General features: G+C 36.8%; 1 protein-coding gene across 4 annotated transcripts; it reads right to left on the bottom strand.

The window, feature by feature from the left end:
- Nucleotides 1–39,644: 39,644 nt before the first annotated feature.
- Nucleotides 39,645–63,629, bottom strand: MYL1 (myosin light chain 1). 4 transcript variants are annotated; one of them, XM_024763184.1, is made up of 8 exons: nucleotides 51,844–51,917; nucleotides 51,119–51,143; nucleotides 50,838–50,865; nucleotides 46,780–46,923; nucleotides 44,269–44,442; nucleotides 43,736–43,813; nucleotides 40,582–40,624; nucleotides 39,645–39,969 (listed from the first exon to the last, which is right to left on the bottom strand). In XM_024763184.1, the coding sequence occupies exons 5-7, from the start codon at nucleotides 44,438–44,440 to the stop codon at nucleotides 40,596–40,598; spliced, it is 279 nt and encodes a 92-aa protein (XP_024618952.1). In that variant the 5' UTR covers nucleotides 44,441–44,442; nucleotides 46,780–46,923; nucleotides 50,838–50,865; nucleotides 51,119–51,143; nucleotides 51,844–51,917; the 3' UTR covers nucleotides 39,645–39,969; nucleotides 40,582–40,595. The 4 variants fall into 4 exon arrangements, with proteins under 4 accessions (XP_024618952.1, XP_024618948.1, XP_024618950.1 ...); XM_024763180.1 differs by lacking the exons at nucleotides 51,119–51,143; nucleotides 51,844–51,917 and adding an exon at nucleotides 63,210–63,629; XM_024763182.1 differs by lacking the exon at nucleotides 50,838–50,865 and having other exon boundaries at nucleotides 51,844–51,932.
- Nucleotides 63,630–72,089: the final 8,460 nt, after the last annotated feature.

The following is a 72,089-nucleotide window of genomic DNA, read 5'->3' as shown; positions in this document are numbered from 1 at the left end:
GATCCACATAATATCAAATGGTGAAAATCTCCCAGAGTTCTCCATCTCAACGCCAAGACCCAGCTCCACTCAATGACCAGCAAGCTCCAGTGCTGGACACCCTATGCCGAACAACTAGCAAGACAGGAACACAACCCTACCCATTAGCAGAGAGGCTACCTAAAATCATAATAAGGCCATAAACACCCCAAAACACACTACTAGATGGGGACCTCCCCACCAGAAAGAAAAGATTCAGCCTCATCCACCAGAACACAGGCACTAGTCCCCTCCCCCAGGAAGCCTACTCAACCCACTGAAACAACCTTAGCCACTGGGGACAGACACCAAAAACAGAGGAAACTACAAACCTGCAGCCTGCGAAAAGGAAACACCAAACACAGTAAGTTAAGCAAAATGAGAAGACAGAGAAACACACAGCAGATGAAGGAACAAGGTAAAAACCTACCAGACCTAACAAATGAAGAGGAAATAGGAAGTCTACCTGAAAAAGAATTCAGAATAATGATGCTAAAGATGATCCAGAATCTTGGAACTATAATGGAGAAAATACAAGAAATGTTTAACAAGGTCACAGAAGAACTAAGGAGCAAACAAACAGTGATGGATAACAAAATAAATGAAATTAAAAATTCTCTAGAAGGGATCGATAGCAGAATAACTGAGGCAGAAGAACGGATAAGTGACCTGGAAAATAAAATAGTGGAAATAACTACTGCAGAGCAGAATAAAGAAAAAAAAAAAAGAAAAGAATTGAGGACAGTCTCAGAGACCTCTGGGACAACATTAAACGCACCAATATTTGAATTATAGGGGTGCCAGAAGAAGAAGAGAAAAAGAAAGGGACTGAGAAAATATTTGAAGAGATTATAGTTGAAAAATTTCCTATAATGGGAAAGGAAATAGTTAATCAAGTCCAGGACACACAGAGAGTCCCATACAGGATAAATCCAAGGAGAAACATGCCAAGACATATTAATCAAATTATCAAAAATTACATACAGAGAAAAAAATTTAAAAGCAACAAGGGAAAAACAACAAATAATATACAAGGGAATCCCCATAAGGTTAGCAACTGAACTTTCAGCAGAAACTCTCCAAGCCAGAAGGGAGTGGCAGGACATATTTAAAGTGATGAAGGGGAAAAACCTACAAACAAGATTACTCTACCCAGCAAGGATCTCATTCAGATTTGACGGAGAAATTAAAACCTTTACAGAGAAGCAAAAGCTAAGAGAATTCAGCACCACCAAACCAGCTTTATAACAAATGCTAAAGGAACTACTCTAGGCAGGAAACACAAGAGAAGGAAAAGACCTAAAAAAACAAACCCAAAACAATTAAGAAAATGGTAATAGGAACATACATATCGATAATTACCTTAAATGTAAATGGATTGAATGCTCCAACCAAAACACATAGACTGACTGAATGGACACAGAAATAAGACCTGTATATATGCTGTCTACAAGAGAACCACTTCAGACCTAGGGACACATACAGACTAAAAGTGAGGGGATGAAGAAAGATATTCCATGCAAATGGAAATCAAAAGAAAGCTGGAGTAGCAATTCTCAAATCAGAAAAAATTGACTTTAAAACAAAGACTATTACAAGAGACAAAGAAGGATACTACATAATGATCAAGGGATCGATCCAAGAAGATATAGCAATTGTAAATATTTATGCACCCAACATAGGAGCACCTAAATACATAAGGCAAATACTGACAGCCATAAAAGGGGAAATCGACAGTAACACAATCATAGTAGGGGACTTTAATACCCCACTTTCACCAATGGACAAATGACCCAAAATGAAAATAAATAGGCAAACACAAGCTTTAAATGAGACATTAAACAAGTTGGACCTAATTGATATTTAAGGGACATTCCATCCAAAAACCACAGAATACATTTCCTTCTCAAGTCCTCATGGAACATTCTTCAGAATATATCATATCTTGGGTCACAAATCAAGCATTGGTAAATTTAAGAAAATTGAAATTGTATCAAGTACCTTTTCTGACCACAACGCTATGAGACTAGAGATCAATTACAGGAAAAAAACTGTAAAAAATACAAACACATGGAGGCTAAACAATACACTACTTAATAACCAAGAAATCACTGAAGAAATCAAAGAGGAAATTTAAAAATACCTAGAAAAAAATGACAATGAAATCACTACGACCCAAAACTTACGGAATGCAGCAAAAGGAGTTCTAAGAGGGAAGTTTATAGCAATACAATCCTACCTTAAGAAATAAGAAACATCTCAAATATACAACCTTACCTTACACTAAAAGCAATTAGACAAAGAACAAAAAAATGCCAAAGTTAGCAGAAGGAAAGAAATCATAAAGATCAGATCAAAAATAAATGAAAAAGAAATGAAATGATAGCAAACATCAATAAAACTAAAAGCTGGCTCTTTGAGAAGATAAAGAAAATTGATAAACCATTAGGCAGACTCATCAAGAAAAAAAGGAAGACTCAAATCAATAGAATTAGAAATGAAAAAAGGAGATGTAACAACTGACACTGAAGAAATACAAAGGATCATGAGAGATTACTACAAGCAACTATATGCCAATAAAATGGACAACCTGGAAGAAATGGACAAATTCTTAGAAATGCACAACCTTCCAAGGCTGACCCAGGAGGAAATAGAAAATATGAACAGACCAATCACAAGTAATGAAATTGAAACTATGATTTAAAATCTTCCAACAAACAAAAGCCCACAACGAGATGGCTTCACAGGTGAATTCTATCAAACATTTAGAGAAGAGCTAACAGCTATACTTCTCAAACTCTTCCAAAATATAACAGGGGGAGGAAGACTCCCAAACTCATTCTATGAGGCCACCATCACCCTGGTACCTAAACCAGACAAAGATGTCACAAAGAAAGAAAACTACAGGCCAATATCACTGATGAACATAGATGCAAAAATCCTCAACAAAATACTGGCAAACAGAATCCAACAGCACATTAAAAGGATCATACACCATGATCGAGTGGGGTTTATTCCAGAAATGCTAGGATTCTTCAATATACTCAAATCAATCAATGTGATACACCATATTAACAAACTGAAGGAGAAAAACCATATGATCATCTCAATAGATGCAGAAAAAGCTTTCGACAAAATTCAACACCCACTTATGATAAAAAACTTACAGAAAGTAGGCATAGAGCGAACTTTCCTCAGTACTATGTAAAGAAAAGAAATTGAGTTATTTGTAGTAAGGTGGATGGACCTAGAGTCTGTCATACAGAGTAAAGTAAGTTAGAGAGAAGAACAAATACCATGTGCTAACACATATATACGGAATCTAAGAGAAAAAAAATGGTCATAGAGAACCTGAGGGCAACCAGGAGTAAAGATGCAGCCCTACTAGAGAATGGACTTGGGGATATGGGGAGGTGGTAGGGTAAGCTGGGACAAACTGAGAGAGTGGCATGGACATATGTACACTATGAAATGTAAAATAGCTAGTGAGAAGCAGCTGCATAGCACAGGGAGAGCAGCTCTGTGTTTTGTGACCACCTAGAGGGGTGGGATAGGGAGGCTGGGAGGAAGGGAGACACAAGAGGGAAGAGATATGGGGATATATGTATATGTATAACTGATTCATTTTGTTATAAAGCAGAGACTTACACAGCACTGTAAAGCAATTTTACTACAATAAAGATGTTAAGAAATAAAGAAATAAAAAATAAGTAAAAATTTGTATTTTTGAATAAAAATTTGAATAAAAATGTTAAAAAAATTAAGAAAGTGAATTATTAATGAGGAGATCAATCAATTGGCCAATAGAACAACTTATATAGATTCAAAACATATCCCTATTTATGGAAAATTAATATATGACAGACATGGCATTAAAACTTGTGTGAAAATGGCTGAATTGTTCCATAAGTGGTGCTGAGACAACTCCTTATCTATATGGAAAAGTAAAATAAATTCTTAGCTCATACCATTCCCAAATCAATTTCAGGTGTACATAAAAGCTATAGAATATTTAGAAGAGATGAGAAGAATATCATTATGGTCTCAAAGTAGATTCTCTTAAAACATTTTAAAAAACACTTAAAGGAAAGGATTGATAAATTTTATTAAGTTAAAAATGAAATAGTCTATGTATTAAAAGACATATTGGATTATTATCCAAAGTATTAAAAATATTCCCCCAAATCACTAAGAAAATGTCAAACCCTCCCGAAAATAGACAATGGTATGAATAGGAAATTTATAGGAGAGAGAAGACCAAATGACCAATAAATACATTAAAAAATGATCAAACTCTTCGGTAATGAGAAAATTACTAATGAAAACTGTAATGTGATAATATTTAAAACCCTACAAATTGGCAAGTATTATAAATAGGACAATTCCAAATGCCGAACAAAGATAATTTACAAAAATTGATAGTGAGATTTCAATTGTTACACTGTCTTTGGAAGTGCAAAGTGGCAATACTGAAGTTTAAAATACATTTATCTTGGGTACAATCCTGCCGCTTGTGGAACAGAAACCACATTCACAGAAACATATACAAGATGAAAAGGCAGAGGGCTTTGTACCCAACGAAGGAACAAGATAAAACCCCAGAAAAACAACTAAATGAAGTGGAGATAGGCAACCTTCCAGAAAAACAATGTAGAATAATGATAGTGAAAATCATCCAGGACCTCGGAAAAAGAATGGAGGCTAAGATCGAGAAGATGCAAGAAATGTTTAACAAAACCCCAGAAGAATTAAAAAACAAACATCTAGAAGAATTAAAGAACAAACAAACAGAGATGAACAATACAGTAACTGAAATGAAAACTACACTAGAAGGAATCAATAGCAGAATAACTGAGGCAGAAGAACAGATAAGTGACCTGAAAGGCAGAATGGTGGAATTCACTGCTGCAGAACAGACTAAAGAAAAAAGAATGAAAAGAAATGAAGACAGCCTAACAGAACTCTGGGACAACATTAAATGCAAAAACATTCGCATTATAGGGGTCCCAGAAGGAGAAGAGAGAGAGAAAGGACCAGAGAAAATATGTGAAGAGTTATAGTTGAAAACTTCCCTAACATGGGAAAGGAAATAGCCACTCAAGTCCCGGAAGTGCAGCAAGTTCCATACATGATAAACCCAAGGAGAAACACGCAGAGACACAGGGTAATCATATTGGCAAAAATTAAAGACAAAGAAAAGTTAATGAAAGCAGCAAGGGAAAAATAACAAATACCATACAAGGGAACTCCCGTAAGCTTAACAGCTGATTTCTCAGCAGAAACTCTAAAAGCCAGAAGGGAGTGGCATGATATACTTAAAGTGATGAAAGGGAAGAAACTACAACCCAGATTACTCTACCCAGCAAGGATCTCATTCAGATTCGATGGAGAAATCAACAGCTTTACAGACAAGCAAAAGCTAAGAAAATTCAGCACCAACAAACCAGCTCTACAACAAATGCTAAAGGAACTTCTCTAAGTGCGAAACACAAGAGAAGAAAAGGACCTACAAAAACAAACCCCAAACAACTAAGAAAATGGTAATAGGAACATACATATCAATAATTACCTTAAACATGAATGGATTAAATGCTCCAACCAAAAGACAGAGGCACGCTGAATGGATACAAAAAGAAGACCCATATACATGCTGTCTACAGGATACCCACTTCAGACCTAGGGACACATACAGACTGAAATTGAGGGGATGGAAAAACTTACTCCATGCAAATGGAAATCAAAAGAAAGCTGGAGTAGCAATACTCATATCAGATACAATAGACTTTAAAATAAAGAATGTTACAAGAGACAGGGAAGGATACTACATAATGATAAAGGGATCAATCCAAGAAAAAGATATAACAATTATAAATATATATGCACCCAACATAGGAGCACCTCAATACATAAGGCAACTGCTAACAGCTGTAAAAGAGGAAATTGACAGTAAGAACAATAGTGGGGGACATTAACACCTCACTTACACCAATGCACAGATCATCCAAACAGAAAATTAATAAGGAAACACAAGCTTTAAAAGACACAAAAGACCAGACAGATTTAATTGATATTTATAGGACATTCCATCCAAAAACAACAGAATACACTTTCTTCTCAAGTGCTCATGAAACATTCTCCAGGATAGATCATACCTTGGGTCACAAATCAAGCCTCAGAAAATTTAAGAAAATTGAAATCATATCAAGCATCTTTTCTGACCACAATGGTATGAGATTAGAAATCAATTACAGGAAAAAAAAAAAAACCCTGTAAAAAACACAAACACACGAAGGCTAAACAATAAGTTACTAAATCCAAGAGTTCACTGAAGAAATCAAAGAGGAAATCAAAAAATACCAAGAGACAAATGACAATGAAAACACGACGATCCAAAACCTTTGGGATGCAGAAAAAGCATTTCTAAGAGGGAAGTTTATAGCAATTAAATCCTACCTTGAGAAACAACAAACATCTCAAATAAAAAATCTAACCTTACACCTAAAAAAACTAGAGAAAGAAGAACAAATTAAACCAAAAGTTAGTTGAAGAAAAAAAGACCAGAGCAAAAATAAATGAAATAGAAGTAAAGGAAACCATAGCAAAGATCAATAAAACTAAAAGCTGGTTCTTTGAGAATATAAACAAAATTGATAAACCATTAGCCAGACTCATCAAGAAAAAGAGGGAGAGGACTCAAATCAATAAAATTAGAAATGAAAAAGGAGAAGTTACAACAGACACCGCAGAAGTACAAAGCATCCTAAGAGATTACTACAAGTAACTGTATGCCAATAAAATGGACAACCTGGAAGAAATGGACCAATTCTTAGAAAGGTATAACTTTCCAAGCCTGAACCAGGAAGAAATAGAAAATATGAATAGACCAATCACAAGTAATGAATTTGAAACTGTGATTAAAATTCTTCCAACAAACAAAAGTCCAGGACCAGATGGCTTCACAGATGAATTCTATCCAACATTTAAAGAAGAGCTAACACCCATCCTTATCAAACTCTTCCAAGAAATTGTGGAGGAAGATACACTCCCAAACTCATTCTATGAGGCCACCATCACCCTGATACCAATACCAGACAAAGATACTACAAAAAAAGAAAATTACAGACCAATATCACTGATGAATATAGATGCAAAAATCCTCAACAAAATACTAGCAAACAGAATCCAACGATACATTAAAAGGATCATACACCATGATCAAGTGGGATTTACCCCAGGGATGAAAGGATTCTTCAATATACGCAAATTAATCAATGTGATACACCATATTAATAAACTAAAGAATAAAAACCATATGATCATCTCAATAGATTCAGAAAAACCTTATGACAAAATTCAACAGAATTTATGATAAAAACTCTCCAGAAAGTGGGCCTAGAAGGAACCTACCTCAACATAATAAAGGCCATATATGACAAACACACAGCAAACGTCATTCTCAATGGTGAAAAATTGAAAGCATTTCCTGTAAGATCAGGAACAAGACAAGGATGTCCACTCTCACCACTTTTATTCAACATAGTTTTGGAAGTCCTAGCCATGGGAATCAGAGAAGAGAAAGAAATAAAACGAATACAAATTATAAAAGAAGAAGTAAAACTGTCACTGTTTGCAGATGACATGATACTATACATAGAGAATCCTAAATAAGTCACCAAAAACTACTAGTGCTAATCAATGAATTTGGTAAAGTAGCAGGATAGAAAATTAATGCACAGAAATCTCTTGCATTCCTATACACTAATGATGAAAAACCTGAAAGAGAAGTAAAGGAAACACTCCCATATACCATTGCAACAAAAAGAATAAAATACCTAGGAATAAACCTACCTAGGGAGACAAAAGACCTGTATGCAGAAAACTATAAGACACTGATGAAAGAAATTAAATTTGATACAAACAGATGGAGAGATATACCATGTTCTGGGTTGGAAGAATCAATATTGTGAAAATGACTATACAACCCAAAGCAATCTACAGATTCAATGCAATCCCTATCAAATTACCAATGGCATTTTTTTACAGAACTAGAACAAAATATCTTAAAATTTGTGTGGAGACAGAAAAGACCCTGAATAGCCGAAGTGGTCTTGAAGGAAAAAAACGTAGCTGGAGCAATCAGGCTCCCTGACTTCAGACTATACTACAAAGTTACAGTAATCAAGACAATATGGTACTGGCACAGAAACAGAAATATAGATCAGTAGTACAGGATAGAAAGCCCAGAGATAAACCCCCGCACCTATGGTCAACTAATCTGTGACGAAGGAGGCAAGGATATACAATGGAGAAAAGACAGTCTCTTCAATAAGTGGTGCTGGGAAAACTGGACAGCTACATGGAAAAGAATGAAATTAGAACACTCCCTAACACCATAAACAAAAATAAACTCAAAATCGATTAGAGACCTAAATGTAAGACCAGACACTATAAAACTCTTAGAGGAAAACACAGGAAAAACACTCTTTGACATAAATCACAGCAAGATATTTTTTTCGTTCATCTCCTAGAGTAATGGAAATAAAAACAAAAATAAACAAATGGGACCTAATGAAACTTAAAAGCTTTTGCACAGCAAAGGAAACTACAAATGACGAAAAGACAACCCTCAGAATGGGAGAAAATATTTGCAAATGAATCAACGGACAAAGGATTAATTTCCAAAATATATAAACAGCTCATGCAGCTCAGTATTAAAAAACAATCAACCCAATCCAAAGATGGGCAGAACACCTAAACAGACATTTCTCCAAAGAAGACATACAGATGGCCAAGAAGCAGATGAAAAGCTGCTCAACATCACTAATTATTAGAGAAATGCAAATCAAAACTACAATAAGTTATCACCTCACACCAGTTAGAATGGGCATCATCAGAAAATCTACAAACAACAAATGCTGGAGAGGGGGTGGGGAAAAGGGAACCCTCTTGCACTGTTGGTGGGAATGTAAATCGATACAGCCACTATGGAGAACAGTATGGAGGTTCCTTAAAAAACTAAAAATAGAATTACCATATGACCCAGCAATGCCACTACTGGGCATATACCCAGAGAAAACTATAATTCAAAAAGACACATGCACCCCAATGTTCATTGCAGCACTATTTACAGTAGCCAGGACATGGAAGCAACCTAAATGCCCACTGACAGACGAATGGATAAAGAAGATGTGGTCCATATATACAATGGAATATTACTCAGCCATAAAAAAGAACGAAATTGGGGCATTTGTAGAGACGTGGATGGATCTAGAGACTATCATACAGAGTAAAGTAAGTCGGAAAGAGAAGAACAATTATCGTACATTAACACATGTATGTGGAACCTAGAAAAATGGTACAGATGAACCAGTTTGTGGGCAGAAATTGAGACACAGATGTAGAGAACAAACCTATGGACTCCAAGGGGGAAAGTGGTGGTGGTGGGGTGGTGGTGGGATGAATTGGGCGATTGGGATTGACATATATACACTAATATGTATAAAATGGATAACTAGTAAGAAAAATAAATAAATAAAATACATTTATCTTGAAGCAATTCCACTCCTTAGTATAGATTGTAAAGGAGAGGTGCTCAAAGTGACCAGCAGCTTCAGTGTGACTGCAGGAACTGTTAGAAATGGAAATTATCAGTCCCCATCTCTTAGCAGAAACCCTGCGGGTGGGCCCCATCAACATTTTTTTAACCAGCCCTCCACGTAATTCTGATGCACACTAACGTTGGAGATCACTACCCTAGAGAAAAATCACTTATGCCTATAAAGAGACTTCTACAAGAATGTTTATTGCAGAATTCTGTATAATAGTAGAAAAATTAGAAGTATCCTAGATGTTCATTATTATAAAATAATGAATAAATAATGTAACATTTTAAAGGATAAATAATGTAAGAGTATATAAATATTCTGTCATAGTCCTACAGTAGAATACAATGCTAGAGTTAAAAGGATGAACTATTATTACATATATTTGTATGTCTTAATATTATATTGAAGAGAGAATAATTTTATATATAAAATGGATTATATGGGGAGATATGGTAGCGACTGAGGCAAACTGGGAATCCATTCCTATCCAAATGGGACAGCCTCTACTCAAGCCTAGCTCCTTGTTACCATGCAGTAACATACACCCCATTGCAGATCTTCCAATTTTTCAAACATTGTTAAAAATTAGAATTTTTATATGAAATGTCCTAATATTTGAATATTTGTAAGTAATTGAAAAGAAACCCACTCTACATATCTAACAAAGTAGGACTGTATTTAGTGGGTTATTAACTTACTTCCTCTTCTATAGTATACATATGCTAACTCTAAGGCATTAAAAGTTTTGATTTCAGATTTGTCTTGTTACTCTATATATACATTCAAGTATATTAGATGGCATTATAGCCATAGTTTTCAGTATGTTTTAAGTGTGATAATGGACAGTGTTCTCCAGCTTGTGTGCAGCTGACTATGTTGTTTCAGTAGTGCTGGGCATTAAGTTCAAAGGGAAGAATGGTGGCTATAAGAGTGGAAGGGTGTAGACAAGGGCAAGATGTTGTTTTCATGTATTGCTTTTATGTGACTATTCAAAGAGTACTGAAGTGCTTCACATAACATGTATACATTTATCTTGTGATGTTAAACTCTGGCTACCATATGTCTGTGGAACATCTGGGTGACTTTGAATAAGTCTTTTACTTTCATTAAGGCTCTAGTTTTTCCTGATGGAATGAACCATATCTTGGCCATCCCTATCACAGAGTCCCAGATTCGTTAATATTTCTTTAATTCATAAATGCTTTAACAAATAAGTAAACTAGGAAATAAAAATGAAGAGCTTAGTCTAAAGTTATGCTGTGTGTTGCAACCTTCAGAATTCATATTCTGTGATACATAATGCTATAAAAATATTTCTCACCTATCTGCACAACCAGATTAACATTTATGAAATGCATTTTAGAACAAAACCAGAAGATGGCAATAGAGTAACATAAATCTAAACACTAGAGGCACTTTATGTAGTTTCATGTAACCTTTGTCCTTCAATATACTTGTATTGACTACTTCTTTAACCTTTTTTCTCATAATTACTACAAATAGCTTGTTATGCAAGTGGGCTGGAATGCATACTTTAAAAAATTTTTTTCAAAAGTCAACAACAACAAAACTCCACATAGTATCAGCATTCTCTTGCTCTGTACAAAAGAATATCCAGAACTCTTTCTCAGCAAGACTGTCCGGAGAAAGGACCACATCCTAGAATAATCGAGACTTGCACGTAGTAATTTGCTTTCAGCCTTAATTTCTGAAAGCATCATGGGTAAGTACTTGGGCTTGCTGAAAGATTTGGGTTCAACCCTGATTTTATCATTCACAGGCTCTGTGATCATGGGCAAGTTTTTCTTTCCTGCAACTTAATTTCCTCTTCTGTAAAATAGGAGTAATAATAGCTGTTATCTTGTGATATTATAAGGATTAGATGAAATTATACATTTAGCTCAGTGTCTGACATGTAATAGGAAGCTAAAAATTATTCTTCCCACTAAATGTGGATGAAAGAAATTTGCTTTGTATCAATAATTAGTTTTCAAAGAATACTAACAATTGGATTGTATCAAAAATTTTTTTATTGCTTGTTAAGTATGCAATTGAAACAAAATAAAAGAGAAATAAAAATTTCCTTAAACATGTTGGAAGTTTCTATTTATAGTGGACTGACTTCTGCCATTATGTCAGAGCTAAGTAGAGATTGGTGTTTTATTTAGAGTGTTTCCCTTTTTTTTTTTGGCCACAGATACATTATCCTTAACACTACATTCAGTCTCTTCTAATCAGTAAATACAGGCTCATTTCCATTCACTGATGATGTGAATTAGAGCTTTATCCAGCAGGACTATGTGAAGTGATCTTATTTGTGTCAGTGATGATAGTAAAAATACAATAATAAACCAAGCTCTTTCCATTGTTCTCGCTGAGCTATCTGCTACTCAACAGGAACATATGATGTTTTGCATTTTAAGTTGCATAAAATAACAAACTGCATTCAGGCTAGCAGAGGGGCTCCAACCTCTCTCAAGGAGAGAGAGAGACACAGAGATGCCGTCAGGCTTCCCTGGTGGCGTAGTGGTTGAGAGTCCGCCTGCCGATGCAGGGGATACAGATTAGTGCCCCGGTCCGGGAAGATCCCACGTGCCGCGGAGTGGCTGGGCCCATGAGCCATGGCCGCTGAGCCTGCGCGACCGGAGTCCAGAGCCTGCGCATCTGGAGCCTGTGCTCCGCAACGGGAGAGGCCACAACAGTGAGAGGCCTGTGTACCGCAAAACAAACAAACAAACAAACAAAACATACCACTTTACAAAGTGAAGTGAGCCTGTAGAGAAAAACCAGCACCATAATAGATAATTTCTTTCAAAGTAGTTAGAGCAGAGATGAGAGTCAGTGAACTGTAATATATAGAATTATCCTTCACTGTCTTTATAGACATGATGTTACCTGTCTACTGTCATTTTTTCCCTCTTTGAAATCCAGACAGCACAAATAATTGACGCTAAGCACTTTCTGTTTAAGTACCAAAGTCAGAAATTCTTATTTCACATTAGCAATACATGGGTGTCTTAAAAATGACAAATCCAGGGTCTCATTCCAGATCTCTTAAATCAAAATTTCTGTAAGTAAGAACATAAATTATGTTTAAATTTTTATTTATTTATTTTTCGGCTGCGCCGTGTGGTGTGCGGGATCTTAGTTCCCCGACCAGGGATCGAACTCATGCCCTCTGCATTGGCAGCACAGAGTCTTTATTTTTCTCATTTATTTATTTTTGTTTTAACATCTTTATTGGGATATAATTGCTTTACAATGGTGTGTTAGTTTCTGCTTTATAACAAAGTGAATCAGTTATACATATACGTATGTTCACATATCTCTTCCCTTTTGCATCTCCCTCCCTCCCACTCTCCCTATCCCACCCCTCCAGGTGGTCACTGAGCACCGAGCTGATCTCCCTGTGCTATGCAGCTGCTTCCCACTAGCTATCTACCTTACGTTTGGTAGTGTATATATGTCCATGCCTCTCTCTCGCTTTGTCACAGCTCACCCTTCCCCCTCCCCATATCCTCAAGTCCGTTTTCTAGTAGGTCTGCAGAACAGAGTCTTAACCACTGGACCACCAGGGAAGTCCCCCATAAACTATTATTTTTTAAAATGTTTCCCAGTTGATTCTAATATGCATCCAGGGTTGGGAACAACTGAGGTAAGTATTACGAAGTTAGCACTTCTAGCTTGGCTCTGAACAATTCCCTATCCCATCTTCTCTAACCCTCTGGCAAATGTATTCCTTCCTGCACTGACCTCCTTCTTAACCAGATCTAGTACATCTGACAGGATTTCCTTGGCTTTCCGTCTCTCTACACCCCAATGTGCCTCTACTTCACAGGTCCAGTTTTCATCCCTTGCCTCAAAGGCAGAAGTGTCTTTGTGCTTTGTTTTCAAAGCTTTTTCTCCTCCACCTTAAACTCGCCTACTTCCTTCAGGACCATATTCTCCTTCAATTATCTTCTACTGTCTTGAATTATCACTTCAAGCTCTACAAACCCTTGAATGTCTCCTATGTGTCAGGTGCTAGGTCTTCAAAGGAGAAAGAGACACTCAAGGAGTTCAGTCAAGAAGGGGAGACAGAAACATAGACCTAATTATACTGTGGTGTGATTTGGACGATGGGGAACTATGTAAAGAACGTGGAAGTAGCAAAAAAGAAGGTGATTGTCAATTTTTCTGTACCCAGTTCCTCCTATGCCAAAAAAAAAAAGTCAGTTTTATATATCCTAAATGGCAATGGATTTTCCTTTGTTCTTAAGTTAACTGCCCTTTTTTCCTGTCTTTTCTTACAGTGCCAAGTTTCTTCAAAGGGTAACTGACATTCATGCCACTAGTTCCCGATGCATTTCTTAACCTTTTTCCATTGTAGCATCTGTTTTTACTGCTAACATTTTCTGGCTCACCAATAACCTGCTTTTCAATAACCTGATTTCTCAACACTATCACATGGACTCATACCTTCACTTCTGCTGGCTTTTGTGACACTACATCCCCTCCATTCTCCCCTGACCTCTCTGAGAAATCTTTGCCTATCTCTTATTTAGCTATTCTTCCTCTCACCCATTAATTAGGTGCTCTTAAATAATCTGATATCAAACTTCTGTCTTTTTTCTGTGCACTCCCTCCCTTGAAGATCTAATCAAGGGGCTTCCCTGGTGGCGCAGTGGTTGAGAGTCCGCCTGACGATGCAGGGGACACGGGTTCGTGCCCCGGTCCGGGAAGATCCCACATGCCGCGGAGCGGCTGGGCCCGTGGGCCATGGCTGCTGAGCCTGCGCGTCCGGAGCCTATGCTCTGCAACGGGAGAGGCCACAGCAGTGAGAGGCCACAGCAGTGAGAGGTACTTCAAAAATAAATAAATAAATAAAGATCTAATCAAATGATCACTTCCATCTAGAAAAACAATCTAAAAATGAATTTCCAGTCTAATAAACCATTAGCACCTCGAGGGTAGGAACAGTATCTTACTATTCTTTTTTAAAAATCTTGAGTGCTAGTATATTTAAAAAGATCCAATAAGTGTTAGATCAGTTGAAAACAACCTCACAGATTGATTCTCACAATCAATTTGACAATCCCCCAAGGTTCAGTTCTTTCTTATTGTCTGCTGGTTATCACATTCTCAAAAATTTAATTTGTCCTAAACTGATCTTTTTTTTTGTGGTACGCGGGCCTCTCACTGTTGTGGCCTCTCCCATTGCGGAGCACAGGCTCCAGACACGCAGGCTCAGCGGCCATGGCTCACGGGCCCAGCCGCTCCGCGGCATGTGGGATCTTCCCGGACCGGGGCATGAACCCGTGTCCCCTGCATCGGTAGGTGGACTCTCAACCACTGCGCCACCAGGGAAGCCCTAAACTGATCTTTTAATTCATTATCTGAATCTATTGATTTTTTCAACAAATATGTACTGAATGACCACCAGGTACCATACTAGCCACTAGGGATACATACATTGGTGAACAAAGATGCTGTGGTTCACTTTCTTCTCAGATTTCCCTCTAAGGCAGTTCTTAATTACAATATTGTTACCATTTTTTCAATATCTAGGCCTAAAAGGTTAAAATAATAAATGACTTCTCATTCATTGAATAAGTTTTAATAGTTTACCTTCCCAATGGCTCTAGTACAACTGGATCTCTGTGATATTCTCCCAAGTATTTTTCAATTTCTCTTGTTTTAAACATATTCCTAGAGTCCCACTCTAAGCACTGTAAATTTCTGCTGACATATCTTCAGTGTTTTCCATTTCATTTCTCTGCTGGAACACTTTCAGTGTGTTCAGAAACCATAAGCCAATATGCAGGGTCCTTCCCCATCAGGTCGCACGCACCTCTCTTGCCACCATTCTCTTGTGCTGCTCTCTTTCATATACGTTCCCACTCCAACCAGACTGGTTTTCTTGCTGCTCCCTGAGCACACATTTCCCTTTCTTACCTCTGGGGCTTTGCCTTTGCCCTGTGTTCTGGGGAGGTATTCCCTCCTTTTCTTTTCTTATTCATTGGAAGCCAAGCTACCCTTAACACTTAACTCAAATACCTCTTCCTTTCTGAGCCCTTTTATCTCTACTCAGCATAATGTCTTCTACTTGGGAGTTGCTATAAGGACTTGTTATCACTGAAATTTCTTTCCTAGAGCTTTGTGATCATCTCCTGTTATACTTGTTACATATTATCTGCACTTATTTTTTTCTGGTGGCAATATTAATGCATAAGACAAACAGCTCCAATTCAAGTTACCTTTTCTATACAACATATCTTTTTTATTGCCCAAGCTCACCTAGTTATTTTATACTATTAGGTTTTTCTATACACTCTTATGAGAGGAACGATATAAAGAATACAGGTGAGCACATCAAGTAACTGAGTCAGAATTCAGTATATAAAGTCTTTTAATAATATTAATTATTCATAAAGCCAGAAAGAATTGCATTGTGGGCTTATAATGTTCCATGTTAGTCAGCTTATGGTTTTTAAAGTTTACTTATTATTTCCATTTGAAATTGGAAGATAAAGAAGCCAGTATGTACAGAGCACTGTATGCCAGTGTTCAGGAATAAAGGAGCATGATGTCTGCAACTTACTGCCTTGTGTGTGTGCATGAGACAGAATGATAAAGTAAATACAGAAAACGTTAATGGTTATGAGCATAGTGGAGGATAGATGGGAGTTATTTGTACTATTCTTGCAACTTTTCTGTAAGAGTGAAATTGCTTAATGATAAAATTTTTTAAAATTAAAAATCTTTCCTTCAACTCTTTGTGTTGAAAATAATGCCTATGGAATTCCCTGGTTGTCTAGTGGTTAGGACTCTGTGCTCTCACTGCTGAGGGCCCTGGTTCAATCCCTGGTCGGGGAACTAAGGTGCCACAAGCCGCTTGGTGTGGCAAAAAAAAAATAAAAATATTTATTCATCTTTAAAAATTATTTGGATAGCTAACTATTATATTTTTGTATTAGAAATATTTTCCGACAAATACTGAGAACCTATTTTGTGCTAGGCACTGTTCAAGGTGCTGAACATAGCTCCTGCCCTTATGGAGCTTATAAGCTGTGAGGGAAGGAAAGTGCTGAGAATAGACAAGCGAACATGGCATATCTGAAGATGATAAGGTCTAACGGGACACATGAAGCAAAAATGACAGGTGGTTAGGGCTGGTGATAGCGTTCATCTGAGGAGAGAATCAGGGAAAGTAAATGAGTGAGCGAAGAATGTAGTCAGTGGAAGAATTGTCTAGGTGGGGGAATAACAGGTTTAAAGGCCTTATGTGCTTATCATGTTTAGGAAGCAGCAAGGGGACTGGAATAGCTAGAAGAGAATGTGAAAGAGGGAGAATGATTAAGGGATAAAGTGAAAGACGTAGTGGATGCCAGATAATATGAGACCTTATCGGACTTTGTAAGCTTGTTGGCTTTTACTCCAAGTGAACTAGAAATGGAGGGTTTTGATCAGGGAGTGAGATAGTCTCATTTATGAGGATAACTGTGGCTATGTTGTAGAAAACAGATTGTAAGATGGATAAGGCTGAAACCTGGTAGGTGAATTCTGAGGTTATTGCTATAACCTAGTTGAGTAGCTTGAAAACCAGGTTGCTAGCTGTACAAGTGGAATGAGGAGTGGTTAGAATTTGAGACTCTGCTGAAGATAGAGGAGACAGGACTTGTTAATAGACTGCATGTTGGGAGTGAGAAGAAGTGGCAAATCAAGGAAGATTCCAAGGTTTTTCACTGAGATGGGGAATACTGTGTGAGGAAGAGGCATTGGAAAGGGAAATCAGAATTTCATTTTTGGATATGTTATGTTTGAGCTAACTATGAGACATACAAAAGAATAGGTTCACCAGGAACTTAGATATATGAGCTTGGAGTTCAGGGGAGAGAACTATACTACAGAATAGATCTGAGAGTTATCAGTATATAGATGGTATTTAAAGTAATGAGACTGGATGGGATCCTCTAGGAAATGAATGAAGAGAAAAACAGATATCAAAGATTTGGAAAATAAAAGAACTTGCAGAAGATAAAGAAACAAGAGAATGTAGAGTTCTGAAGAAAGTGTTTGAGGAGAATGTGATCAATTTTGTCAAATGCAACTGATAGGTCAGTTAATTTAAGGACTGAGAATTTAATTGTGAAATGGGGGTGAATTGTTGCTTTGATCAGAGGAGTTTTGGTGGAGTGATGAAAGTGAAAGGCCAGTGGGCTCAAGAAGAAGAATTAGAGGAGAGAAATTGAAGATGGTGAGTGGAAACAATGCTTTCAAAGAGTTTCTCTGCGAAGGAGAGCAGAGGATTGGGGAAGAGCTAGAGGGGGCAGTGAGGTCAAGAGTGTTTTGTTTTGTTTTTTAATACACAGGAGAAACTACAAGTGTGTATATTGATGGAAAGGACCAAGTAGAGAGGGAAAATTAACAGTGCTGGGGGTGGAGGAACTGCAGAAGCTATGTCCTTGAGGAGGCAAGGGGGACTGGAATCCACGCACAAGTGAGTAAAGTGGCTACAACCGACTTTTCCATAGTAATTGGAGGGAAGGTGGAGTGTATGAGCACAGAGGCATGTAAGCCAGTAGAGATGAGGGGAGCATTTATGAAAGCTCTCTTTTAATTTCTTCTATTCTTTCAGTGAAATAGAAAGCAAGGACATCCTCTGAAAGTGAGATAGGCAGGAAGTGTTGGAGATTTGAGAGAAGAAGAGAAAGTGTGAAATAATCATCCACTAGAGTGAAAAAGTAAATGTCTGAGGGAAATGTAATAGTGTACTAGATTAAGGGTGTGTAAGGGCATACATTTAAATTGAGATCAGCCACCGTTTTTTTCAGCCACTGTCAGCTGGGCAGGTGTCACACAATAGACTGAACAATGAATTTCACCAAAATTGAGGTTGGCATGTGAGTACTACAGATGATAAAAGGGGAAAGGTATAGAGGTGTGATTATCATTATGGACTATGGAAGCTAAGCCAGATAAAGTGTGAAGTAAGGACATGTAAGGGCAGTGGGGAATCAAATGGAACTGGGATCAGAGGTTTGCAGAGATGTCGGATCAAGCTGCTAAAGAGGGTGAGGTAGAAAGTTAGGAAATGCTATGATGTCTGAATTTGAGATTTTGGAGGGTGTGCAGTTACTGAGAATGGCAATGTCCAGGGGCGTGTCTGCGTGAGTAGGTGGCTGGGGTAAGATTAGAGGACATGATCACTGGAGTAGAAAAAGCCATGGTACTGTGAGGTCAGAATGTTGGAAGATCATTTGCATGGATATTTGAATCCTCAGTACTTGTGAGGGTGAGTGATCTGGGGATCTGTAGATGATTACAGCAAGGAGAGACAGCAGTTGACATGGCTTGATGGCAGGAACTTCAAAGCTGGAGTGTTCTAGGGCGGAGGAGAAGAACGTTCTGGAAGTGACTCAACTCATCTCCAGACCTTGTATATAGGAGGTGTGGAAAGTAAACAGGTCCCACTTGCAGGAGAAGCAGAGTTTGCAGGGAGAGGCCAAATTTCACTTAGAGTAAGAAGATGAAGGGAACTTGAAGAGACTGAGGATATACACTTTCTGTTTCTCTGTTCAGTGTATTTTCCTTTAAGAGATTAAGAAGTGTTCCTTCTACCACAAGCTGTCTGTCTTAAGAATGTTGCTGCCCATCATTGCTATATTAACTGGAGATGAAATGTTTATGAAGTAGTCTGTATTTTCCTTATGAAGCATCGATTTTTGGTAATAGAAATTGCAGTTGAATGTTCTAATGAACTGTAATGTAAGACATGAACTAATTAATCTAGAAGGCTGACATAAGAAGAAGATTTTTTTGGTAGCTAGTCAAATGTTCTCAGCATAATTATCTGAACAGATAAGGAACAGTATTACTTAAGATAAGACAGGAACAGTAGGATGACTCTGGATAAATAGTTGCCTTACCTAAAAGTAAATCAGTTATTTTTCTTCCAAATGAGGTTAAGCACTTGTAACTACATGGATTGACTTTCAAATAAGACTTCTGAAGAATGATGACTTCATTTAGATTTTAAAAACTCAATTCATACACACAACAACTTGGAGGGATCTCAAGGGAATTATTTTGAGTGAAAAAATATTTTGACTGAAAAATTCCATTTTTATGACATTCTTAAAATAACACAATTACAGAGATGGAGAACAGATTAAGAGTTAGGGGTTTGGGGGAAAGGGTGAGTATGGCTATAAAGGGTAGCAAGAGGGAAACTTGTGGCTATAAAATAGTTCTCTGTTTGATTGTGGTGGTAGTTACATGAAGCTACATATGTGGTAAAATTGCATAGAACCATGCATACACACACACACACACACACACACACACACGAGTGCATGTATAACTGGTGACAGCTGAATAAGCTCTGTGGATTGCACTGATGTCAACTTCCTTGTTTTGTTATTGTACAGTAGTTATGCAAGATATCAGTATTAGGTGAGGAAGAATGAAGGATTCATGGCACTTCCCTGTATATTTATGTGCAACCTCATGTGCAAATACAGAAATTAAAAGTTTACAAAAGTCCTGCTGGCTCTCCAAAAAACAAACAAAAATACTGCAGGAATCAATGGACGCATAATTTAGAAATAAAATAGTGGGTTGTGGGGGAAGAATGGTATGAAATTTGAAAGTAATACTTAAAGAAGACTTCCTATTTTCATGCCTTGTTTAACACAAACAGTTGACAGGTATTCCAATTGACATTCCGATATTTAACAGGCTAGGAAATTACTTTTAAAACTGTCCACAAATTGTCTTATCAACCCATCATTATCTAGCCTTTTTGCTATGCTCTTAACATGATCTTCCTTAGAAATGGTTTCCATAAAATATATGTTTTTATGCAGAAGAATTGCTAATGCTTCTTTTAGCAGATGATGATAGTGATGTGCTCCATTGTTTCCGTTTTTGCCTCGACTCTTTGGAAGTTCAGAGCTAATACATAAGATATACAAAAAGATTTACGCGCAAGAGCAAAAGGAATTACTTTCATACGTAAGTACATAAATAAGATACAGATTTTGAAATGTCATTAGAAGTAAATGAGGAGTACTCTGTCATTTACCCTAACTTTGTTCTTCTGTGGCCCTCTTGGTTTAGGTTTTTCAGTAATTAACTTTATCTTTTTACCACCTCTAATGCGCATTTGACTCGAGTCAGCTTATTTCTTGTTTCCAGAGGAGCCTGCCTCTGCTCAACTCTCTTCCAACTCAGAGTATCTCTTTCATAGAATAATTTCTGTCTCTTTAGTTCCATTAATCACCTAAAGGAAAAATGGGGAAAGATATCTACAGCAGGTCCTAAGAAAGAGCCCAGCTTTTTTTTTCTTTTTGTTTTGCGGTATGCGGGCCTCTCACTGTTGTGGCCTCTCCCGTTGTGGAGCTCCGGACGCGCAGGCTCAGCGGCCATGGCTCACGGGCCCAGCCGCTCCGCGGCATGTGGGATCTTCCCGGACTGGGGCACGAACCCGTGTCCGCTGCGTCAACAGGTGGACTCTCAACCACTGCGCCACCAGGGAAGCCTGAGCCCAGCTTTTCTTAAGGCAATGTATTGCTAATATGTTCACAAGACTACGTGCTAGTGTTTGGGTGAATGTATTTATTTAAATTCTCACAATCATAGGATTCAGAAGGAAAGATCTGAAGAGACAGACTCTGCTCAAATTCGTACAGCTGGTCAGGAATGGATCCAGGCAGCCAAACCCCTCCTTTAGTGCTTTTTTCAAATATTTCATGAGGTTGGGAGACGAATTGCTCATATACATACACACTGTAAACACTAGCAAGTTGTGTAATTTTTTTTTAATGAAAGGAATAATTATACTTTGAAATTTAATTGTAGTAAAAGTACGTCTTGAAAATATGCTGCAATAATGGGGAGATTATATGTAAATCTAAATCTATGTTGTTATCAATATCTATTTTTTTCTATTTGTATACTTTAAAATATCCCATTTAATTAAGCATCACTATATGAAGAATCTTTCACTATAAAATATTTTCTATGTCCTTGTGGATAGCAGATGATAACAATAATTTACATTATCCAGTGCTTTTATAGTTTCTCAAATATTTTCAATGTTCACAAAAGCCACCTGAAATAAGAAGAATTGGTTTGGCCATCATTTTGTGACTTAGAAAACTGGCCATGGCCAGAACCAGTGGCAATTAGAACCCAAGTTTTCTGATACTGAATTTAGTGCTCCTCTGACTAAATCAAAGTGCTTTTTAAGTCAGCAAATGTTGCTTAACTACCTGTAAAGGAACAGGCTGTATCTCCATGCTTTTTGCCACCCCTGCATCAGGACTGGCACATCTTAGGGGTAGGAGAATACAACCCAAGATGAATGCGGACCCTGGAAGTATATAGTTCATATCTGGCAATATTTATTATTTACTCTTACTTCAATTCTGGAGAAGGGTGTTATTCAAAATATAAATTATTATTTCAGAAAGGATATGAAAAATTACCTCAAACATTCAGATACTGCACAGGACTATTAAACGACAGTAGGATTTTAGCTTCTGTCATATCTTAAAGTTAGGTGAGAGGGCTCACCAGAAGCTTCTTTGCATGAAGACCTAGAAGTTTCTGGGGTAACTCATTGAGAAAAAATGGGAGTTGTGCACCATACATTTGGCTAAGTAAGAAAGCCTTGGTTTTTGGTTCAGGGGATGGAGATAAGGATGGTTCTGTATCCTGCATGGTGCCTGTCATTTGATTTGTTTCTTCACTCTAGCCCCATTAAATGAATGAATGTGCCCTAGGGTGCCCTGTGGCACTGTTATGTAACCTAGTACAACTAGGAAAATCACCTCCTTTGGGCAGATGCAGTCCCAGGAGCACAGGGCTTGGTGGCTCAGCAAGATGATGTAGCCTTTGTGGGAAGAAAAAGGCTTTTCCTCCTCCAAGGAGATAAAGTCCCTCACCAATGGGCTGGCCCACAGTGCATGGGCTAACAACTACTCACCTCTTCATTTGGGCACAAATTTTACAGTCAGGCAGTGCCTCATGTGTGCCCTGTTTTGGGGCTGGTATAAAATCATACCTTAACAAAACTTAGTTTCATTTAAACTGTAAAGTATTGACCATATCAGTAGCAGTGTGTAGGAACTCTTCAATAGCATTTAATATAAGGGAAGAATGACACTGACTACTTTTAAAAAGAAAAATGTGTTGCTTTGACAACTGAAGAGACTTCAATGACTCAATAGGGGCAGGAGGTGATGGTGCCCAGCTGACATGGCCAAATGCAGCAGATGCATGGTGACAAACTGTGAGTGTCCACCAGACATGCCGGTGCCTGACGGGTACTTGTGGAAAATGGCAAGTGCACAGCAGATTTGGTAGCATCCAGCAGGTGCCACCAAGCTGAAGTGTAGCGCGGTTTGTACTGGGTGCTCAGTAAGGCCGTTGTGAAGCTTGGCAGGAAGTACATGCATGTGCATCTGAAAAACAACCCTGAGGACCCCCAGAACACTTGCTGAGGGCAGAGTGAGGGGAGTACCCTATGTAGGAGCCTGGAGGTTTTATCTTACGGTGGTGGTAGGGAAACATTTGTGAGATCTGGCTTTTTGCTGTTATTGTCTGTCCATCTGTTCCCACAATCTGGTAGGAAGCCTGGAGTAACTCAGATTACACACATAAAACATTAGAGATACACTACATAATGAAGCCCATTCTTAATATCTGGCTAGAGATAAACATTAAAAAAATTTTAGAAAAAATGTGACTTGGTGTTATTCCTATAGGAATGTTTTAACTTTTTTTCTGAGAAAGAAAATTTGATAGGCTTTTGTACTTTCGTACAAGCCACATCCAAATAATCCTACAATAAATTCTTAATATAAGAAGAAATGATCCTCCACACTCCATAAATAACTTTAATAAAAGTGTCCTAGCTGAACAGGTGAAAGTGACAAGGAAGTGATGCGGGGAGGGGTCATTGAGTAAGTGATGCACAAATAGATTTTAGAAATTAACTGGCTGGTCAGTTTCAATGAAGAAGAAAATGACTTTTGGGGAGGTGAGAAAACCCCTTAGAAAAGTTTTTTTGGTATTTGATTTACTGATTAATTTTGCATAAAGATAGTATGCCACAATATAGAGGCAGTGGTATAGCTGCATAGGCATCGTTATCTTTTTACATGATGGAGGCAGGATAACAAGGAATTATAGTCCAAAAATAACTGTGTTTTAAGTGTGCTGGCATTGATGGGATGCAAGCAGGAAACAGCTTGATTCAGTCTCACCACTCTACTTTGGAGAGTCTCTCTGTTGAATATCTTCCTTCCTGGATCAAATCTTCCATCATTTACAATGAATTTTCCAGTCACTCTTATGTGGTAAAAACATTCTTTTTACTTTTAGTCAGCCTATGAAAGCATTTCTTAAAAGCACATACAACATTCTTCCCCAGAAAAGTTCTACTCAATATAGTTTTCTCCATCTCATTACATAAAACACGAGTGGTAGAGTTAAATGGACAGAGAGACTGGAAGTTGTGAAAAATGAGCCTTTAGTTTGTTGACTTTGCCCCCTGTCTGATGGAATATGCATTGGATTAGAGAAGTCTCCCTGACAGAACATCTACAGTAATTAAGTGATTTAATGGCTGTCACTTTGCAAAATAGCACTTATTAAAGGGAAACACCAATGCCTTTGCTTTAGATAATTAGAGCTTGCAAGGTGAGATAATAAGTGTCAGTAATTACGTAAATTGGGGCTTTTTTCTTGGAGGAGCGCTTTTATCCTACTTTTGGAAACACATTAATCCCACTTCCACTCTCCTCCACTTCAAAGGCTTGGGTCATTGCAATGACATTCTCCTCCAGCCGCCTGCTGCTTCCTGCACATCAGCTCTGCTCTCTTTCCACAGGGAGTCACTAGAGACCAACTTGAATTTCTCCTTTGAGGCAGGCCATTTTCACGACTTTCTAGGTATTTGTTAAGAGGCCAATTCTTATATTTTCTTTTCCAGAATCATTTTAGCCCTGTCAATATAGTGACACGCATCTTTAGGATGACAGACAACCAAATAAAAGCCAGGGTCAAAGCTATGATAGTTCACTCCCTAATATCTTTTATATTAGATTCCGAAAGCAAGTTTTAGAAAGAACTCACCACAAATATTTAAAGAAAAGTTAACTGAAGAAATCAGAGATATCTGCTGTCATATATATATATATATATATATATATACACATACATCATAGAAGCTTATATTAATTACTGACAATTATTTGATATATAATTACTGACAATTATTATATATTTCATATACCTATATCTATATATACATCTATCTATCTATCTCTATATACACAGAGAATAACTACTAAATATGGCAAATTCAGGCAAGGCCACCTAGAGTGCAGGCTGTCTAATCCCCACCATACCTGGGAAGGTGTTTTTATTCCCGTTTTTATAGAAAAGGAAAAAGAAATTCAGCAAGATTAAGTGGCTTGCCTATAATCTCATATCTAAATCTTCCTGGCTTTTTAGCCCATAACCTTCTTTCAAAACATTCTGCTCAAAGAGCAAAACAAATGCAAATTACTTTCCTCAGTACTTTATAAAATGGTGAGCCATCATTTATTCAATAAATATTTAATTTATAATTGTATATTCCATCTCATTCCAAAAAGGATGAGGAAGCTTATCAAAACAAATAGAGTAAACTCAATAGGCTATAAAAGAGAAAAGAAAACTTGGTACAGGAAAAATGAAAGCAAAATAGGTGAATCAAGAGAGGTAATACTTTATCGTAATAAAGTACGTAGAAAAGCTGTATTGCAAGTGTGGACCTAAAGACTTACACAATAAGGGGAATCCGTCTCACTTTTTAGTCACAGTATTTAATTATACATTCCCAGTATTTCATAAATGTTCTTTAATTTTGTTCTTTTACTTCATAATTAAATAGCCAGTCAACCAACACGTAAGTAAAGAATTGAGGCTGATTTGCTGCTTTGGTGTACTTAATAGTTTTCATCCTTGTTGATTTGTTTTGAATTTATGGAAACTATGCTTCTTATCAATATCATAAACACTTTCAGTTCTGAATTCATTTTTATAGAATATGTACAAAATGCAATAAATATTCAAATAATTTTAGAAAGACAGGTGCAATCCATTGCACAAACCCAGATAGTATTGCTGGACAAAGGGGAACTGTTAGTTGGTATGTGTAATGGCACAAAAAGTGTTGGAAGCAGCAATTTGACCGGAGGCCAAAAAAACCCAAAACGTTTGTATATGAGAATTGGTTAAAGAATGTCACTAAATAGTGTGCAAAAGAATAAGATGTACAAAAGTCAAACCTCAAAGACTCATACATAGACACGCATGTCGTAGAATCCTTCCTACACAGATGCTAGAGGTGGGTTGCAAATGTGTCCAAAAGATCACAGCAAAGAGAAAAAAACATTAGTTATAGGTATTACAATAAGTTGGAAAAGAATATCCATAGTCCAAGACAACTTCTTCTGGTTTGGAGACAGCCTTATTTCAAAGAGAAAACCTATGTGATATGAATACTTAATTTCTCTTCCTTTAAGAATCAAGAGTTTGCCATTTGGAAAAATGTCTTCAATGTGTGTAACTGATCTTTGTTCTCCACAACCTCTCTAATAAAGTACAGAAATTCATCAAATGACAAGATTGACCTCTAAGCCTATCCAAGACTCTGGAAACAAGTTTATGTTAGGTACAAGTTATGTTAGGTTATATTCAAGCTTAGAGAAGTTCAAGAGAAAAATAACATACGTGAGGAAGTGATGGTGCCACAATCAAGGAAAGAAGTGTCATAGGATTTTAATTTCAATTCCGGTTACTTACAGGTTATTATGAAGGAACTTTCAAATGTCAGTTTTTTCTCTGAAGGAAGGAAACTCACAATAAGAGGTCAATTTTATCGTCATTACTCCCTTGAGAGTCTTCATATTTTCTATTATATTATTATGACACTTCTCACTTTTGATCTTTTTTTTTCATTTGGAACAGGAAAAAAATGAGAATTTTGACTGTTTAGAAAAGTTTAGCAAATTCTCTTTTTATCTGGGTTTAGCAAACTCAGCAAATAATGAGTTAAACTGTTAGTCTGAAACCATGTGAATTTCAAGGGAAATTAAATCTTTCTGATTTAGTTATATATTACTCATTCAAATATTATTTGGTAGAAAATGCTTGATGTCCAGGACTTCCGGGAAGATGGCGGAAGAGTAAGACGCAGAGATCACCTTCCTCCCCACAGATACACCAGAAATACATCTACGCGTGGAACAACTCCTACGGAGCACCTACTGAATGCTGGCAGAAGACCTCAGACCTCCCAAAAGGCAAGGAACCCCCCACGTACCTGGTTAGGGCAAAAGAAAAAAATAAACAGAGACAAAAGGATAGGGATGGGTCCTGCACCAGCGGGAGGGAGCTGTGAAGGAGGAAAAGTGTCCACACACTAGGAAGCCCCTTCGCGGGCGGAGACTGCGGGTGGTGGAGAGGGAAAGCTTTGGAGCCGCGGAGGAGAACCCAGCAACAGGGGTGCGGAGGGCAAAGAGGAGAGATTCCAGCGCAGAGGATCGGGGCCGACCGGCACTCACCAGCCGAGAGGCTTGTCTGCTTGCCCGCCGGGGCGGGCGGGGCTGCGAGCTGAGGCTCCGGCTTCGGTCAGAGCGCCGGGAGAGGACTGGGGTTGATGGCGTGAACATAGCCTGCAGGGCGTTAGTGCACCGCGGCTAGCCGGGTGGGAGTCCGGGGAAAAGTCTGGACCTGATGAAGAGGCAAGAGACTTTTTCTTCCCTCTTTGTTTCCTGGTGCGTGAGGAGAGGGGATTAAGAACGCTTTACTCAGCCATAAAAAGAAACGAAATTGAGCTATTTGTAATGAGGTGGATAGACCTAGAGTCTGTCATACAGAGTGAAGTAAGTCAGAAAGAGAGAGAAACACCGTATACTAACACATATATATGGAAGTTAAGAAAAAGAAAATGTCGTATATGGGAACATATGTATATATATAACTGATTCATTTTGTTGTGAAGCTGAAACTAACATACCATTGTAAAGCAATTATACTCCAATAAAGATGTTAAAATAAAAAAAAAAAAGAAAATGCTTGATGTCCAGAAACCTTATGAACCATTTTATCATCTTTTTAAAATTTGATTCAGGAAGTTGATTTTCATGGGTAGTAAATAAAGTTTATATCTGGAAAGATGAAACCACAAAGTCTATCAATATGGTTATTATAGTTTATATCACCAATTTTTCCAAACAGGTTTGATATGGCTCACAATAAAAGCATTTTCAATAGGGCAGTTAAAAATAAAGGTAAAAATTGAGGTAAAAAGATGTAAAGAAAAAATAAGTATATGGGGAGAATGGTAAAATATATTAAATTTGTTCTGAGCTTTCCGACCACCAAAGCAAAAGGCAAATCAAATCATTTTATTTGGAAGCAATCTGACAGTTGGCTCTATCTTCATCATGGATAGCACAAACATCATGAGAGCAAAAGCTAAGCAAAGAAACCAACAAACCAGGACCACCTTCTTTAGCAATAGTTTCCAAAATAAATGAAAACTGGAGCCTTCTTATGAAGTACTTCTTAACAGAAATAGTTTAAATTCTGTTGTTTGAAATCATAGGAGAATTTTTTTTTTTTTACCATAAACAAACTGAATGAAAACTGGGTTATTTGGTAATGGTATTAAAGTTTTCATTAAGTATCTATTTAATTTTTATTTGGATACACATTTGTTTTAAAAGCTAGACTTCTTTGCAAACTTCTTTTTTTTGAAAGCAAAACACTGGTCTTTAAAAAATTTTTTTGTTGTTGTTGTTTATTGCATCTTCCTTTAGTTGTACTACTATTATGTAATTTAAAAATCAAAAGAAACTTTAATTTTGTTTCTAGTTGCTAATTACAAAAGCAATACATCCCTAATTATGCAAAGTCAAGAATGCCTACATAAAGAAAACATGCAAACAGAGGAAAATCTCATAATTATACCTGTCTATACATAACCATTAATGACATCTTTCTCAACCCTTTGAGTATGTGTGCACATTTTATGGCATAAAGTTTTATTGTGTTTTATTTGTTAAAACTAATGGAACTTGAATTTGGAATACTGATACAAAAATCAACTGCAGAAATGCACTAATTTTACTGGATTAATACTGGTAGATTTTATTTGCCATGTGTTGTTCAGGGACTACAGCTTAAGGAATTTGACAGATAAACTTTGAACTCATATATTAGTAAGGGGAAATAAAGGAATAATTTAGATTACTTAGCTATAGAGAAGAAACTGTTTTTGGAATTAAAAGACATGCAATCACGGGGTTAAATTATTCTGAGTTTTTTTCTCAACTTTCTCTGGCTTTCCCTGGTTTTCCTGCCCCTAGCCCTCCTCCTCCCTTTGGGCTCCCTATTCCATCTTCCTTAATTTATATTTCTTTCTAGCATTATCACTTTCTAACTTCCTATGCTACTTATAAATTTGGTTACTTATTTTTTCCCTATCAACAGAATGTAAGAGGACTGCTGGTTTTTTAAAATATTTTGTTCACTGATGTGTCTAGATAGAGCAGAGCCCAAATGAATAATTTAAAAAATTGATCAGTTCAATATTGTCTTTATAATATTTAACATTATTGAAATAGACTCATTTGATGAAGAAAACCCCCTAGACCCTCAGGAGCAGCAAGCCCATGTCACGCACGCCACTGCTCCCCCATCCTACCTTATGGCAGACTTCATAACGTTCACAAAATTCTTTCAGTTCTAATCAAGCACAACATTCTTTCCTATTAAACTTGGGCATAGCTACATAATGCTGGCTAAAAAAGTGTTTTAGACAAACACTACCAATTGAAAAGAGTTTGTATCCATTTGCCATCTAGTTCTAGAAGGAAGATACATACTTCAGGGTTATCTTACCTATAATTGTGGGAGTTTTCATTTATTAATACATTTGCAAAACTTTTATTGGGTACCTACTGGTTTTATTACTCACTTAAACATTCAGGATACAAGTGTTAATATTTATTTAGTGCCAACCATGTGTCAGGCACTGCTCTAGGTTCTGGGGATATGGCTATGTTGTGATGTAAACAAATAATTATGCTATATTATAAATATAATAATAGGTACAAGGTGCTATAGGCACACATTGGTGGGTGTTTGTGGGTAGATGAAGTGAGGAAATGTCAGTGGAAGAAATGATACTTGAGCAAAGTCTTGGAAGATGTAAAATAATTTTTCCGAATAGGCATTTTCATAACAATTTCAAGAGGTGATAAAATAAAAGCCATGATTTCATTTATTTAGTCCTTACAATAAACAACCCTTACTCAGGCACTTTATCTGTGTTGTCTCATTTAATTCTTACATCAGGGCTCCCTAAGTATTCTATTTTATATATAGTATAATCAGTTACCCATCTAGGATGTGACAGAACAGACTGAAACCCAAGTCTGCTCTTACCCACTGCACCATTCAGCAGAAGAGTAATTAAGAAGAAATAGCAGGATAAAAAACTGAAAATTTTCCTAAAAGGCCTTATGTGTCTTGATAATCTTTGAACTTTATCCCCTAGGCAGTGGGGAGTTATTAAAGATTTAATCCGATACTTAACTGAAAACCCAGAGGAGAGTAGTAAAGAAACGGAGAAAATATTTGAGTGCTTGCTACATGACAAATAATTCACATTCTTAGTTTATTTTAATTCACAAAACAGCCCTTGTAAATGCCATTTTATAGAAGATAAACTTGAGACTTGCAAAGAGCAAATAATTGCCCCATGGTCACACAGCTCAGAAGTGGTAGCAGTAGGATTCAAACCTAAGCCTGACTTTACAGCACCTGCTCTTTAAGGTATGCTCTGATTCTTCCTAAGAAAGTCTAACTGATGAAGGTGGAAAAGTAAGCAAGAGTGAGTAAATGTTTGCCATTTGGCCATTTCTGCTGAATTATAGTTCCAATTAAACTTTCCCAGTTGGTATTAAATGATTGCCACTAAGTATGCTTTTATAGATGAGTTGTCATTAATATACTTTTTAAAAGTATAAAAATATTTTCCCCAAATATATTTTTACTTATTGCTTTTAAATTGATTTTTTAAATTGTACCACCAAACATTATTATCTACTACTATTCTTATAGCAGTACATTTTTCTCACCCTATACAATGACTATTACAAGATGAGTTGATTTTTCTCCACAGGTTGGAGAAATAAAATAGGAAAAGACAAACCTTTTCTGTCTTTTCAAGGCTAGAAAGAAAAGCCTAACCTATTTGCTACTTGAATTCTTCTTTGTCACCTATGTGATTATTGACAAAGGAATTTATTATAATTTTAAAATTTCTTTACTGAAATATAGTTGACATAATATTATGTAGCTTCAGATGTACTACATAGTGACTTGACATTTACAACCATTATGAAATAATCACCACCATAAATCTAGTAATCATCTGTCCCCATACAAAGTTATTACAATATTATTGACCATATTCCTTATGATTTATATTACATCCCTGTAATTCATTTATTTTGTAATTGGAGGTTTGTACCTCTTCAGCCCTTTTACCTATTAAGCACCACCACCACCACCACCACCACCCTTCCCCCGCCCCCGACACACACACCCCTCTGGCAACCAATTGTTTGTTCTCTGTATCTGAGTCTGTTTGTTACCGAACTTTCAGTCAGGCCCCAACAAGGGTCCTCCTACCTGGTGTCGTTCGTGCCAATAGATGGAGACCAAGTTCAGTTCAGAAGCAAAGGAAAGCCTTGTTCTTTGATCAGAAAATCGAAAGGTGTGAGGTCGCGCTCTAGAGCACTTGCTCTCGCCCACAGGCCATGGGCAGGGCTGCTTTATACGGATCTTGTGGCCGGGGGCCTATTTGGTGTCTTTTTGATATCGTGGCCGGGGGCGGGGAGGTGGGAGGGGGCGGAGTTCTTGCAGGGCGGGCACAGCTGCGCTGCTCACCTTCTGGATGGCAGCGCAGAGCACCACGCCTCTGCACGCAGCCCGCGGCCGCCATCTTGAATTGCAGTATCCATGCAGGCCAGCCAAGCGGAGGCGTCAGGCGCAGCGGCTCTGTGCTGGGGACTCTAATCCAATGTGTGAGGTGCAAGGACTCTGCACAGGCAAGTGAAACCAGACCATGCACAAAAGAAGAGGTTAGACCTTATCTTATCACCTAGATTCCGTCTTATGTTTCCTGGGAATTGTTAATGGGTTTTGCTGGTGACAAATCCTTCCTCTGCCTTTTGTCCTGCGCCTCATTCTTTTTTTTTTTTATTGTGGTACGTGGGCCTCTCACTGTTGTGGCCTCTCCCGTCGCGGAGCACAGGCTCTGGACGCGCAGGCTCAGCGGCCATGGCTCACGGGCCCAGCCGCTCCGCCGCATGTGGGATCCTCCCGAACCGGGGCACGAACCCGCGTCCCCTGCATCGGCAGGCCGACTCTCAACCACTGCGCCACCAGGGAGGCCCGCGCCTCATTCTTGAGGGGCACTGAGGGTGCAGTTTCAACTTCTGTAACTGCTTCCTGCTGAGTGTGGGCACCGTCATACCCCCAGGGAGAGGAGCAGCACTTCTCCCCAACTGGCTTTAGACATGTTTGATTGTCCCCGGGCCTGAACCCTGATGGTCCGTATCCCTGAGCACTCACCATTGGTAGTTTTATAGATTCTAACCTTTTGGAGAAAAGGACACCACACAGTTTAAGGTACATGGGCCCACATATAAGCAAGAGAACAATGGTTATTAAGCATCCCAGGAAAGGTAGAAACTAAGTGACACAGGAGAGGGCCTGTTTTACCCTGCTCCACATTTTTCGGCCGGGTTGGGCTGGCTGTTTCTGTTAGCCAAGTTGCTTTTTCCAGGAGCCTGTCTGCACTTTCTCCAATCAGGCCACTTGCATTGATGTAAAAGCAACATGATGTATTTTTGGCCAGTGCACAGATTCCTCCCTGGTCAGCTAATAGATCATCTAGGGCAATTCGTTTATCCCAAAATCTCTATTGCTTGGCAAGGCAAAGAGGGTTACTTATCTTTTGTTGTTTTTCGGAAAAGGAGTTTTAGGTCCAAAAGAGATTCACAAGAGTAACCGGGGTGGGGGTGGGTGGGATGTCCATTGCCCCGGGGCCTGGATGCCCTCCTCACTCAAGTATGATATACGCATGGAGTGGTCCCCTGCAACTTTAGGGCAGCATGGGTGGTTAGGATCACCAAGTGGGGTCCGTCCTCCTTAGGAGTGAGCTGATCTTGCGGGCTGCTGGTTTTCCAAGTTTTTAGGTTCCCTCAGTCTCCTGGCCAGAAGGGGTGTGCGGCCAGGTCAGTGGGTGTAGGCGGCACCTGGTTACCGTATTCCCTGAGAGATTTCATGGTTTCTGCTATGTGAAGGGGCATATTTGAGTTGTTCCATTTCAAGGAGGTTAAGGTGTCCCTCCTCTCAGGCTTGGGGAACGGATCTATCATACATGAATTCAAATGCACTTACCTTTAACTTTACCTTTAATGTGCTTACCCTTGGGGCCAAGCGCATGCAGAGCAGGGCAATCAGAAGCAATGTAATCCAGCTTTCTTGAGTTTCCTGACATAGCTTGGTTAAGGCGCATTTCAAGTTCTGATTGGATCTCTCCAGTTTCCCTGAGGATTGGGGTCTCCAGGCTGAGTGCAAGGTCTGTTTTATGCTCAGGGCACTCGTTATCCCCTTCCTCACTTGAGACACAAATGCTGGACCATTATCACTTTCTAGGGATCCAGGGAACCCAAACCTGGGGATTATTTCTTTCAGTAATGCCTTAACCACTTCAGCTGCTGTTTCAGTTCTAGCAGGGAATGCTTCTATTCACCCAGAAATGTGTCCACTAGCAGCAAGAGATACCTGAAATTGTCCAGTACTCTCAGCATGACAGTGAAATCAGTCCGCCAGTCTTCTCCAGGATATGTCCCTCTGGTCTGCATGGGGACATATTATTATTTGAGGGCCTCTGGGGGGTGTGGTTTTGGGGTTGTTCCTTGTGCAGATAGGGCATGTCTCCCATTATCTGACTGATTATACTTTTCATGCCAGGAGTTAACCATAACCTCTACTGACTAATTTTATAGGGCTTTCCTTCCATAGTGAATTCCTTGATGGGTCTCCCTGATGGCTTGGCAAGCTACAGTTTGGGGAAAGAAGTGTTGTCCATGTTCATTAAGTAGCCACCCATAGCTCCCTAAATTTCTAGTGAAGTCCCATTTTGGGTCTTTGTCTAATTCTTCCTTTGTGTAGATTGGGGAATAATTGAATGGATCTAGCCTTTGAGCTATGAGGGGTAGATGCCAAAATCTATGTATAGGTTTTTGTTTTTTGATTACCATGAGATTTACATATTACAACACATTTATTATATATATATATATTTAGGTTGAATACCTTTTAAGTTCAAACACATTCCAACAACCCTACAATTTACCTTCCCCTTTATGTTTAATGTTTTTGATGTCATGTTTTACATTTTTTTTGTTTTGTGTATCCCTTAACTATCGTGGATATAGATGATTTTACTACTTTTTTCTTTTAACTGTTCTTTTTACTTGCTTTATAAGTGGTTGATCTATTATCTTTACTGTATGTTTGCCTTTACCAGTGAGATTTTCCCTTTCATAATTTTTATATTTCAAATTGTGGTCTTTTCTTTTATGCTTAGAGAACTCCCTTTAACATTTCTTATAAAGCCAGTTTAGTAATGCTGAACATTTATAACTTTTGCTTGTCTGTGTAACTGTCTGTCCTTCAAATCTGAATAATAATCTTGCCAGATAGAGTATTCTTAGTTGTAGTTTTTTTCTTTCACCATTTTGAATATATTGTTCCATTTCCTTATGACCTGCAAAGTTTATGCTGAAAAATCAGTTAATAACCGTATGGGAGTTTCCTTATATGTAATGCTTTTCCCTTGCTGATTTTAAGCTCCTCCATCTTTAATTTTCACCATTTTAATTATAATATATCTTGGTGTGGACCTGTTTGTTTTCATCCTGTTTGGGACTCTTTGTGATTCCTGGACTTGGATGTCTGTTTTCTTCCCCAGGTTAGAGATGTTTTCAGTTATTATTTCTTCAAATAAGTTCTCTGCCACTTTTTCTCTCTCTTCTCCTTCTGGGACGCCTGTGATGTGATCGTTATTATACTTGATGTTGTCCCAGAGGTCTCTTAAACTATCCTCATTTTAAAAAATTGTTTTTACTCTTTTCTGTTCAGCTTGGGTGATTTCCACTACTCTGTCTTCTAGATCACTGATCAATTCCTTTGTATCATCTAATTTACTGTTTATTCTTTCCACTGTATTCAGTTATTGTGTTTTTCACCTCTGGTTCTTCTTTATATCAATATTTTCTAACTTTTTGTTAAACTTTTCACTGTGTTCCTCTATTCTTATCCTGAGTTCAGTGAGCATCTTTTTGATTATTACCTTGAACTCTTTATTGGATAGATTGCTTATTTCCCCTTTGTTTAGTTCTTTTACTGAGGTCATATCTTATTTCTTCATTTGGAACATATTCCTCTGTCTCCTTATTTTGCCCAATTTTTTGTATCTATTTCTAAGTGCTAGGTCAGTGGGTTACATTTCCTGATCATGGAGAAGTGGCCTTATGTAGGAGAGGTCCTATGGGACCCAGCAGCATGCTCCCCTCTTGTCACCAGAGTTATATGCTCTAGGAGTGCTCTTATGTGGGCTGCATGTGCCCTTCTCTTGTGGTGGGGCCAACTACTGTAGGCACACTGGTTGCCAGGCCTGGCTCCCAGCCCAGCTGACTACAAGAACATGACTTTATAGTGGCTGCAGGTCCATTAGAAGGTGAGGTAGGCTTTCCATGTGATTGGCTGAATGGATGGGCGGGGGGTAGGAGGCGCATGTTTGTGCCAGCCTGCTAGAAGTTTGGGCCAGGTCCCCGTGTGACCTGGGAGGGGTATATGGAGCTGGTGCTAGCTAACTGGTGGGTGGGGTTGGGCCCCTGCATAACTGTCTATGTGGCCCAGAGTGCTCTGGGCTGGTGCCCACTTGCTGGTGGGGTAGGTAAGCTCCTGGTGCTAATTAGGCTAGAGGGAGGATTCCAAAATGATTCTTGCCAGTACCAGTGTTATTGCTGTAGAACGAGCTTCCCAAATTGACTGCTGCCTGCATCTCCGTCCTCAGGGGGTGTCCCAGGTGTCTCCTCTCTTTGGGAGGGTCTCCAAGATGAACAAATGGGTCTGACTGAGGCTCCTTTCAGACTACTTCCCCTGCATCAGGATTCAGAACATGTGAAATTTTGTGCACACCCTTCAAGAGCAGTCTTTGTTTCTTGTAGCTTTCTAGCTCTCCTGAACATAAGCCTCACTGGTTTTCAAAGCCAGATGTCTTGTGGGCTTGTCTTCATGGTGAAGGACCCTTATGCTGGGGATTCTAATGTGGGGCTTGGAGCTCTTGCCCCTTGGGGAGGACTTTACAATTGTGATATTCCTCCCATCTGTGGGTTGCTGACTGGGGTCCTGACTATACCACGTGTCTGCCCCTCCTATTCATCTCATTGTGACTATGTCTTTTGTTGTGGAAAATCTTTTCTGTTAGCTTTCAGGTTGTTTTTATAGATAGTTGCTTTGTAAGTAGTTGTAATTTTGGTGTGTCTGTGGGAGAAGGTGTGCTCAGGGTCTTCCTACTCTGCCATCTTGACCTCTGTAACTGTTATTATTTTTTAAAAGTTCAAGGGATTTCTGGTGTTTGTTGGAGTATTTATGGGCCACTTAAAGATCTGTCCCTGAGAAGTCTGAGTTCTATCCTTGCTCAGCAGGTCTACCCCTATGTTTGCAGGCCTGGGGCAAGAGTTCAAATTGAGGTCCACTAATCATAAGTTTAAATACTTAAAAGTTATCAAACTAATACACTGTTACATAATATATACTCTGTAACTCCCTTGACAAATACAGCTTCATAATAGTTTGGAAGGCCAGGTTATAATTCTTGGACTCCTTGGTGATATTGTGGCCTGCCCTCCTTCAGTTCCCACCTCCAGTTCCATCCTACACTGCAGGGACCTTGTGGTTAATTCTATCCTTAGTTTAAACAAAACAAAACAAAAATAGCTGGCTTTGGCCATCTGTTGGTCTTTGGTTTGTAGTCTTCCTTTAGGAGGATAGACCTAGGAAGAATCCCACCCACGTTCTGCAAGAGAGCTTGGGGTCATTTGGGCAAGGAAATCTGGGGTTCTGGGTATCCAGAGTGTGTAGGAGTGGGGACATGGGTTCCAGAAGGGGCATACTCTATTTTTGGGTAGATTCCTTGGCTCTGGAGGAGAACCGGAGGTTCTACAGTGTGAGGTCCAGGTTATGGGCCACATCTGCCCTGGCCAAAGAATGGTTCTGCCTTTCAGTTTTGCATGGCAGTTTTGCATGGCCATGGTAGAAGCAGACTCTGGCCAATCACAGGTGCTGGCAGGTGGAGGACAAAGTAGGGTATAGCTAGTACTTTTTCCTACCCTATATTACTGAATAACTAAAAAAAAAATTATGTCGATATGAAGTTTCTGGAAAAATTCTCAGCAGGTGTTTGGAACCTCATCACCTTTCCTTCGCACTGACTCTCTTAGCCTGGAGCTCACTCATCAAACTGTGAAATTGAGGTCATTGCCTGAATTATTCCATTGTTTTGCTCTTCCTTAGCTTCAGTTATCTTGATAATTCAAGAGGATGTAACTCTTTAATCTAGATTTCAGATACTTGCTGTTCAATCTCCTCTATTTTTTTTTTTTTTGACTTGGTTTGTTGAATAAGTCTTTGGATTCATGATTTTCTCTAGACTTAGAATTTAAAGGAAGATATTCTTTCTCCACTTTTTTAAGTTTCAAGGTATATTTGCCACCATGGAAAAAGACATGTAAATACAGTTACAGAAAAATACATCAAGAGTTATTTTGGATATTATGTTGATTGAGAAAAATAAAATTTTATTTCTCTAATAATCATTGTTTATTTCATTCATAGAGGAGAAAAAATTAAGTTCTTGTGTGCTAAGTTTAAATATACTTTAAGGCAAAAAATTAATGTATAATATTACATTATATTAATATATATCAGTCTTTAACTTGAAGATAGTTAAAAAACAAACTTGAAAATATTTGCTTTGCTGTGTAGACTTTTCAGCAGTTATTTTTAAAGACTGAGGAATTAAGCACCTGTCATTTTTGCCAGCTGGTGTAGATGTTAAAAATTACTGTCACTCTTCCGCCTGCTACTCTATTTTGCACCTGCTACAACTTGAGTTATGGGCATCTTGCACATGGTAATTTAATAAGGGTAGGTCCCATGACAGCGTACTAGATTGTTATCCCATGAGGAGTTAAAGCAGTGTTATGAGATCTTGAGAGAAAAATATTAAATATGAAGCTTGAGAACAAAAATTTAGTGCCTTGTAGACATCACGTTTTTCTAATTGAAAAGTGTTAAAGGAGTGTAGAAGATGGGAAATTTAGCCACGTATTCCAAAGCAAAAATGACCCTTTTATGATTGGACTGTTTGTACCAGTCAATTTCTCTACATGCTGACATTTATAATTTTTAAAAACACATTTTATTTCCTGATGTAACAAGCAAATATAAATATGTATTGAGAGCTACTCTGTTCAGTATGGTATGCATGAGCCACATGTGGCTATTTATATTAATTAAAATGAGATACAATTAAAAATTCAATTCTGCAGTCACACTAGCCACATTTCAGTCAACAAATGTGGTTAGTGATTACCATACAGAACAATGTAGATAGAAATTTCCATTTTTACTGAAGGTTCTATTGCATAGTGCTGTGTGAAATATCCAATTTCTGGTCTTAGGCAAACGTAGCCTTAAAGATCTTGAGGCCATAGTAAATTCTCCTTAAAAGAATGATTGTGATATCCCAACATCATCTTGGCTACAGAAACTTAGGTCAAAGTTAAAGCTGTTGGCTACTGAAATCTGAGTGACCCTTGCTAAAGATAGGAGCATGATGACCTGAAGTACCTGACATCAGGACAAAATTGTTTCAGGTTCCAAAAATGTATAGGCAGGCAGGTAATTTTCAGAGATTTTGAAATCCCATATATTTTAGGGATATCTTTTTAGAGAGTGGGAGAACTAGTTATCATTTCATCTCTTCTAAATATCCAACTACTAACTTGCAAATTCTGCTTCTATTCTAAAGGAAAAGTGATACATGATAGCAATATGATATGATGAAGTGAGTTTACACGTTAAACTTGTCTATCAATTAATCTTATCATTTACAGCACGTATTAAAAGATCGGTGCTTTGTGACCACCTAGAGGGGTAGGATAGGGAGGGTGGGAAGGAGACTCAAGAGGGAGGGGATATGGGGATATATGTATATGTATAGCTAATTCACTTTGTTATACAGCAGAAACTAACACAACAATATAAAGCAATTATATAATAAAGATGTTAAAAAATAAAAAAGATAGAACCAAGGTTTTGGGGACATGGACATGCAAAGTAGAGGAAATCATAGCAGGAGAGAGAATTTTAATAGACAGGATCTTGAGTTCTTGAGTAAGAGTCTCATCCCCAGAGACGTTTTTTTAAGTAACAGCTGAAAGGTCACTTTAAATTTTATCCTTGAAGACATTCGGTGAGACATATCAAGGGCTTATTAGAATTTTCTAATAGGCCAGACTGTCACTAGAAGTGAAATAGGTCAAGCTATGTATACAATGATTTACACAAAACTGAAGAAACCTGCTTTCATCTTAAATTGCCAGATAGCTTATATTAAACCATCTCTGATTCTATCTGAATTTCCTCAGTTTTCTATTTTGCATTTTCAATGATATATGATTATCATTATTATTCAGTTATTGTTGTGTAGACTATAATTATTTATTCTCTTAAAATTTTATAATTCATCAATATTCTGTACATTAACAAAATAATTGGGGTTTTAAAAATAAGTTTCTCTAAGCAAGAAGATAAAAACAGTGCGACTTGAACATTCCAGACTGACCAAAATTATTTATTGATTTATTATTTTAAGGATGTTCTTTGACTCATGGTAGAAAATAAAGAGCAGTGCTTGGATTTGAGATTGTCAGTATTTTATCCTTCTTTTCTAGAGCAGCAGACACTTGGTTTGTGTGATATGAATATAATTCAGAGAGAAATGTAAGGTGTATAAAAATTCAGGGAGTCCTTCAGTCTAAAATGATCCAAATTGTTTTGTTTTTCTGAACAATGGTAAACAGATTTGGACAGTTAGTCATGGGTGTTCTTAGAATAAGGTCCCAGCCAGTCTTCATAAACAATGCTTGATCTGTAAAGGAAAAAGGAAAAAGAGTTAGATATTGATTGCATCTTTTCAGAAAGGAAATGGGGAAGGAAATAGTGTCAAGTGAAATAGAAGAAAAAGCACAAAATGGACCATCACTTCCAAAGTAAGGCATTTCCTTGCTGCAAGAACCTGGTTTCAAGTGCTGCACTTTGGACTGTGATAATATGGTTTTCTAGAGCAGGAATTGTTAAAAACTACTTCAATTTTTCAAAGAATATAGGCTAATGCTTTTATTATTGTTATGTTCCAACTAAATTAATCAGCTATTCTCTGGTTTGTTGAATCTCCACTGCTTAATTATAGTACAGACAAAGATAGGATCTATACATGAAAGCAAAAACCTCAGAAGTTTTTGCTTGTACACTTTTACAAAAATGCTGTATTTCTGAATAACCCATATCAAGGAGATGGGTTAATATAAATAACTTGTTAATATTAATATAATATTAATTATATTAATGTGTTCTGGTTAATATAAATAACTTCATTAAGAAGCAATACTAATTATATCCACAGCATATAAGTGAGGCTGTTACATTAAAAAAATACAATATTGAGAAATCCTTATATATTAAAGAGGAAACAGATAGATACCTTGAGAGCTCCATTTAGACAGACATGATGTGCTTGACAAAAGCTGTAGGGATAATACAGTTTAGAGTTAGAACACAGTCAAATTTAATAAGAGAGCAGTATAGTAAGTTAACTCAATTCTAATTATTCCTAGTTATAACTCTAGAGTTTATTTAAACTCTGTATAGCTTACTGTTCTTAATACTGGATTTATGGCTTTTCCCCGATTTTGTAAGTTTAGCTTTCTGATTACGTGTTATGTTCACATGGTTAAAATTTTTTCTTGAAAGTATGAAAGAGTTTATAAAAAAAAATGTTCTTCACCACTGTCTCCCAGCTATCTAGTTCCTCTCTTTATAGCTAAGTTGGTAGAGCTATTATGCATGTATAAGAAAATACAAATATATGTTTATCCTAGTTACACAAATGGTGGCATGTTCTACAAACTCTTTTGCACTTGCTTTTCTCACTTCATAATGTATCTTAGAAATATTACCATAATCATAAACAAGGGTGTCCTTGTTCTTTTTTTAGGTCTGTAGGGAATTTCACTGTGAAAATGTACCAAAATCTATTTGATACATCGTACATTGATGGACATTAAGTTGTTCAAATATTTGGCTATCGCGAGCAACACAGTAATGAATAATGAATATGAATAATCATATATCACTCATTTCACTTGAGTGCAAGTATGTGTAAAGACTACATCCCTTGAAGTAGATTTGCTGGAATTAATAATTAATACCACATCACCACATAGGGATTTTAATGATTTATATTCCCAACAAGAATGCATGAGATCACCTGTTTCCATACACTGTCCTCAACCTAAAGTGTGGTTAAACTTTTAATTTTGGCAATCAGTATATCTAAGTGTAGTGTTAATCTGCATTTCTTTTATTATTAGTGAAGTACAGCATATTATATTCATATATATTTTTATTTCCTTTCCTATGAATTGTCTGTTCGTGTACTTGTTAATTTTTCTATTGGGTTGTGGTCTTTTTATTAATTTGTAACTTTTTTTAAAATTAGGCAAATGAACTTTCTGATGTTGATTGCAGATTTTTTTTTCTGGTTTGCTATTTGTCTTTTGACTTTGTTTCTGGTGGCTTGCCACTTAGATAAAAAAAATAATGTGGTTGAATTTATTGAAATTTGTAATACCTTCTGGGTTTTGTATCAGTGTTGGAAATGCCTTCCCATTCCAAAAGTTATAAATAATTTTCCATGGGTTTTATACTTTTAGCTTTTACATTCAAATGTTTGACTCATGTGAAATTTATCCTAGTAGGAGATCGAGATCTGCCTTTATTTCCTAAATGACTATACCCTTGTCCAAACAATATTTATTGAATGATTCTTCTTTTATCTAATGTACTTATGGCAGTACCTGAATGTAAAACATAGTTTATAGGAAAAACGTAAAGTTTAACCAAGATTGTCAGTGAAGATATGCTTGGCTTAGTTTTTTCTTTTCTCCTGTTCTCTTTTTTTCTCTCCTTTCTACTTCTCTTTCCGCCCCTCTGCTTTTCTTGTCTTACTTTTTTCCAAGTTGTTAGACTTTATAAGTCCATATTTATACCAAAGCTGTCAACATAGCTTTATTGAGATGTGGTTAGATTAGTTTTTTGGGGGGATGGATAAGTTTTTCAATTTTGTTGCAAAATTTTAAATTTACAAGATATATCATGCAACTTTTTTTTTTTTTTTTGGCGGTATGCGGGCCTCTCACTGCTGTGGCCTCTCCCATTGCAGAGCACAGGCTCCGGACGCGCAGGCCCAGCGGCCATGGCTCACAGGCCCAGCCGCTCCGCGGCATGTGGGATCCTCCCAGACTGGGGCACGAACCCGTGTCCCCTCCATCGGCAGGCGGACTCTCAACCGCTGCACCACCAGGGAAGCCCTGTATCATGCAACTTTATCTTGCATCTTTATTTTGTGTGGTGTGTTGCTTTTCAGACCCTCTGGGTGAAGCTGCTATAAATTGATGGCAGAAAGACATGTACCACAATGTTCATTGCAGCTCTATTTACAATAACCAGGACATGGAAGCAACCTAAGTGTACATCAACAGATGAACGCATAAAGAAGATGTGGCACATATATACAATGGAATATTACTCAGCCATAAAAAGAAGCGAAATTGAGGTATTTGTAGTGAGATGGATGGACTTAGAGTCTGTCATACAGAGTGAAGTAAATCAGATAGAGAAAAACAAATACCATATGCTAACACATATATATGGAATCTAAAAAAAAAAAAGGTTCTGAAGAACCTGGGGCAGGACAGGAATAAAGACGCAGACATAGAGAATGAACTTGAGGACACGGGGAGTGGGAACGGTAAGCTGGGACAAAGTGAGAGAATGGCATGGACATATATACACTACCAAATGTAAAATAGATAGCTAGTGGGAAGCAGCTGCATAGCACAGGGAGATCAGCTCAATGCTTAGTGACCACCTAGAGGGGTGGGATAGGGAGGGTGAGAGGGAGACGCAAGAGGGAGGAGATATGGGGATATATGTATATGTATAGCTGATTCTCTTTGTTATAAAGCAGAAAATAACACATCATTGTAAAGCAATTATACTCCAATAAAGATGTTAAAAAAAATTGGTGGCAGGAAGTAGAGAATTGGCCACTATGAGAAATTTCATTTAAGCAAGAACACTAGAAAAGGAGATATGAATTTTAGCACCAGCTTTGCCATTAATGATGTGACCTTCACTAAATAGCTAAATATCTTTGGCCTTCGGATTCCTCATTTTCATAACTGCTTGCTGTAAAGGATTTTGAGATCTCTCCAACTGTAATATTAAAGGATATTAGTATTTAATTTTAAAATTTATTCTGACACAAACCCCATCTTACAGAGGTGTTGTGAAGATCTAACAAGAAAAGATAAAAGTGAAAACACATTTTAACCTGTATAATAATGCACAGGAATGTTAAAACCCACTGGAGTAAATCTTATGTATATAGTCAGGTCCTTACAAGATATCTTTTTAGAGTTATTATATAACTGATTGATAATAAGTAACATTTGTATGTTCTCTTATTGAATAAGAAAGGTAGAGAAGATAAGTTGTTTTAAGCTCAAAAGTTGTCCATCGTCAACCCAATCAGTTCAGAGTTGCTGTAACCACCAGAGTATGTGAGATTGTACCTTCATAGTTGATGCAGCCATTGGAGTCTTCTTGACCTGCCATCAGGGCTTCCACTTCTTCCTCTTTCATCTTTTCACCTGATGAAACAAAACTCTTTCTTCAAAAAGAAAACCAGAGAATATTTTCAACATTCCACTGTAAGTGATCAGTTTTGGACTCCTGGAGACTATAACCTCTTGGAGGATAGAAACTAAGCCCTTCCTGTTCTCTAGCCAGAAGGTTATCAACAAATTGTTTTTGAATAAATGACTTAAATGCACACTATATACCTGATCATCCAAACTCTATCCTGTAAGAGCTACAATGCTGCACATTACTTATTCATTACCAATAATTTAAGTTATCATTTCCCCCAAATAAACTCATTGACATTGAGGTTAATTGATATGGTCATTAACTTTTGACTATTCTTTTTCATTTTCTGTTTGTAGTCTTTCCCCCTACTTATTTTGGTTATAACATGATTGCCCTAATTCATGCTCTTTCCTATATATTCTGTCCTATTAAGTCCACTGAAATGAATATTTCTTACCTAGTGTAGCTAGCACATGACGAAGTTCAGCACCCATAACGGTGCCATTGCCTTCCTTGTCAAAGACACGCAGACCCTCAACAAAGTCTTCATAGGTGCCCTGGTCCTTGTTGTTGGAAATAGATTGCATCATGGGCAGAAATTGTTCAAACTCAATTTTCTTGGCATTCATCTCTGGAAGAAATTGCAATTTGGAGAGTTATTATCTATCATTAAATGCCATCTCTGAGTCACAGATTAAGCTTGAGAGTTCATTCTAGATCATCTGAAAAATCTTCATACAGCTTAAATTTCAGTTGGTAAATGACTGATGACAAAATGTTTGTAATAGATAATAGCATGAGCTCTGGAGTCGTAGTGCTTAAGCTTTAATCCTCAGCCCACCATTTACAACTGTGTGATCATGGGCAAGTTTCTTTTTTTTTAGTGAGCTATTTATTAATTAATTAATTTAATTTATTTATTTTTGGCTGCCTTGGGTCTTCAGTTGCTGTGTATGGGCTTTCTCTAGTTGCGGTGAGCGGGGGCTACTCTTCGTGCGGTATGCGGGCTTCTCATCCTGGTGGCTTCTCTTGTTGCAGAGCACGGGCTCTAGGCATGGGGGCTTCAGTAGTTGCATCACGGGGGCTCAGTATTTGTGGCTCACGGGCTCTAGAGCGCAGGCTTAAGTTGTGGCGCACTGGCTTAGTTGCTCCACAGCATGTGGGATCTTCCTGGACCAGGACTTGAACCCATGTCCCCTGCATTGGCAGGAGGATTCTTAACCACTGCGCCACCAGGGAAGCCCCATGGGCAAGTTCCTTAACCTCTTTGTGCCTCAACTTTTTCATCTCTCAAAAGAGATACCTTGTAGTGGTAGTGTGAGCATTAAATGAGATAATACATGCAAAGTCTATTACAATATCTGGGACAAACTGAGTGCTTAATCAGTGTTAGCTACTGATTTTATTAGTATTGTCAATTTAATATTTTCTATAAACACTAGGGAAGCAATATAGAAATATACTGATAACAAATCCATTAACATATAAATGTAGCAAAACCTAACTGAACTTTAATATATATTCCACTTTTGTCTGAGCTTTTGTAGAGCCTTCAATTTCTTTAAATTTTAAGTAATTCAGAAAAGAAGCCTGTGAGGAGAGTGTGTGTGTTAAATACTTTGCGATCTTCTGATTTCTCTGCGGTTTTAGAGGCCTGGAGATAAGAACTTTTTTAGTATCTTCTGACAAGATAAACAGTATTCACAGCAAAAGTATAAAACAGACTATCCAGATGTATACAAATGGATAAAGTTATGTACCCCTAAAGTCAAAATTCCCATTCAGCAGTCTTTCCTTATAGTGTAGAAATCTAGTACATTGAGTAATATTAAGAAGATTAAATTTGAATGCTGAATAAATGAACATTTACCTAATAATTCCATTAAAGATTAATGTTTGATAAGTTAGAAAATGGCATTTAAAGATGAATTTGGCTTATTACGCTCTTCCTTTATCTCATGCTCCCAGCTACTTTTTGCATGATTTACTTGGACATTTTCCTTTGAAGAAAATGAAGTTTGAGGAAAATTCCTGCAGACCGATTTAGAGGTAGGTTTTTTGAAATCAAATTTTTTTTCTTTTGTAATAAAGGAAAATGGTCTTTTCTGGGAAAAAAAAAGATTATTTGCCTTCCCCTCCTTATTTTCCTTATGGCAAGGATAAATAGCCCAAATATCTACTTGAAAAAACTTCAGTTTTGTCTTCTTTTTTTTTTGTTCAGAGTGGTAGTTTTCAATAGACTATTATACTTGCCATGAATCATGGGATTGGAAAAAATTTCCTTGTTCCAGACTAATGACTGGATTACTGTATCCAATGACTTCTTCAATTTTGCCTCTTACGTATCAGATCACTGACTTTTGCCTTAGGATTTACCTTGGGGGACTGAATGCAGATTTTGGCTTAGGTTTTTAAGTCTTTTTACAGTTCTTGGAAACAGAAAATAGTTTTATTAAGGTGTCATCTGTGTGTTCTTAAATTAGAAAGCTGAGTTTCCTTTAAGATGGTTTTTTTTTTTTTTGGCCACATCCCGCGGCAGGCATATGGGATCTTAGTTCCCCGACCAGGGACTGAACCCATGTCCCCTGCATTGGAAGCGTGCAGTCTTAACCACTGGACCACCAGGGAAGTACTGTAGGGTATGTTTAGATAACATGGTGATGATGATGATGTCAGCATTAGATATCATTTCCTTTCATTAACATGAAATTATGTCATGCTTACAAATTCTAAAGGAAGGTTAACTTATTTTATGAGGATAAAAACTAAGACTCTAGATGGCCAAGAGGCACACTTACCATAAAAAGTAAATTAAACCCTATTCTGTGGAACTTATTTCTCTATAAATCTCTCTCTCACATAAACACACACACACACACCACACACACACACACACACACAACACACACACACACACACACACACACACACACACACTTCCCAACTTCTTGGAAAAACATGTATTTACCTTCATTGCTGGGGTTTCCCAGAACCGCCTTGACCTCTGCATTGGTGGGATTTGTGCCCAGAGCCCGAAGGACATCACCAACCTGGCTTAAGGTGATCTTGTTATCGCCTGTTCGGTCATATAGGAGAAATGCCTCCTTGAATTCTGAAAGAAGCAAGAAACATTAGGATGCTTTTTTAATACTTCAGACCGATAAATTAATCCAAACTTCATCAGGGATCCAGTTCAAACTCTCCTCTACAGCTTTTGCCAGTCACTTAAGTTTTTATCTTTGGGCTCTCCCTTTTCTAAGCTCAACTGACAACTCCCTTTGGACATTTCTTTTGGGGTCTATTTTAAAGCAGGATTTCCAGTTTCAAGTCATATGTTCTTATTCATCAGATATGGAAATTGAAACTGCTAGTCATATTTATTCATATCTCCTTCATCTGCCTTGGACACAGGACTGGGTTAAGAAATTCTGAGGCCTTGAGAAATCTTAAGAATTCCTCATAAAATCCCTTATATAATTAACAACGTTAATAAAATTTCAAGAAAACAAATTTTTCAATCGGGGTTGTGTCATGTGAGGTTAAACCAAACTTCTTAACTTATACAGAAAAACCTGCTCTTGAGGTACAAATTTCCTAGGCTCTTCTCTTAACTAGTTTTCTTCAGGAGTAACTTCATTTTTCAGGAAAAAAGGTAGATGAGGCCAATTTCTAAGTTCTATAGTGTCATTTAACCACTTCAATGTATGACTCTAATAGGCTCCTAGTGTAACTGATTCTGAAGACTTATTTGTTTGAATCTATTGCTATGGTGATCACTTTAAACTTTACTCTTTTTTCATATAATAACATATGATAACATGTTGCTGTATTAGCTTTAGAATGTAAGTACACGTTTTAAATTAAAATTTTATGGAGATAAGTATAGATTCACATGCAATTTTAAGAAAAAAATGCAGAGATCTCTTAAATACTCTGTCTAGTTTCCCCCAATAGTACCATTTTACAGAATTATAGTACACTATCACAACCAGAATATTCACATTGATAGACTCCACCTATTTTACTCAGATTTCCCTAGTTTTACTTGTATTCATGTGTGTATGTAAGCACATATTTTAAAAGTGTTGTCTATTTTTATCACAATCACTCTATTGTTTACTTTCCCTAAATTTTGTCATTCTCCTTTGATAGAATTGGTTTTGCCTTTCAGGATTACATTAACAAGGAATTAAGTATACACCAAAAAGACAGAAAGAGGTGCTACTATGGATTTAGGGGCAAGTAAAGATATTTTAATTGAACTTTTAAAACTTAACTAAATTAAATTTTCTGGAGAACCTAAAAGTACCGATGGCAACTTGTTGGAGTTAATACCAACAACATTCAAAAACCCATTTGTGAATGAACTAGTAGAGGTGAAAACATTCTTTTTAGTCCATTAGTGTTCTCAGATCAAGAGATGCTATCTAGATAGATTACTCAGCAAAACATCCTATTTAACTATCCCTTCATCCCCAATCTAAGATTGCACCAGACATTATGTTAACAATCAACTATAGATCATGTTATTCTTTGCTGAAATTTCCACCTCAAGTTCTATGCAAATTGACATCACAGATCATTTCTCCAACTTAAAAGACATGCGGCAGGCACTGTGGGGTCATTAGTCAAATATTATATTTTATCTTCCTATGGGACATGTGAAACTGAACTATTCTTATTACTGGCTCCAGGCTTTCATGCAGGTTGCTCAGAGGGCTCACTATTACCCTGGTCAGATCTTGATGTAGAAATAGGGTTTTATGAGCTGTAATAGAATCTCTCTGACATGAACCCTTTTGTTGATTTAAAGGCCAAGGCCAGAAAAATATTGCTCTTCCTACACCAGATTTTTAAGGCTTAGTTATTCTCTTGAAGAGTCTAAAACATGGGTTAGCAAATGACTGCCTATGGGCTGGCTGCCTGTTTTTGTAAATAAAATTTTATTGGAATACAGACATGCCCATTCATTTATGTATTGTCTATGGCTGTTTTCATACCTCAGTGACAGAACTAAGTTGTTTTTACAGAGACTGTTCTGCCAACAAAGCCTAACATATTTACTATTTAGCTCTCTAAGAAAAAATTTGCCAGCCCTTAGTCTAGAGCAACACTGTTCTAGGGCTTTTTGTGATGATTGAAATGTTCTGTATCTGGGCTGCCCAAAAGGGTAGTAGTTACCTTCCACCTGTGGCTTTTGAGCACTAAAATATGACTAGTGCAAAGGAGAAAGTAGACTTTTAAATGCATTTATTTTTACTTAATTACAGGTTAAATTTAAATAGCCACATGTGGCTAGTGGCAACTCTACTGGACAGCACAGGACTTACACCTTTAGAATGCTATAATTTTCTAGTGTTTTTTTTCTTTACCCCAAACTTGTGATACATTTAAGTAGAGCAGCCATGAGAAAAACTCTAATCATTGAAGAAGGAAGCAAACAAAGTATGTCTTTATTTATTTCTTAAAATGTAATAGTTCCTTTTAATTTAAAATGCTTACATTTGTTTTCCTGGCACAGGAGAAAACCAGTCCACCACACCGATGTTTACTGAACCTCTATATCTAAAACCTATTTTACATATGGAGTAATACAGTTAATGTTCAGCACCAAGTCCTCTGTCTCTGAAAGGGTTTTTAAGTCTTCTGTTGCTTGGTTCTACCATAGTTTGGCAGTCATAATGACACATAAATTAGATATTTAAGAGGACTAGGGTACAGTAGCAGATAATGTAGCAGCATCATTAGTTAAAATACATTAAAAATCAAACAAATTAGAGTAGAATTATCAACTGTTTTCAATAAGAAAAATTAGTCCTTTGTAGTATAATTTCAAATGATCATGGGTTCTGAGTCATCAGGTCATCTAATTTGTCTGCATGAAGGCATTAACCATGATGTAGATATATATGAATCTGTACAATAGCAAATATCCTTTTTCTTCTTAACTGATTTCCAAACATGAGATATTCCAGACACTGAAACAGGCTGAAAAATGTTAAATCCTTTAGATAGAGAACTGAGTATAATTATAATTATATACCTATGAGTATTATCACAATTATTTATATATTATAAATCATAACATATATACATACTTATCATTATGACCAATATCCAATTTATACAATATTGTATAACTGAAATTTTCTTCCATCCCTTCTATAGATGTATTTTTGTCTCAGTTTATTTAAATATGTGACTCACTTCATAAGACATTCTGCCCTACACTTTCCAGTGAAACAATAAGAGTCTTAGGGCACAGGATCTCTTGGATCCAAAGACCTGAAGAAGAAAAAGTGGAAGTCTTAGGGAAACTATTCATATTCTTTTGAATCTCCAGAATTTGAAGTCTTCTAGTTAGAAACTGTTTCTATGAAATAAATTTCTAATTAATTTAAAGTAATATTAGATTTTGACCCTATCACTAATTCTTTGGATCTTTGAGTCAGTCTCAACACCTCTCTGGGAGCCTGTCCTGCATCTCTAAAGATGGACCAGGAGATGGCTAAGGCTCCTCCCACAGTTTTTTGATAAATAATTTTCCCCTCATTTTCTCTGAATGCACATTTTTTTCTATATCCACTTCACCTGCTATTTCTCTCAACTCACTATGGTGCCCACTGAAATTATGTGTATTTGGTAATTGGGCAGTTTTAGAATCAATTTTGTTTTCTAAATTGAATAATTTAGACCTGCCAAATCACTCTTTAGGGATTTGATTAACAAATTAGCCATCCAGAATCCACATATTTTTGGGGGGTATATGTATGGTATTACCTACTGTATGAAATTGGTTCTATTTAGAAAGCAGTGAATACAAGAAATTATTTTGTGGTATTTAGCTTTTGTTTGCCTAAACTTTTGATTGCTGATTACACGTGAAGGGTTCATGTTGAGAGCATTTATATTTAGAGTGACAACATCAGTGGGGATAATTAGAAAGAGCTAATCTCATCTCAAGAGAGTTGGTTTTCTCACATGCCATCTTTATGAGTGTGCACGTATTATATCGTTTAGACTTACCATCCTTCTGTTGCTGAGAGAACTCGATCTGTTAGAAAGAAATTAACCACAAAGAATATTTTAACCAAACAAAAATGTCCTGATTTTTAAATGTATCCAAGCTCATTCCCTGAGTAATCTTCAAAGTAAGCTGAAAATGTATGCCTACTTTTCAGAGTTCAGGCATAGCTTGGATACTAAGAGGTTGAGCCATGCAGTAACATGTCTTGGAGACGAGTGATATTTCAGAGGCTAAGAAGCGCTCTGCCTACCTCTGGAATAGAGAAGCTCAATTCACTTACCAGCAATCTGGTCAGCACTGAAGGACTGCAATGGCGAGAGAGAGGAAGAAAGAAAGAAACAACTAGTACTCTTTCAAATGCGTTGACAGAAGAGAGTGCTCTCTGCTCTGAGATTTTTAGGAAGCTATGTAGGTGTCATAGAATAAGAAGGTTGCCTTAGGATACTTTTGAATCTAGGAAAAATAAAAAGCTGTTGCAAAAGATAGGGAACATCTTTCTATATCTTAATCCATGAGTCAATGATTTAACAAATGCTAAATCAAATTCTTTCTGGAATAATATAATAACCTACGGTGTATTTAACATATGTCTAATACAGACACACTGCATTAAAAAGGTCATTTGAAGTCTTTCTTCTATTTAACCAGTATATTTTTACCCAATGCATGGAAAGTAGTTTATTTAATTTTAGTTATCAGCATCATTGAATTTTTTTTTAAGGTATAGTATTTTGCTATAGTTGCAGGTTTTTCCCTAAATTTAGATATGATAAAACTTATGGGATATAGAAAGTTGGTGAAGCATAAAGTACTGTTTTTGGGAGTAAGACATATTTTTCCAGTTGGCATAATACCTCGAATTAATCTCTCCTGTCCTCAACCCACTTTAATAAAAACCAAAAGTAGATTCTACACACATACTGAATATGTTCTCTCCTCAATTTTATTCCTATCTACTGTCTATATCTGTCTATAAATTACAAGTAGTTTTCTCACAGGACCCACCATGATGGAGCTTCTGGGCTGCAGACAGCGGCGAAGCTGAAGAGTGAGTTGAGGGCTGCTCCAATCCCTGAGTGGGGGCCTCCCTTGCCGAGGCTGCCTTTTATTTCTGGAGAAGCTGTGACCTCACAGCTAGCATCAGATTTCAGAGAGAAGTAGCCACTCCCCTTGGAGAGTTTTTTAGCTTTCTTAGGGCAAAGGGAAAGAGGGATCTGTACCCTGAGGTCTATTTTTAGGAAATCAGAACCTAAGAGTGGACAGCCATGGTGAGACCAATGCCTATCAGTACTTTTATGGTCTTTATCCCTGAGATGTTTTCTTGAGCATCTTCCTTTAAGAAGCTTCCTATTTGTTCAGTGGCAGAGGAGCTTAGAATTTCTCTAAAGGCTACAGCTGATCCCTTCTCTTGGTGAATTATGGACTTTGCAAACTTCAAGTCAGCAGTTTTGGTATAAATGGAACTTTCTGGATGGGACTGGTTTGGGGTTTCAAATGGCAACTGCTATAGAAGAAACACTCTCTGCAGCTCTGTCCCTTGTGGTAAAGTTCAGAGGACTTGAAAGGGGTGCATACATTTTGTGTGTTTCTTGGGTCTGCCCAAGTGAAAATCTGGTCAGTTTGTGAAATCTCCAATTAAAGACCACTCTTTGTACATTGTACTTTCAGGAGTATAGAGTTTATCTAAGCCAGGAATGGTTTTAATCTCCATTTTCAGCACTCTCCCTCAGTTTTCTTACATTAGGGCTGGATATTTGCTTTCCTACCTGTTATCTTTATGGTGGCTGACTAGTCATATTTTTTGAATTTATGAAGTTCTTCTAGGAGGGAAAGCTGATGGACCATTTTGTGTTCTTTTTCTCTCATTCTGTACATGTTCTTTTAAAATTTAAAAATGTTGCTTATGTTCTTACCAGAATGTGCTGATTCCCTTTCTGCCATGTCAAACATTTTATGACTCAGTCACCAGACTGAGAACCAAAAGAATACAAAGCAGGTGTTGTGAAATGCAAAGTTGTACTTTAGAATTTTAAAGGTATCCATGGCATTGGCTGGTAGTAAGTTTTTATGACAGCTTACCTGAAAATAGGGGACAACTCCCTTACTAGAATGGTACTGAGAAGAGACCAGTCTAGTCAGAACTAAAGTTCAGACATGTTTATCAGTTTTCTACATATTTAAAGCAGCTCGAAGGCATAAAGAATGTTAGAGATAAATTCTAATTTAAGTACTGTTTCAGCAACTATTTTTAACGGAATGGTCACAAAAAGCATAATCTCCCTCTGCTAGGCAGATGTATACTTTGCAGCTTTTCCCCATGCCATTTGGAAAGAAATCAGCATTTAAACGCATATCATTTTTTGTCCAAAGTTTGTAAGTAGTGAAAAAGATCTCATGGAGTCTGAGTCCCAAAATTAGAATTGAAAATATAACTTAAAAAATATTAGTAGTTGGGGCTTCCCTGTAAAAAAAAAAAAAAAAAAAAAAAAAATATTAGTAGCCAGGTAGACATATCTTCATGAATAGATTGACATTTTGAGAGGTTGTTGGGAAATGGAAGTTAATAGAAAAAATTTAAATCCTTTGACTCATTAGGGGAAAATGAGAGGGAGGGACAAAGGTAGAAATTTGTCACCTTTGATAGTTGTATAATTTGGAGTCTCATGATTTCTGATGCAAAAATTAAAGCCATTAGAGCAGACCATGTTTCTTTGTGTTTTACTCTTGTATTTAGGTATTGTGTCATTAAATTTGAATTGCCCTATGATCAGTATTGAGCACTAGCATATATCTTTGGTAGAATTAATAACTATAGATAATACAAAACAAACTCATCAAAGTTGTCTTACATAATGCCCATCCCATCATATAACCTACATAATGCTCATTTTCATTTTTTTCAGATAGAAAAATGTGTCCTTGAATACATATAAAATACAATCAATTTGTGTCAAATCTGTCAAGTAAACTGGAAAGTCATTTTAATAGCTGTATTTACGTTATAAATAAGCTATTCATAACCACTTGCCTATTATGTAAAGGTTTATTATTTATTAAAATATAATGGAGGCAGTTAAACTATTTCACTCTAGTTTTTATCTGTATCTTTATCACATAGAGAATGAGCGTGTAGATTTTTTTGTGCTTACTGAGGATCAAAGTAAACATTTAAGCAAGCTATTGACAATGGTAGAGAAGGCTACAGTTTAGTCTAGTCTAGACAATAAACTATAGTTTAAAAGTAAGAAGACCCTAGATATTGTGCCCATAGAATAAGTGGGAGATGCTATTTATTCTCTGGTACACTTTTACAAATGGCCAAAACATTCTCTTGTATCTCTTCCTGGGTGCTATAATGATGAAAGTAATCAACCCTTTGAAGAAAGGCGTGATATGAATACAAAATGTCAGCTGATTTTGGACTCAGTTTGCCATGTCATCATTTGGTTTGTTTTGAAAATTAGATTTTAAGTCTCTTCTATCTGGAATGTTCTCCTGTCATTTCTGCTTCTTAGAAATTAACTATCCTTCAAAGCCCTTGAAAGAACCTTTACTATTTGCCTAGCTCCTAGGATACTATCCTTTCTGCCACTGAAATATGTTTTAACCTTCCTGACTGTAAACTTTTGGGAAGCACAGGCTGTTACTGGAGACCATTTCCCTTGGTCCATGATGTGAACCCAAGTGTGAGCCTCTCCCTCCTGGAATGCTACCCTTGCCTTATACTTAGATTGTATCCCCCATAACTCTATAAAATACCTTGCCTATATTATATGTTCAGCAGAATTTTAATTAAATTAAAATCTTTAGAACAGATTATAGTAAGTTCCTCCTTCAAACAAGTCTTCTCCTCTAGGATATTATCTTTTAAAAAATTTTTTATTTAATTTTTTTCTGAAGATTTATTTTTTATTTATTTTTTAAAAATTTATTTATTTAACATCTTTATTGGAGTATAATTGCTTTACAATGGTGTGTTAGTTTCTGCTGTATAACAAAGTGAATCAGCTATACATATACATATATCCCCATATCTCCTCCTTCTTGCGTCTCCCTCCCACCCTCCCTATCCCACCCCTCTAGGTGGTCACAAAGCACCAAGCGGATCTCCCTGTGCCATGAGGCTGCTTCCCACTAGCTATCTATTTTACATTTGGTAGTGTATATATGTCCATGCCACTCTCTCACTTCGTACCAGCTTACCCTTCCCCCTCCCTGTGTCCTCACGTCCATTCTCCACTTCTGCGTCTTTATTCCAGTCCTGCCCCTAGGTTCTTCAGAAACCAGTTTTTTCTTTTTTTTTTTTTTTACATTCCATATATATGTGTTAGCATATGGTATTTGTTTTTCTCTTTCTGACTTACTTCACTCTGTATGACAGACTCTAGGTCCATAAGATATTATCTTCCTTGAGAGAACGGACCTTGTCAGTTCCTTCAAAGAGCTTACATTCTAGAGTAGGGGCACACATTCTCCTTCGGTGCTGTATCTCTAGCACCTAGAAGTGCCATGCATATAGTAGGCATGCTCATTTTAAGTTATTGATGTATATGCCTTTATATTTCCAGAATCTTTCCTTAGATTTTATATAAATGTTATGATCAGGACTTCTAATTTGCCAACCCCCAATTTGTTTTTTTAAAGGGTATTTCCATTTTAGCCTAAATACTTATCTTAGACTGTTGGTAAAATAACTACCTTCCACAGTTTTACGATTTATGTACTATTTAGTATTGAATTTAGGTAAGTAGTAGTCAGCAAGGTACTGGTACTAAAACAGATTTTTATTGCAATGTTTTCAGATTATTTTTCACTTTGTGAAGTACTTTTCTAATAGTAATCATGAGGTTTCGTTAACTGATTAAGGACAAGATAAAATTTCTGGTATATAGAAGGAATTGATTTATAGAAAAATATTAAAATGCATTTAATCAAACAGGCTCTGGAATTGATGTATCTTAAGCTTTAGTATAACAAGAAGAGCTATAATTAAAGACGATCTGGAAGATATGTGATGTTGAATACTGAGGGCTAATGCCCTAGGAAGGAACATAGACTACAGTCTTTAAAGAACTTCATCATCACTGCTAGATATTACAGTAGGGCTAATGACTCGTCAGGCTAAGTAAAGACCTTAATCTAACCAGGGCCAGTTTTCAATCAAGAAAACATTGCTGCATGTTCTTTGATTTAATGCCTGGCAGGGAGAACAAAGACCTGGATGTATGCAAACCCTAACAAAAACTTAATAATTTTCACTCCAGTCTTAGAGTTATGAGGAATCATTGTAAAAGGCTAGCAGAAGTACTATTTTGGAACTCTGAGAGTTTTGTGCTTCAGAACAATTCACTTAATTTAAAGGAAATAGATACTTTTATTGCAGTTTTTTATTTCAACAAAGGATATATTTAGGCTGGTGACTCTAATATGGTATAAAAAGGAGAAATTAAGATCAATGAGAATACAGTAGCAGCCCAGGTTGTCTAATATAAGAGAGAATAGATGGTTATATTGGATAAACTGATCTGAATAGAAGAGGAAATGAGTAATTCTGTGGTTAGGATGCCTGCCTAGACTAGTCAGCTGAATTCAGTCACATTAGAACAAAGGCTGAATTATTAAAATAATACAATTTAGACCCACAGGAATTAACAAAGAGGTTTAAGTGAATTTTAATAAAAATGTAAAAATGTGACCTAACTCTGTACTACTTTGGATTTCTCATCAGCTTTTCCGTGAGAGTTGCACCTGCTCTACTTTGTGCATTTGTTTGTATGCAATTTAATTTAAAAATCCAAGTTGTGTTTATGTTCTTTCCTTCCTCTTTTTATTTTTAAAATAAAAGCATTTGTGAAAAATGCTTTGAAAAAATGCCTTGTGTATGTGTTTTAAGAAATTATAAGTATCTGCTTTTTCCTCCATATCTGGAGTAGAAGTTCTGTTAGTGACAACAGGGATATATGAATATTGATATTACTATTTTGGAGATTTCAGGTCTTTGATATGGTGGAAAGAGACTTAGATGGGGATTGAGGTATTCTGAATTTTGTTCTGGCTCTCCTGTAATAAATCATGTGTCTTTTGATTAAATAACTTCTTTTATCTGGGTTATAGCTTTCTCAAATATGAAATATTAAACTGCATGATTTCTATGGTTGCTTATGGTTCTATAATGTTGTGAATTTTCCATCCTTTTGTCAGTAGTATCTACAGCAACTCACTTTTTTTTTAATGGAAAAGGGCAATTTGCCTAAAAATTTGGTAAATGATATTATTTTGAAGTAGTTTAGATAAAGAGGAGTTAAGCAAAATAAAATTTCATAACACTGTGTTCAGATGAGTATTTTCTAGCTCACTTATATCAGGAGATGGTATATCATTGGGTACTTACTAGGTACAAAAAACCTCACTTGCCACAGTGGAAGGAAGAAGATAAAGTTGAATAAGATGTGGTTTTATCTTTAGGAAAAAATTTCTGCTCTGGCTTCAACTCACTATTATTAATTTATGATCAGAATAACAAAGATTTATCATCCATATAATTTACATTTTAGCCAGTATAACTGAAGCCATTACTACTAGTATATTGCAATTTTTGCCCTCCATGTTCTGATTTGCGGGGAGAAACAAACCGTAGAAGCTGATGCAGAAACAAACTACGGAAAATCTTATTTTCATAAAAAAACTATTCCAGTATGAAGAGAAGCAGAAGAAAGTGTAGTATCAGCAGACTAAATATAATCCTTTCCACAGTTTCCATGAGTCAGATGGTGCTTAATGCCGGGTAATTATGGAAAGGCTTCTAAAGACAACTTGCCAGGGGGTTCATTTCAGCACTAAAATGTCGAGAGGCTAAATTTGGCACTGTCACTTTGTGGTCTCCTTGTCTTGCACAAATTTCATTATCTTTAAAATTAAAAGTGCTATTCACTATTAATTGGTGAACATACCTATTCCTTTCCAAACTGCCTTTTACATTGCAAAGACATTATCCAGTTACATATTACTTAAAATATAATTTTAGACAGAGTTACAGAATGCCCTTTAACATCTTCCCACTCCACTCCACCTGTTCTCTTCTTTTACAGAGTAGATGTTTCAAAGTGGAAACTTGTTACTGATACCTAGTGATAATCTCACATAAATTTTGGTTTGCTTCTGAGGTTATAATCATGCCACAAATGGATGAATATCGCAATTGGTTGACATTTTAGTTGTATTAAAAATTAGTCTGTATTAAAAGGCCAGAGTAAAAGAAGACAAACTCTTAAAATTATATAAAGAAAACTTAGAAACAACTTCTGTCTTCACTTATTTAGACATATCTCTTCACTTCTAATTAGAAGTGAAGACTTATGTCTTCACTTCTAATTAGAAATTGACTATGTCTTCTATTCCTTTTTCTTTTCCTCAGATTAGTTAAGATTTAATCATTATACACGTGGCATTATATTTCTATATATGACTCCAAAGAATATTTGTTGAGATTTCCAGTTTAAATCATGCTACTTATTTGTAAACAAAATAGAAACCCATCTCATTCTTAGAATATTAACCTGATGGAAAAATTTGGAGGTCATGTTTGAAATATGTGTATGTTTAATTAAACAAAAGCAAAATTATTTTAAAATACAATAAGTTTAACTACATTTAACAATATTAAAAAATACTTTGGTATAGTTTTTTTCAAGCTTTATTGAGATATAATTTACATATAATATTGTATAAGTTTAGGGGGTACAACATGATGATTTAACACATGATAATTTTGATATGTGAAATGATTACCACAATAAGGTTAGTTGGTTAACATAGCCATCATACTACACAGTTATATATATATATTTTTTTGTGGTGAAAACTTTTAAAATTTATTCTCTTAGCAACTTTCAAGTATGCAATATGGTACTGTTAACTATAGTCACTATGTTGTATTTTAGATCCCAGAACTTATTAATCTTATAACTGCAAGTTTGTACCCTCCGTTCACCTTCACTCTTTTTTCCCATCCCCACCCGACCCTAGCAACTACCAGTCTACTCTCATAATAGCATTTTTAACATCCATGTTCCATTTACAACTTTTTACAGGAAGCTGGAGCAAAGTGACTGGGGGTCTTTCTAGTTTCTTAATATCTCACCTTCCATCTGTAAATGAGAACACCCAACCTGTCAGCAACAGGTGTTAAGATAGGGGGAAGCTGAGGAAAACAAAACAGTAATGAACTGCCAAGGTCAAAAGTCTTGATGAACTAGCTCTGATGTGTGCCTCTCGCCCCCTCTTCTGGCTACCGAAGGGCTGTGAAGGGCAATGTGAGAATCACCCTTATATTGACCATTCTTAACCTCATATCCTTAAGAGCAAAAAAGGTTCCTTTTCACATTCTTGGAAACAGCAACTTCCCTTTTATAAACAGGAGGTAGTTTAGGATATGGTTCACACAACTGACTCTGGATTTGGCCTGCTAGTTTATATCCTAGCTCTGTCGCATACTTGTTATTTGATCATGGGCCTGACATTGAACCTCATTAGGCTCAGCTTCTTTTCTTGCAAAATGAGGCTAAAAACAACCTTAGTGTAATGTTTTGTGGATTAAATAAGATAATAAGGCACAGAGTAAATTCATAATAAATATTGATTATTATATTACAAAAAACTTTATATTTTTCAAAGCCTTTCATGAGCCATGACCTCATTTGATTTTTCCAACAATCCTTCTAAGTAGGACTGGGTTTGTATCAGCTTTGTTAGAGATGAGAAAAAATAATTTATAGATTAACACAAAAGGTCCTATACCTGGACAAGGACAAGTCAGGTGTTTCAGTGAATACATAATATTTGCCTCCACTGAATACTCATCAGTAAGTAGATGTATTTATTGTGAATACTATATTTCCACCTTATTAACTGAAAGTTTAAATCTTCCCAAGCATATGGTCAATTGTTGCTGTGAGATTTGTTATTTGATGAGTTTCTGTCAATGCATTCTGTACCGTTACCACTTTTTGTAATGTCGCCCGCAGTATCTGGTCAGGGATGACCTGATTGAGTGGTGAATACAACGAGAATTAAAATTTAAGCAGCACAATGACAGACATGATTCAAAGTCCCATCACCTCAGAGCAATCCTGACATATCAGCTAAGGCATGCATCATGCAAAAAATTTGCTTAAACATTGAAGATCTTTTAAAATCTAGGCACATGCTCATCTCATACTTATTTACTTTTGTTATTTCATTTGGTTGCAGTTTTGGGCAACAGGTGTTAATTCTTGTGTTTGTACTTGAAACTAAACTTATGCTGGGTTTTACTTCCCACACTTGGCGATTCTGTCAGGCTTTAGTCTGGGCATTGTTGCTGGAAGTATCAGCTCTCTGAAAGCAAAGAGTGCTTAGAACCACCCAGGATGGTAGATTTAATGTTCAGATGTCAGCAGTATTTGTGTTTTTGAAAAGGATATTCATAGAAAATCCATGGGGCTAGGACATCAGGTAAGCATTCCCTCAGAAAATATAAAAGGTTTTATGTCAGAAGAACCAAAGAAATGTTCTAAAGAAATAACCAATAAAGCAGGAAATCAGGTTGGAAAACACATTTAAAAAATTGATAAAACTCATTCATATTGTTCAGAGTTTATGCAGAGTCAAATATATGGCTAGTAACATAGTATATTATAATATGGAACATAGATATTAACTGGGATAGTATTGACGGATTAAATACTATGATTGTAATGACTATAATATTACACTAAAATAGTTCCACTTAAACGTCAGCCCTACTCAAAGTATAAAGCACAGCTAGATTTCCAATCTTATATGATTTGTGAAAGAAAGTGTAAAATTCAATTAAGTTTTGTTCTTTATCGAGTTTTCAGAAAGTTAATGAACACATATAACAGCTCGATTAATTTCTTTAAAGTTCATTTTCTCTGCTTGAAAAACGTTTATAACTTATATGAGGTAATATATCTAGAAATACCATTACATGATTAAAAGCATCATAATATGAAATGTTTTAATGCACATTTTAATTACTCTTCTTACCTATTGGGATGAAATTAGATTTTATAAAGTTCTCAAGTTGCATCACATTCTTTGGCTATGTTGTAATATCTATAAATATGCACTGATTTCGTATTGTTGAATGCATATCATTAAAGCCATTTAAATTCTTTTGCAAAAATATGCTTCTTTTCTTTGTTCTCTTTCCATTAGGAACGGGCTCTCTGAATGAAAGATAATCTGTTTCTTCTAGATTCATTTAACTTCTCCTTTTTTGGTTTGTGTCCCTTATCAACATCCATCACATCTTTAATTCTACAATGAAATAGTGAAGATGGAGCATATCCCATCTTTACAGAGACTCTCTAGGAGTATTTCCTTCTTTTGCTTAGCTGTACTAGTTCACACTAGCATTAATTCAAGATATAGATGAAAGGATAAACCAGTTTTCAAGATACAGAAAAGCATCACTTCTCTGCTATGAAGAAGGAATCAGTTTATTTTTTGGATTTAAAAAGTGATTTTTTGTCTTTTCTTGGAGACTTCTTACCTGCCAAACTAAATTTTTATTTATTTACTTATTCTTACTCTGTTCCTTGGGGAAGAAAATTAATGCCTCTTTTCATTAGTGGGATACTTCTTTTTCTCCTTAAGAAGACACATTTTTTTCCTTTCCAAATGCTTGTAGTCCCAGATACAAAGGGATGATATTGTCTTATAAATCACAGTAAATATCACAGTAAATATAAAGAGGAATAGCTTTGACACTGATTCATATCCCTAGTGTTAATGTAAAATGGGGAGTCAATGAATAGAGGCAATTGGAATTATTGCAGTGGCTATAATCATGCTTATTGTATAATGTAGTCAGATATATTAACTAGTATTGCTGGAGATGAAAAATTTGATTTCCTCATAATGAACTGTATGCATGCAGTCCTCAAGACAGAAAAACATTTACTGGAAGATATGACATTCATTTTTGTCTCCTAAGTGGATATAAATTAAGAATAGTTCCTGATCAATATTAGATTCTACGACTAACTATTTTCCAAATATGACTTCAGTTACCTACCAACTCAAGAGAAAGTGTCTGTCAAGATCTACTTCTACTCTGAAACATAAAATTTCATGTTTAATTGGAATGCTGTAAAAATTTGGAATATATTTACTTAATATCATCATATACATCTAAGGGTGATCTGATTCAATATTTATGTCAGGAATATTTTTAAGAATCTACAGTTATACTCAAATAGTCAATGAATTATTTATTTATAGGTTAGCTTGGCTGTTGCAAGTAAACAGCATATTAAATGTCAGCAAGTATTAAGTTAGCAAAATTCAGATTTATTAAGCACAGAACTATTGGCTTAAGTGAAATGATCACCTCCTAGGAACTTTCACCCACTAGTTTTCCATATAAGGCAGGGTTCCCTAGATGAAGCTTTTCAAACTGTCATTCAGACCAATCAGAGCCCAATGAATGAGGAGATGGTGCACATTTGATGGGTCACATTGCCGAGAGGAAACAGGCACATCCATGGCGTCATTCTTCCAAAAGCGGATAATCTTTTGGCAGTGGAGAACTTTGATCACAGCAAAGTGTTGACATGAAAATCAATCACATTCTCTTTAGTTCAAGATCAGTATGCAAGAGGTCAAAGACATAAGCTCAAAGCTGTATAACTAGCAAGTTTTACCATATTTGGGGGGGGTTAGTTTCATTTAGAAGCAACTCACATTCTGAATTAAATAATGTATATATAAATAAACAAGATGACAGTTATAGTCACTGAAACACTTGAGTGCGTAGTTGTCTGCACTGGGATGTCATTTAGTGTGGTATCAAATTTTATTAAGCAAAGCTGGAGGGGGAATTGCAAAAATCTCTTTTTCAGATGAAATAAAGCAGATGTCAAATAAATACATCTCGGACAACTGGGTCATCAGCTGTTTTTAAACTTTTGGAAACAAGTAGGGACTAAAACTTTCCTTTTGATGTAGCTTTAAGGAAGAGATCCAGTTTCCATAGAGATTTTATTAAAAAAAAAAAGAAACCACTGGTTTAAATGTTTGTAAAATTATACATTTTGCACTTTGACAATTTAGGGAAAAAAGGAAACAGAAACAAAAGGTAGAGCAAATACAGGTTCCAAATATAATGCCATACTCATAATAATTTTAGTGAAATTATATGCTACAGTTTATTTACTTTTTAAATCAAGATTCTCTTCTACCCAAATTCACCAGTTTGCTTAGTAACTCCATTCCTCTCAATGAAAAATATGCCCCTCTGAAAGTTCCTAGTGTTCCCTACTGTTGAAAGATGTTTCAGTGACCAAACAGTTCACCCTTTTCATTACCTTAATGGCAGAGAGGTCAATCTTTGCTTCTTTGGGTGGGGCAGGTGCAGGTGCAGGTGCCGGGGCAGGGGCAGGGGCTGGGGCAGCAGCGGCAGCAGGTTTCTTCACGTCCTTCTTTGGTGCCATTGTGTTTAAAAGGATGGGTTTAAAAAAAAAAAGAGAAGGAGAACCTCCTAAAGAACCTGTCAAACTGATTCTTGGAAGAGGAGTGGTGGTTCGCCTGATCCACAGACTGGTGTCTTGAAGGTGGACCCAGAGCATTAAATGGTATAAGGGCATGCATATATAGTTCACTTAGTGCCTAACAGCATCTTGACACTTGAGGCTGGATTGGACAGTTTGCTAGTCCAGGGGGATGGCATTCCGGCCCAGACTATAAATGGAAACTAAAGGGTCAGGGCTTCATCAATTTTTTTAACTCCTCGTGCGCTTTTCTTCCCCCCTCCCTCTACCTCCATGTATAAGGGAGAAAGAAGTATGACAAAGCCAGCCAGATTCAGATCCTTTGGTGAAAGTAAAGTAGATTGACTGATCCTTTCTCTTGGTAGAATGACAGTTCTGCTGAAGTTGTAAATCATTTTTTTCCCCCTATGCCTAAGAAACTTTACTGAAGGATTTGATTTCAACTTGGAATTTTGGCAGAGGGAGTATCACCAGCTTTCACGCAGCTTATTTTCTCATGCCCCTCCTCCCTTGCCATAATTTGCAAGAAAATGTTTGTCAGCAAAGAGGTGGTGGTGTTTAAAAATAAAAAGCAGACGTATAAGGAAAGCCCATTAAGTCTTAAAGTGGCTTCCCTTCTAGGGAGTACAAACTCTGACTCTTTCTCTCTCTTAAATGGTGGTGAATTGTATGCTAAGAAAAATAATTAAAAACCCCTTCCTGTCACTTAACTTTTTTCTGTAATGAAAAATATCAAATGGGATGGAAATAACAGGAAGATTTACCCTCTTGCCAAACACTTTTTCTAAGAGTTAAGTAACTTTCAATCACAGTAGATATTTATCTACTTTACTTCCTAAATGGAACTCAGTCTAATTATTTATCACCTAAATTTTTTATCCATACTAGGGAGATAAGATAAAATTTTAAATTTACCTAAGTGGCCAGAGAGATAAAGAGAGAAAAGGACTTTATCAGTAGGTGGAAATTTTGGTGAGTAACTTGAAAGTTTTTCCTTTTCTGTCCTTGGCTTTCTCAGTTTGCAAGACTAGACTTTCATATGAAGAAACACGTGATTAGCCAATGTGCTAATCCTGTGATTAGCCAATGCACAACCCTCACTTCTGTTAACTTGTGAGATATATAATTACTGAGTAGTCATTAATCAGTAAAAAACCAACCAACAAAAACAAAACCAAAAAAACCCAGTAGCAAGTTTGGGATTTCTTTTTTTTTTTTTTTTTTTTTGCGGTACACGGGCCTCTCACTGTTGTGGCCTCTCCTGTTGTGGAGCACAGGCTCCGAACACGGACACGCTGGCTCACCGGCCATGGCTCACAGGCCCAGCCGCTCCGCGGCATGTGGGATCCTCCCAGACCGGGGCACGAACCCGCGTCCCCTGCATCGGCAGGCGGACTCCCAACCACTGCGCCACCAGGGAAGCCCCAAGTTTCGGATTTTAAAGGAGCAAATTTACACATTACATATATGAGAATATATAAACATTATATGTATGTTTACTTATAAAGTATACATATATAAGTGTATATGTGTAAACACACACATTATATATTCTAATTGTTAAATATAATTTTGTTTAAAGATATAGATTTATTAGCCATTTTCTTTTGGTCTGATATAAAAGCATTCCACAACTTGGGGAAGGTCACTATTCCTCTCCATATATTATAGCTAAGAGGGATTAAGACTCATATGAGCAATCATTCATTAAGTCACCACTGACCCGCAGTTAGTCTGATCTCACATAGTGGCCTGATCTACTGGATTATGTTATCCACATAGGTTCAGGAGAAGCTTTTTTATTAGCTCCCTCCCCCATGCTACCCCACATCAAGGGCTCAATCATTACCTAAATTAGCTGCTCATACTCATTTCTGACATGTAAGACAGTCATGAGAATCAGAACATATTTCACCTAAGCATATTCCTTGTCTCAAATTTAAATAATTAGAATTTAAAAAATAATGCAGTGTTTTATAATAGAAACTATTTTTGTAAATAGCAGAAATTTGTCCACCAGTTTGTTTTCCTTTGGATTATCAAATGAATTACTGAGTGATGGCTATGCTCTAACTTTAACTCACAGCCTATATTAATACTTTGCTCCATGTGCAGACATCCCTTAATATCTGTGACAGGCTTACAAGTAAAAGAGCTTTATGTCTTCTGAGCAAAACGATTTGAAATTGGAATACTTTATTTCATATTGAGGGGGGGAATGGCTTGATCTCACTATATGTCTAAATCCTTTGTGTTAGGAAATATGTATCATAGGTTTATAAATTCACAGAGGAAAAATATGTTGGTATAAAGTTTTCTTCTTGAAAAGTGGAAATCACAAAGGTACAATGCCATTCATATCTTATCAAGGGTACATGCTATCAACATGACATTACTCTTGGTATTAACCTTGACCATGAGGCTGAGGTGGTGTTTGACAGGCTCCTCCTCAAAACCCACAACATAGTCTAATCATGTGAAAAACACCAAACTGAAATTGAGGGACATTTTACAAAATTCCTGAGGAGCACTTTAAAAAATAGTCAAGATTATCAAAAACAAGGAAAGTCTAAGAAACTTTCACAGCCTAGAGGAGCCTAAGGAAACATGACGAGTAAATGTAGTATCCCAGTTGGAATCCTAGAATAAAAAAGGGACATTAGGTAGAAACTAAGGAAATTTGAATAAAGCATGGACTTCAGCTAATATTAGTGTATCAATATTGGTTCATTAATTATGACAAATGTACCACATTAAAGTAAGATGATAAGAATAGAGAAAACTGGGTGTGGAGTACATGGGATCTCCCCTCAACTTTTCTATAAATCTACAACTATCCTGAAAGAAATAATTTATTTTAAAAACCCATGAACTAAAAGAAGTAAAACTAATTCACCCTGAAACTTCAAAGAAAGGAGGTGTAAGATCTCATTCCTACTTAGTCAACAATCTTTATGTTTTGGCCAGGCATATTATAGAAGGAAGGTCTAAAGGTGTACACAATTCATAGCACTGAGGCCTTTTTTGAAATGGTTAGTCCTATTGGACATGATATATCACTAAATGTTACTTTGTTAGGTGTTACTAGTTACACACAGAAATTATATGCAGAGAAAGAAGAATTTAGAGCCTATCTGCAACTATGATCCTAAGTAATTTAATATAATAATCAGAATCAAAGTGAAATTTCTCTCTTGACCCTTCCTTTTTGTAGGCCCATGTGACAAGTCTTACTTGTGAGGAGAAAGAAGGGTAACAGCTGAGGAATCATGTTCTCGGTGGCAGCTGATTTGCCCTGTGCTCAGATCTCCAAGTGTTTCTCATGCTTAACTGTACCACTTACTGTACACATTTTTTAGAGTCTTATCAAAGTGCAGGGGAATGGCAGAGAAAGGACAGATTCACTACTGAAGGTGGTTCATCACATTCTACCTTCTAATCCCTTTGTATTTTTTTTTTTTCTACATGGTCAAGATTCAACACACATCAGTCTTTTTCTTAAAGGATTGTGTAGGTTTTTAGGTTCTTTTTGGCTAAGATAAAATATTTGTTTTCTATTTGGAAAGTTTGGGCCTGGAAAATGAGAGCAGACAGTATTTCCCCTTCACTTCCTTATCACAACCTAACATGACTATCCACTGACCAGGTAACCACAGGGATTTACTTATCACACATATTGACCACCTATAATACGCTAGGCCCTGTTATAATAGCATTAGGCTTACTGGGTGAACGATATGGATTTGGTTCCTGTTCTCTTGGAGTTCTGCTGAAGATTGGGGGCTGTGAAAGACAGTAATCAACAAAGTGAAATGATGGCAAATTGTCACAACTGATAAAGAAAGCAAACCAAGTGCTGTGAAAATATTTATTTGAGATGGGGTGGACACCCACTTTAGATCTCTGGGGAGCTACCATTTTAGCTGAAAAGGAGACCCTTTCCTAGTACTTGGTTTATACTTTTAGATTTTCTGAGACTTAGAGCAGAAGAAGTAATGATAGTACAAAACTTGCAATTATATGGAATTTAACCATTTGTAAAATGAGTTCAAAATGTAAAATGTATATATCCTTCAAGTCAGCAATTCGAATTCTTGACAATTAGTAATGACTCTCTACGCTGGTTGGATATTAAAATTACTTAGGGAGATTCCCTATGCTTGGGTTCCACTTTCAGAAATTCTGATCTAACTGGTCAGGTTGGGGAGGGGCTGGGGAGCATGGGCAGCAGTATTTTTTTTTTTTTTTTTTTTTGCGGCACGTGCGCCTCTCACTGCTGTGGCCCCTCCCGTGCGCAGCACAGGCTCCGGACGCGCAGGCTCAGCGGCCATGGCTCACGGGCCTAGCCGCTCCGCGGCATGTGGGATCTTCCCGGACCGGGACACGAACCCGTGTCCCCTGCATCGGCAGGCGGACACTCAACCACTGCGCCACCAGGGAAGTCCGAGCAGCAGTATTTTTAAAAGCTCCACAGATGATTCTTATGTAAAGCCAGTTTTGGGAAACATTAGCCATAATGAAACACTCATGCCTATGAGACAGGATCCTGTACAAGGGTGTTACTACAGCATTTTTTCTAATAGGCATTTTTGTTGTGATCTTTTTCCTATCAATGAATGCTGGTTAAAATGACACGGTACACGTGTTTTTTCTATGCAATTCCATGGAATAATGAGGTAGGTAAAAATATACTGATATGGAAAAATCTCTAAGACATGAAAACAGCAAGTTGCAGAATATGATATATAGTATGACACCATGTATATAAATATACCCACAAAAATCTACATAATTCCATATGCATGTATGAATACAAGTCTAAGTTGGCTACTGTTCAGACAGGCGAGAAAGGAGTTATGGGAACTTCAGAAAGATCCAAGCTGAGTGTCGATCGAGAGATCATAGGGAAAGATTAGGAAAACTACCTCCCATGCTGCCTCAGAACACTGAAGCATTATATCATGATTTAGGATATGAATTTGAAAGATGATGTTACTGTGCTTCTCAAAATGCCCATGGCTGTGTATGTTGCAACAGAAAGGTGATAGTATAAAGGGGCTTGGGATTTGGAAAAAGAAGCTATCAGGACTCACTTGTGGTGAGGACTCACTACATTCTCACTTGTGGTGCTGTCTTTGATGGCACTGTCCCTTCCTCTCCACTCTTTCTTATTTGTGCCCGAGCTGTGGATCTCTGGGACACATACCCAACACACACACACACACCCCCCTATAATGATACACAGACTCACTGACACACACACATACACACCCCCACACACACACCTTTTTTCAATAACCAAGTTACTGAAGAATTAGATCATGCTAAGAGCTTCTTACTATTTATCAAAGGAGTTGAGTTTTGAGTGCTTATAAACTATAATATTCTCTAGGAGTGAAAGAGAGAGAGGGAGAGACTTGGGAATTTTGAAGTACTAGAGAATGAGATGATAAAAAAAATTGTAATAAAGGTTGTAGTGAACTAAGTTCTTGGACTCTTGATGTTTTAGAGAAAGAGAAGTGAATGAAATGTAGAAACTGTTGTCTAGGCTGGATTTTTTTAATTGTGTCAACACTCAGTGTTGTGGCTGATTTACATTAGATGCTCAAAGTTTATAATGAATAGATAATTTTGGATAATAACGTGTAATTGTATTAATTAAATGAGTTTTATTTGAAACCACAAGGAAAAGCAAGATGATTTTTATAAAGTCAATTTAAATTAAAAATGTGTCAACTAGCAAGTGAATAAATGGCAACAACTTTTTTTTTTTTTTTTTTTTTGCTGTACACGGACCTTTCACTGTTGTGGCCTCTCCCGTTGCGGAGCACAGGCTCCGGATGCGCAGGCTCAGCGGCCATGGCTCACGGGCCCAGCCACTCCGCTGCATGTGGGATCTTCCTGGACTGGGGCACGAACCTGTGTCCCCTGCATCGACAGGCGGATTCTCAACCACTGCGCCACCAGGGAAGCCCTGGCAACAACTTTTAATAGAATTTTTAGATTCCTCTTTTATATCAGGGCCGTGAGCTAATTTGGTACTCCTATTTCTTAGGTATAAGATAAATCATTGCTAAATTCAGAGTCAGATCTTTCCATAAGCCATGGACAGAGAGTAAAGATTTACTCTATTCCTGTTTTGGTGATAATACAGGATACAGAGCCTATTGTATGTACTGCTATGACTGAACCAGGTTTAGAGCAAACTGTTCTTGTTAAAAAGGGATTACTCACTTTAGATGTAGAATGGGTAAAAAGATATTACTTATGAATTTTGAAAAATTATAGTAATGCAAATGTGTAGTAGTTCCTTAGTGTCGACTTATTGAAAGCCATGCATTTAGCATATGCTACATCTACCTTATAGACAGCACTGAATAAAGATTGGGGATGCAATCAAATTAGGTAAAAAAAAAGTATCTGTTGTCTCAGGAAATTTTATCAAACAAACATTTGTTAAATATTTCCATGTCCTGTGCACTGCGCTGGGCACTTCGAATACAGTTGTGACCAAAAACTTGAGCATATAGTCTGGTGAGGGAGAAAAGCACTAGTGAATCATCACCCAAATAAATCTAAAATTACACTGAGATGAGAATTTGAGAGAGTGTATAAATGGGGCTATGAGACCATGAAGTTGGAAAATCTTGAGGGCATAAACAAAGTTCTCCCTGAGGAAAGGATAATTGGGTTCAGAACAGGAAGACAGGAGGTAATAGGTGAAGGAGAGGGGATGAGGATTCTAGCCAATGGGTGCAGCAGTGCATAGGACATCTTAACAAGGGTTGCCATACATAATAAAACAAATAAATATGAAAGCAAATTAGAAAAAATTAAAGGGAGGTTAAAATTAAAAAGGGATTGAAAGTGGCTGCATCAATTGCCCTTCATGACAAATCAAAAAGACATTTAAAAGGTAAATATTTGCCTTCTTGGTTGAGTCTGTATCTGCAAAATAACTTAGAAATCCCATCTGTCCAGCAAACTGGAATAAAAAGTAGGTGATAGAAAACTCAGAAAAATCTTGAGAATGCAAAGTGTGTAATGGATTTTACACACTATCTTTCCTCTTGTGAGGAAAGGAGGAGAAGGTAGTAGTATTCCAACTTCATAGCTAAGACTTTGAAAAAGATGGACATTGACCTCGTCAGCTCCAGAAACTCAATGTGTTTTTCTTGCCCCTTACCAATTATTCTGCCCAAATAATTGAGGTTTGTGTGTGTGTGTGTGTGTGTGTTCCCTGCACATATATTTCCTCAAAAGCATAGACACTTATTTTGTATTTCCCCACACTAAAAAGTTTTTAGTAAAGTCTTACTGAATTAGAATGGAATTTGTTGTCATAACCCCTTTATACATTCCTGAAGAAAAGGAGTTGTTAATCAATTGAGTACAGTTGGCTCTCCATATCCATGGGTTATGAATCCTCGGATTCAACCGTGGATCAAAAATGTTTGAAAAAATATTCCAGAAAGTTCCAAAAAGCAAAAGTTGAATTTGCTGCATTCCAGCAACAATTTACATAGCATTTACATTGAATTAGGTATTATAAGTAATCTAGAGATGATTTAAAGTATACAAGAGCATGCACATAGATTACAGGCAAATAACTACATCATTTTATAAGAGGGGATTAAGCATCTGCAGATTTTGGTATCTTTGGAGAAGGAGGGGTTCCTGAACCAGTCTCCCTTGGAGACTGAGGGATGACTATGTAGTAAACAATAACTGTGAAAATTTGAAGTTCTCCATATGAAATGTGTTTTTCATTTGTGATAGTTATTTTTTTTTGGTGTAACAAAGTATTAGGTTTAGAAATTTGTCTCAATTTCCTTTGATATATCTCTTTAGGTAAAATAAGAATTAACTTGAATGTGTGAATAATTAATGTTTATATGTGTGTGGGTAAAGAACATGATGTTAATAATCGTTCTTTCTGAGTGGGAAAATTATGAATATACTATACTTTCTGTTTTTCTTCTGTGGTTGCCGTTTGCTTATGTAATAAATAAATAATAAAATAATTTTAAAAGCCAGCAATAAGGATTAGATATGGGTACAATACTCAGAGTTCATGTAAAAGCCCACTTGTTAAACTTTCACTAAAGGTTCAGGATTTTTTCCCTTAACGCTTATATAGCTAAATTCATGTCTGTGTGATAACTATCTGAAAGCTTGCCAGTGACAGGCACTTGGAATAAGTGGGCTTCACACAATTCCATGCCCCAACAGCTACTTCTCTAGATGTTAGCCCTTAGTTGACATATCCACAAAGCCCCCAATATTTGCTTACTACAGCTCTTCTATCGCCTACAATTTATTTCCTTGTCTGAGTTTTGTCTATAAATTACAGTCCACATTTGGTGGGTAAGATCTGTATGGAAATCACATCTTCTTATTGTCTTTTCCCACTTAACAAATTGAATAAAAAGTAGAGTTCATGTTTCTGAGTCTCTCAAGCTTTAATGAGTAGCATTTATTAAATCATACACTACTCCAATCACAGTTTGTCCCATCAGGAATAAGACTGTATCTGTGATTTATTTAAGTAATGACTGTGTAGTTCCTATAGCCCAACCTCAAAGCTAAAGCCAGCAGTGAATAGTTGAATTATTTCTCCATGAGAATATTGGCTAGGGAAATCTGGTTTACTTCTAAGGAAGGAAGGAAGGAAAGAAGGAAGGAAGTTACCACTGA

This window comes from Neophocaena asiaeorientalis, unplaced genomic scaffold, assembly GCF_003031525.2.
Source record: "Neophocaena asiaeorientalis asiaeorientalis breed wild unplaced genomic scaffold, Neophocaena_asiaeorientalis_V1.1 scaffold86, whole genome shotgun sequence".
Lineage (NCBI taxonomy): Eukaryota > Metazoa > Chordata > Mammalia > Artiodactyla > Phocoenidae > Neophocaena > Neophocaena asiaeorientalis.
This window is presented reverse-complemented; position numbering and strand designations above follow the sequence as displayed.

What these genes read in the sequence shown, in the direction of transcription:
- MYL1 (XM_024763180.1), bottom strand. Translation starts at nt 63,488, where the DNA reads ATGCCCTTATACCATTTAATGCTCTGGGTCCACCTTCAAGACACCAGT. An exon ending in TTGACCTCTCTGCCATTAAG is followed by an intron (nt 50,866 to 63,209) that starts GTAATGAAAAGG and finishes TCTTTCTAACAG; the next exon opens with ATCGAGTTCTCTCAGCAACA. An exon ending in TGGCTGCATCAACTATGAAG is followed by an intron (nt 40,625 to 43,735) that starts GTACAATCTCAC and finishes TTATCCCTACAG; the next exon opens with CTTTTGTCAAGCACATCATG.